At 44.9% G+C, this 71,119-nt stretch overlaps 3 protein-coding genes and 1 pseudogene across 3 annotated transcripts in view; all 4 read left to right on the forward strand.

Moving 5' to 3' along the window:
- The window catches only part of LOC140901040 (keratin, type II cytoskeletal 6A-like), an 11,000-nt pseudogene extending 2,299 nt beyond the window's left edge, over nt 1–8,701 (forward strand).
- A 12,206-nt stretch (nt 8,702–20,907) lies between these two features.
- On the forward strand, nt 20,908–28,494 carry LOC140901004 (keratin, type II cytoskeletal cochleal). Its single transcript, XM_073319134.2, has 10 exons — nt 20,908–21,495; nt 22,412–22,626; nt 23,384–23,444; nt 24,094–24,189; nt 25,396–25,560; nt 25,970–26,095; nt 27,383–27,603; nt 27,946–27,977; nt 28,082–28,177; nt 28,217–28,494. Exons 1-10 carry the CDS (start codon nt 20,908–20,910, stop codon nt 28,492–28,494), a joined length of 1,878 nt encoding a protein of 625 aa, XP_073175235.1.
- An 18,119-nt stretch (nt 28,495–46,613) lies between these two features.
- On the forward strand, nt 46,614–59,171 carry LOC140901041 (keratin, type II cytoskeletal 5). The gene is made up of 9 exons (XM_073319209.1): nt 46,614–47,084; nt 47,516–47,730; nt 49,642–49,702; nt 53,065–53,160; nt 55,290–55,454; nt 56,103–56,228; nt 57,264–57,484; nt 58,242–58,276; nt 58,951–59,171. Exons 1-9 carry the CDS (start codon nt 46,614–46,616, stop codon nt 59,169–59,171), a joined length of 1,611 nt encoding a protein of 536 aa, XP_073175310.1.
- A 7,690-nt stretch (nt 59,172–66,861) lies between these two features.
- The window catches only part of LOC140901116 (keratin, type II cytoskeletal 75), a 10,666-nt gene continuing 6,408 nt past the window's right edge, over nt 66,862–71,119 (forward strand). The window contains exons 1-3 of the mRNA XM_073319377.2: nt 66,862–67,404; nt 68,985–69,199; nt 70,083–70,143. Coding sequence (XP_073175478.1) covers nt 66,862–67,404; nt 68,985–69,199; nt 70,083–70,143 — 819 coding nt within the window. The remainder of the gene's footprint in view (nt 67,405–68,984; nt 69,200–70,082; nt 70,144–71,119) is intronic.

The following is a 71,119-nucleotide window of genomic DNA, read 5'->3' on the forward strand; positions in this document are numbered from 1 at the left end:
GATTTCAGCTAGTTAAATCAGAAATTTCACAGTGTTGTAATTGTAGGAGACCTGACCCAAAAAGGAGTGCGGGTGGGGGTGTTTGCAAGGTTATTGTAGGGGAGAGTTGTGGTACCGCTACCCTTACTTCTGCACGGCTGCTGGTGCCTTCAGAGCTGGGCAGCTGGAGAGCGGTGGCTGCTGGCCCGGAAGGCAGAGCCGCTGCCAGCAGCAGCACAGAAATAAGGGTGGTCTGGCACGGTATTGCCACCCTTACTTCTGCACGGCTGCTGGTGGGGCGCCCCCTTCAGATCTGGGCGCCTGGCTAATGACCGCCACTCTCTGGCCACTCAGCTCTGAAGGCAGCATTGAAGTAAAGGTGGCAATACCGAGATCCCCCCCCTAAAATAACCTTGTGATCCCCCTGTAACTCCCTTTTGAGTCAGGACCCCCAATTTGGTCTCCCCTGTGAAATCTTTATTGTATGTGGTGAAAGACCAGATTTGGGTGGATAGCTCAGTAGTTTGAGCATTGGCCTGCTAAACCCAGGGTTGTGAGTTCAATCCTTGAGGGGGCCATTTAGGGATTGGGGCAAAAATTGGGGATTGGTCCTGCTTTGAGCAGGGGGTTGGACTAGATGACCTCCTGAGGTCCCTTCCAACCCTGATATTCTATGATTTCACAGGGGTAGACCAGATTTCATGGTCCGTGGTGCATTTTTCATGTCCGTGAATTTGGTAGAGAGAGAATGGCAGAGAACGATCAGTTTGACTGGATGGGTTCCATGATTCTTGTTCCAGAGCTATGAGAAATCCACAAACATTCCTAGGGTCTAAACTTATGGGCTCACAGAAGTCAACAAAATCCTTTGATCCTTCACTGAACCTGTTCTCTCAGCTCACACGCATCCCTCATGCAAGTGCATGGACAGTGAGAAAAGTTTTCACCTCTACAATCCCACCATATTGGAGGATTTTAAATACAGATTAGACAAACATCTGTCAGAGGTGGTTTAGGTATACTTAATCCTACCTCAGCATGGGGAGATGGACTAGTCTAGATGACCACTGGAGGTCCCTTCTAGTCCTATACTTCTAGGATATTGTTACATATAATATAGAGAGTCCTTTAAAACAAAGCTGTACAAAACACTAGAAAATGTACAATTTGTTAAGCCATTTTAGGGGTGGCCCAGATGACCGGATAGGTGTTTGCACTGCTAAGTCTCTGAGAGATCATGATTCAATACTTGAGTGCAGTTATATCATAATAAATTGGGCTATCAGACATAGTATGGAAGTACTACTTTGTGTGCTTAATTTTGCAAACACTTGCTATCGGGTGCGAAGTTTGCTACCATGAGTAGCCCCACTGAAGTGAAAGAAGCTCCTCATGGAGGTCACATGCTACTCTCGGTAGTAAGTATTTGCATCATTGGACTCTATGTTGGGTTGGGTGTTTTAGAAAGATGGCAGCAATCAATTTGTTCGTTTGGGAAGGCAAAATGTTGCTGTTTGTCCATAAATCCTCAAACATGGTGGTAGATTTTGACAAAGATTTCTGACCCATTTCCAGTAGCCTCTTTGTCTTGTTGCCAATGACTTAGGCAAGAATAAAAATAAGCAACTGGACCCTATTTTATTCCTTCCACTCAACAGGTATGAGGACAGGTATGAGGACAGCTGTGGAGAATGACTTTGTGGGCCTGAAAAAGGTGAGCCAACCAGCGGGGTAAAAATCCACAGGAAGCTTTAAGCAATGAACAGAAAACGGTTGGGATTATTAGGAACTGTTTGTTTAAAACTGCCCCCCAAAGGGAGCATTAATAATTTGCTGATCATCAACAACCAATGACTTGATAAGCAATAACTGCTACAATTTTAAACTGTAATTATATGTTTAGAGAGAGCAGTTCTCTTGAGTCAATAATAACAGACCCCTGATAAGTCATCTTTGATTGGATTTATTGAAGTAACAGTTAGTAAAAACAGCATATAGACAGAGAGGCAAACAGGTACTGTTGAAGACCTCCCTGGAGTTTGCAGATGGCCTGCATCCAGTCTGCAGAGGGTCTTACTTCTCCTATGATTTAGGAGCCACTATACCTTTGTTACCCGTATTGTGTGTCTTCTGGTTCTTATCTATTTCCTTTTTTGCTGCGCACTTTTTATCTGGGGCTATTTTCAAAGTTCTTTGTTCCACTGCATATCCTGTGGTTAGTACACTGCTGAGATAGCACATTTTGAAGACTGTTTTACGAGCTAAGAGTTGCTGCTCAGTAAAATCCCACTCTTTAAAGTTAGCTTCATCTTAACGGAGGACCACCGAGCGAATCTTGCTCCCCTACACACCTTAAGATCTTGGCCTTTCTTGAGTTTGGACCAACTTCCATTGGTGAGAGAAACAACACACAGATCTTCTTCAGGTCTGAGTTTCAGAAGAAAGTTCAGGTCAGGCTGATATAATAGCAAAATAGATCAGGAAAAAGGTCGTTAGGTACAAATGTTTCTACTGCTGAAAACGAAGTACACAAACTGTGTAGACCAGGGGTTGGCAACCTTCGGCAAAATGCCTTGCAGCTCACCAGCGGATTACCCTGATGGGCTGCGTGCCGAAGGTTGCCAACCCCTGGTGTAGAAAAATACACAACTTACACAGATGCATGCCTCTTTTATTTTTGCACAAGATTAGCCTTAATTGAATAGGTATTTTACTCCATTATTATTTTTTATTTATATTGCAATAGAACCTAGGAGCTCTAGTCCTGGCCCAAACCCTGTTATGCTAGGTGCTGTACAAACACAAGACAAAAAAATGGTCCCTGCCTCAAAGAGCTTATAATCAAAGTATAGTAAGACAAAAGAGTAGAGGCAGAGAGACAGATAGAGAGCACAAGAAAACAACGAGACAATATCGTATGAGTATGCAGTGAAATACCCTTCCTTCATACCCAATTCAGCTTGTCCCAGCTCCAGGTTTACTGTAGGCAGACTAACATTAGAGACCATTTTTTGGAAGCATCACTAATAAAAGTGATTAGAAGTTTTTTGTCCAAACTTTTTTTGCCCAAAAATGCAGTTTTCGTCAAAACCGAAAAGTTTAGAAAAATGTGTCAATGTTGAGGAAACTTCGTTTTGAGTAAAAAACGAAAGAAAGTGTTTTGATGCCCAAATGTCCCAGTTTGATATTTTTGGAAAGGAGCATTTCACTTTTTCATTTAAAAAGTATTTTTAAAAGTTAAAAAAGATCAAAATCAGAAGAAAATGTTTCACTTTTATTGAGAAAACAGTTCAATTGACCCCAAATTATTATTCCCTGAGCTGTGCAGGAAATTTCAAAATTTCCTGGTTTCGTTTAATTTCAGAGCCGGAAAAAATATCTTAATCATGGATTTTCCTGCAAAATGAATCTGGTTTCTGTCCAGCTCTAATTAGACACCTGAATTTATTAGCCTCAGGAGATGGAAAGATTCACTCTATTACCGATCTTTCCTTTAGGAGATGGATGCTGCCTACATGAACAAGATGGAGCTGCAAGCGAAACTAGACTCCCTGACTGATGAGATCAACTTCCTGAGATGTCTGTATGAGGTGGTGAGAAGGCTTGCTATTCTCTTGGTCGCCTGGGGAATGCAGCCCTGGAGTGCTAATTCTAAATAGCTGGATGGTACCATTAGGTAGCTGGGGATTGGGATATTTGGCTTTCTGAGGATGAATATTCCTCTTTAAAATATATTGATGTCAACTGTGTAGGATAGGGTTTGTGTCTTAGCAGCCTCTCTCCAATTTAAACTGAAGCAGCACCAGCGTCTAAATAGATTCTTAGTGTTTAAGGCCAGAAGGGACCATTGTGATCATCTAGTCTGGCCTCCTGTATAATATGGCCAAAGAACTCACCCAGAAATTTCTGTATTAACCCCATAATGTCTTTGTAAGCAAGAGCATCTCATATAGAAAGATGTCCGGTCTTGATTCAAAGACTTCATGTGATGGAGACTCCATCCCCAGGCAAGTTGTTCCAGTTGGTTAAATCATCCTCACTGCTATTAAAAATGTGAACCCTACCTCTAGTCTGAATGTGTCTAGTTTCACCTTCCAACCACTAGATCCCGTTATGCCTTTTGCTGTTACGTTAAAGAACTGTCTACTATCAGAAATCTCTTCCCTGTGAAGATACTTGTAGAGTGAGATCAAGACATCTCTTAAACCTCTCTTGGACAAAGTCTACTGACTTGGGAGGACCCAACTTGTGATACATTTAAAGCGGGGGCTGATTTTCAGGAAGTGCTTCTGAAATCAGGCCTCTTGAAGGTGTCTCATGCTGGGCACTCCAAATCACTAGGCGGTTCAGAAAATTCAGGCCAACCGCGCTAGTCATGGAGGATCTGAAATGGAGAAGGACTGAGAAAGAGGAACATATACAATGAGAAACACAGGTTTCAGAGTAACAGCCGTGTTAGTCTGTATTCGCAAAAAGAAAAGGAGGACTTGTGGCACCTTAGAGACTAACCAATTTATTAGAGCATGAGCTTTCGTCAGCTACAGCTCACTTCATCAGAGAAACACAGTGCGGCTAAAGCCCACGTTTATGGGACTTGCAGGAACTGTCTCAGATGCAGCAGACCGTTTCCGACACCTCCATGGTCCTGTCTATGGACAACAGCCGAAACCTAGACTTGGACAGCATCATCCGGGAGGTCAAAGCACGGTACGAGGAGATTGCTCAGAGGAGCCGAGAGGAGGCAGAGTCTTGCTACCAGTGCAAGGTGAGTCCTCCAGCATCTAGGGTCCTGATCATGCCTTGCATGAGAGCTTTGCCATTGGCTTCAGTGGATGCAGGGAGTTTGGATGCAAAATGCCATATGCCACTGGGCAAATATAAACCCAATGCTATCCTGTACAGCTGAGTAGCAACTGCCATCCACAGGGAGGATGCTCTGTCTTTTCATACGCAGCTTTGGCCAAGGCAAAGAGGCTGTCACCTCCCTGGTGCTGCAGACCAAGATGATTGCGGAGGTCTAAGCTGTGATGGGAGTGGTGTGTGTGTAGGGATGGTGCTCCATAAGGTATTTGCTCTCCCTCCTTTACTCATCTCAACACTGTGTCTCTGCTGCCATAGCACTTACTCACAACTTGACTAAGCCGTGCACATAAGACGCAAGCGATCCCAGTTCGTGCTGTAGTGCAGTTCCACAGTGGGTCCTTAGATGGTTAGAACCCAAAGTGCCCCTTTGCCCAGGAACGTGAAGTAATGCCCCACTATTGCTGGCAGCCACAGGTGTGAGCATCCCACATGCATTTCCAAAATGCAAGCTTCCTCAGTAGTAGCAATTCCCCCAAGTGAGTGGCAAAAGGAGAGGGCAAGGAAAAACAGCCGGTCCCATGAGTTATGAACCTCTGCTACAAATGCAACCCACTGATGAGTGTATCCCACTGGGCTGATCCACAAAGGGTATGAATTGCCAGCTCCCTCACCCTCCAAGTTCTGCAGCTTTAGCTCAAGTAGCAGCTCATATTTTTTAGTTTTGGAGGTCCCCGGTTCAATCCCTGGTATGTCGACCAAGAGGATGGCCATCTCCCCACTTGGAATACTCTACTGGATTCTTCTGAACAGTGTCCTCTTTGGGAGATAACTCACGGGGTGATGATGGTTTGCTGCAAAGAGTATACACACTAGCCTTTGTCTGACACCACCTGGTTATGTTGTTTCTGAGCACCAGTTTGAAGAGCTGCAGGTGACAGCTGGGAAACACAGAGACAGTCTACGAGACAGCAAGAGCGAGATCTCAGAGCTTAACCGGATGATCCAAAGGCTGTGGGCTGAAATAGAAAATGTGAAGAAGCAGATATGGCTTTTTTTCATGCACGTGAGTGTGAACCCGGGATGAATTCTTTTAGCGTTTCACTGGTAGATGTAGCGCTCATGAGGAACTTTCCATGGCAATGATTTTTCTATTAGAAAAAGCCCTTTTCATAAAATTTCAATTTTCTTTTGGGAAAATCAAAATGGCAGCTCCCCAGCTTCCTGCCAGGAAAGCTCTTGTTAATTTCACTTCCTGCCTGGAGAAAACAAATTTGACTAGAGCCTTCTCCTAAAATGGATTTTTTCTGCAAATCCCTTCCATGAAAAATTTCACATCTTTGGCTTTTTGCCCCAATTTGGTATTTTTTTTAAACAAAAATACACATTTCCATTTTCCAGTTCTGTTCATGTCAGGAAGTGTCCTGTCTAAAGAAAAGCATTGAGGTCTGTCTGTCTCCCTATAGACTCAACAACAGCTAAGCGCTGATGAGTATTTAACATAATTTCTACGACAATACCCCTTGTCCTTCTAGTTTTGTCTAGTCTAGTTGCCTTTCTTGAGTGGTGACTACAATCTTGTCAATTCTTGTGATTTTTAATCACACATTGCATGGTATTTGGTCTTTTTTTAAAGCTCCAGCTCCTGGAATCAGGTGATGACATGAGGTTTTCAGCTTTCTTTTAAGAAAGGGCCTCATGATTGCAGAGACGAAGCTTGAACACTACAGTCTCCAAAACCAGAAGGCTGATAAAAAGAAGTCCCAGCTTATTTAGTATGATCTCATGATTTTATGGTGCCATGATTTCTGAACACCTGGGCAATACTGTGACTGCTGCTTTTATCAGATTGTGCCATGAGCTTCTGAAGTGTTTCATTTGTGGCCGGTTTTGGGATTTGGACCATGGTTGCAAATGAAAACCATTGTGGTGATCTCACTCTTGTTGCAAAATCTGAGCTAATGTTAAACTCCAGCAGCCTGATTCTCCCTTGTTCAGTCATTTATACCAGTGCACATGGAATGTAAACCACTATCATACCAGAATGGCAGTGGTTTACGCTCACTTTGCACCATTGTCACTGACATACACTACCGGGCAAAAGAGGATCAGGCCTGTGTTTTTCTGTGCTACCCTCAGCAGAATCCATCAGATGTTTGTCTGGCCTTGCAGTGTGAAAAGCTGCAGACCTCCATTGCTGAGGCCGAGCAGCAAGGTGAGCTGGTCCTCAAAGACGCCAAGGGCAAACTGGCTGAGCTGGAGGATGCCCTGCAGAAGACCAAGGCAGACTTGGCGCGTCAGCTGCGGGAGTACCAGGAGCTGATGAACATCAAGCTGGCTCTGGATATCGAGATCGTCACCTACAGGAAGCTGCTGGAAGGAGAAGTATGCAGGTTAGGGCAATATAATGAGGACCAGAACTTTTGAAGTCAATGGGGAAACTTAGCGCATGTCATACTCACCCTTTTAAAACAATGCCCCTAACTCCCTGGCAACTAAGAAGGCAGTCTGAATAATATTGGCATATTAGCATTTAGGACATGCTGCTGCTTTAAGAGCAAGAGGTGGTCTAGTCTAGTGGATAGGGCTCTGGGTAGGCACTCAGGCGACATGAGTTCTAGTCTGTCACTGATCTGCTGGGTGACCTTAAGCAAGATTATGTGCCTTTAGCCTTGTCTACCCTAATGTTGTAAGTCAGTCTAAGTTATGAGAGTTAAGTGATGTAACTTACATTGGTTTGAAGTGGTTCTCCACTGCACTATGTCAATGGGAGACACTCCTTCCACTTAGCTTCCTTCTCTCATTGAGGTGGATTAATTAATCACAGTGTGTGGTGAAGACCAGCCCCAAATTGTTTCACAGTTTAGCTTGCAAACTCTTTTGAGACAGGAACTGTCTACTGCTCTGTGTCTGTGCAGGGCCCTGATCTTGGTTGGGGCTTTTTGCTGCTATGGCAAAACAAATAATAGTAATGAAGAGAATACAGATCTTGTTTAATTGTACTGACTAGTTCCATCAATGCTCTTCCATTGAAAAATGCAGTTTTTTAGGAATTGAAATGTTTTGTGGAAGTTTGTTTTGATTTTGAGAATTTTTCAACAGGAAAAAGTTGGAATGTTCCCTTTTGATAGCATCATTTGGACTAATTTCATTTTGACTTTTAGATGATAGGAGAATATTAATTTTAACATTATATTACATTTAGTAGCATGTGTACAGAATACATATATTATAGTTAATATTTTAATACAATACAAAAGTCAAAACAACACTGTTATGAATAAGTTTGAAATGTTTCTTTCATGGCAAATTTCAAAATTTCAGCTTTTCATTCTGAACTGGAATAATTTTTTACGCCCAAAACATTGGAATATCCTGCAGAATGGAAATTCCAGTTCCCGACCAGAAACTGACCCTGGCCTTCAGCAGATGAAATATCAATGATTGCAGGGTTCCTAGCAGTATAACGGCTCTGTTGCATGTGTAACCCGTACCACTTTCTTTCCCTTGCAGAATGTCTGGAGAATGCCAAAGTTCTGTGAGTATCTGTAAGTCGCTGGCACATTCATCTTGTTCTGTTAGAGGTGGTGTCCGGTTGTGGGTTGTGCGGTAGGACTCCTGGGCTTGCTTCTGGAATAACCAACTGCCTTTGTTTTCCTCCGCAGCCATGGTGGGTGGCAGCTTAACCTCTGGAGGTGGACTTGGAGGTGGGATTTGCCTTGGAGTAGGAGGAGGCAGTGGTGATGGAATAGGTTTCAGTTCCGGAAGTGGAAGAGGTGGATATGCCTTAGGTGGAGGATCCACCTCTGGAGGAGGAAACAATGGAGGCAGGGGAGGGTACGGATCTGGAGGCAGGTCCAGCACCATTGCGAAAACAACCATCACTTCCACATCGGTGAAATCGACAAGCAGGAGAGTCTAGAAGATGGTGCCTTCTCTTATCATCTAATGGCTGCAGCTCAGCCCCTCCAGCCAACCCTGACAACCGAAAGAGAAATGAACGGTGTCCGTTACAGCTCCATAACCTGCTATGTATTGCCTCGAAGGGACCAACTGTCATGGTGACAACTGTCACCTAACCAGTTGTCATGGTAGTGACACCTACTCTCCCTCTAGGTTTAAGCCAGGTACCATAATCTAGTTAAAACTACACCATGAAATAAACTATGGTGGATAATGGTCAAGATTTTGAAAAGTGGCTATCAATATGGGGTACCTCCAATTCTGAATGACCAGCTTGAAATTCTGTAAAGGGGCTGATTTTGAGAAAGAAGGGAGGACACACCCCCTAGAAATCAAGCCCCTTTAAGGTGACTCCAGTGAAGCATCAAAAACTGCAGCACACAAAATCTCTCGTCACTTTTGAAAACCTTGGCCAATCAGACAAAACATACATGCCTAGCTTAACTCCATAGACTTCAGAACCATCATACCAGAAACAGATTTGAGCCCAAGAGAGTGATATTCCATCAGCAACCTGTAGGGAAAAAATTCCTATGCAGTAATATTCAGAAAATTAAACACTTGTGCATATATCAAGAAAATGACTTTATCCCATAAAATAAATTAAATGGATTTACGATGTTAAAAATTTGGGCTGGATCCTGGTATAAATTGGTGCAGCTTCACTGAAGTCAGTGTTTTACACTAACTAAGGATTTAGCCCCTTTTTGAGTAAGGGCTTGTCTATACTTGCAGCTAAATCAGCACTGCTGTGATCGATACAGAGGTGTCAATTTAGCAGGTCTGGTGAAGACAGATTAAGTCAATGGCAAAGCGCTCTCTTGCCGACTTCTGTACTCCACCTCCCCGAGAAGCAGAAGGTAAATCAGCAGGAGAGCACTGTAGACACTGCTGTAAGTCGACCTAAGTGACATCGACTTCAGTTATGTAACTTAGCCCTGGTCTACGCTAGGTCTTTAGGTCGAATTTAGCAGCATTAAATCGATGTAAACCTGCACCCGTCCACACGATGAAGCCCTTTATTTCGACTTAAAGGGCTCTTAAAATTGATTTCCTTACTCCACCCTTGACAAGTGGATTAGTGCTTAAATCGGCCTTGCCGGGTCGAATTTGGGGTACTGTGGACACAATTCGATGGTATTCCCCTCCGGGAGCTATCCCAGAGGGCTCCATTGTGACTGCTCTGGACAGCACTCTCAACTCAGATGCACGATTGTCTGCCGTTGCTCTGACGGAGGGAGGGGCGACTGATGACATGGCTTACAGGGTTGGCTTACAGGGAGTTAAAATCAACAAAGGGGGTGGCTTTACATCAAGGAGTATTTCAGGCAGGACTTCATGGAGGGTTCCAGTAAGAAATGGTGCACCTAAGTTATTGTTCTTATTGGAACAAGCAGGTTGGTCTGGCCTCTGATTGATACATGACTAGATTTACCTCGCTGCACCTTCTCTGTGAGTGACTGCAGTGTGACCTAGAGGAATGAGTCCCCTAGACGGTGGGTGGGTGGGTGGGTGGGTGGTTGCAAATGAGTACAAAACAAATCTGGTCTATTTCTTGTTTTGATCCACTCCATCTATCTTTTACATCTTTGGCTGGCAGCAGACGGTGTAGAAGGACTGCATGCCATCCACATCTTATGGCTGCTCGGCAGAAGATGGTACAATAGGACTGCTAGCCATCCTCATCTCTTGCCTGCCCGGCAGAAGATGGTACAAGAGGACTGCTAGCAATCCGTATTTCCGGCCTTCTCACCATAAGATGGTTCAATAGGACTGACTGCAGGACTAAAGAGAATGACCTGATCAGGTCACTCCAAATTTAGTCCCTGCACCCATGTCTGCCCAGGCGCTCCTGATCAACCTCACAGTGGCAACCAGGAGCACCTCGGACATGACGATGATGGCTACCAGTTCTACTGTACCATCTGCTGCCATAAGGCAATGGGTTGCTGCTGCTGTGTAGCAATGCAGTACCACGTCTGCCAGCACCCAGGAGATATACGGTGACAGTGAGCTGAGCGGGCTCCATGCTTGCCGTGGTATGGTATCTGCATGGGTAACCCAGGAAAAAAGGCGCAAAACGATCGTCTGCCCTTTCTTTCATGGAGGGAGGGAGGGAAGGGGGGCCTGATGACATGTACCCAGAACCACCCGCGACAATGTTTTAGCCCCATTAGGCATTGGGATCTCAACCCAGAATTCCAATGGGCAGCGGAGACTGCGGGAACTGTGGGATAGCTACCCATAGTGCAACACTCCGGAAGTCGATGCTTGCCTCGGTACTGTGGAAGCACTCCACCGAGTTAATGCACTTAATGCACTTAGAGCATTTTCTGTGCGGACACACACACTCGAATATATAAAACCCATTTCTAAAAAACTGACTTCTATAAATTCGACCTAATTTCGTAGTGTAGACATACCCTTACATAACTGAAGTAGCATACTTTAGGTCGACTTACAGCTTTAGGTTAGACCAGCCCTCAAACAAGTATTTCCAGCAGCTGAGAAATTCTACCCCATCTGATATTTTTCTCCAATGAGCTGATAAGCTTCACCAGCCTATAGTTCTTCAAAAGAAAATATATAATATCTACAGCTAATTCTAGGTGTGCTTTTATGTAATGGTCATGAAGCAACTTTTGCTTGTCTTTTTTCAGTTCCTTTTCTTGCTGTGTGATGCATTGTATCTCATTGAACTTTACAGTAAGAAATACAATGGGTTAGTTTGGTTTTTGCCCAAGGAATTTATTATTGTTATTTATTACATTGTAATAATTATAAACCCATTGAAAGATCTGAAAGCATTTGATCAACTCTGGTACATGTAGGCAGGAAATATTCATTGTTTTCCCCTGGACAAAATTTTTGAATTAAAACAAAAAGATAATTTTATATAAAAAACATTTCTACAAAGCTTTTCAAATTTTCATAACAAAACCAAACAGAACCAAACCTCCCCTGCCCCAAAACCATAAAAAAAATTCAGCAATGGAAAATTGAAAACTTTCACCAGATTGGACAACATTTTTTGGTTTTACAGAAAATTTTTGCCAGATTTAACAATATTTTTCAGTTTTGGGTTATATTTCAATTTGGTAGGGTTTTTTTTTTTTGAGGACCTACCTCTGAGCCCATTTTCTTTGCCAGCTAGGGGCTCCAAAATTGTTGAGCCAGATATGCTAGCTTGCTGCAACACAGACCCAGGGTCTGGACCATGCCCCCCAAAGCTGCAGATTAAACTGAAAACAGCTCAGCAAGTACTCCTTTCTCCAGCACCCAGACACCCATCTCTCAATGGTATCCAAACCCCAAATAATTCCATTTTACTCTGTATAAAGCTTATACAAGGTAAACTAATAAATTGTCCGCCCTCTATAACACTGATAGAGAGATATGTACGGCTGTTTTCTCCCCCAGGTATTAATCACTTACTCTGGGTTAATTAATAAACAAAAGTGATTTTATTAAGTAAAAAAAGTAGGATTTAAGTGGTTTCAAGTAATAACAGACAGAACAAAGTAAGTTACCAAGCAAAATAAAACAAAACACGCAAGTCTAAGCCTAATACATTAAGAAACTGAATACAGGTAAATCTCACCCTCAGAGATGTTCCAATAAGCTTCTTTTACAGACTAGACTCCTTCCTAGTCTGGGCCCAATCCTTTCCCCGGTACAGTCCTTGTTAGTTCCAGCTCAGGTGGTAACTAGGGGATTTCTCATGACTGGCAGCCCCCTTTGTTCTGTTCCACCCCCTTTTATAGCTTTGGCACAAGACAGGAATCTTTTGTTTCTCTGGATCCCCACCCCGCCTTCTAAATGGAAAAGCACCAGGTTTAAGATAGATTCCAGTACCAGGTGACATGGCCACATGTCCTGTGATACCCTAAGCCTCCATTCTTCCCGGCCTGACTCACACTAACGCAGGAAGGCTTGCAAGTAAACAGAGCCATTTACAACCAATTGTCCTAGTCAATGGGAGCCATCAAGATTCTAAACCACCATTAATGGCCCACACTTTGCATAATTACAACAGGACTTCAGAGTTATACTTCATATTTATAGTATTAGACACAAGAATGATACATACATACAAATAGGATGAACACAGTCAGAAGATTATAAGCTTTGTAATGATAGTTTACAAGAGACCTTCTGCATGAAGCATATTCCAGTTACATCATATTCATACTTATTAGCATATTTCCATAAAACATATGGAGTGCAATGTCACAGCGCTCTCCCAAGAATGGACATTTCCTGTGGAAAGAAACATTTGGATGAAAATGCCATTTTTTGTTATTGTTGAAAACATTGTATTGAATGAAATATGTCAACCAGCTCAAACATTAAAGGATCACTTTGTCCATTGCAGAAACGCATTGGCCTCAGGGTCAGTGGTCTCCAATACTTGATAGCAATTCAGAGTGGAGAGAGAAGGATTCAGCATTCAATAGAAATAACTGGGGAATTGAACTTAAGCAGAATGGAATGACCCAATGGGAATTTGTGACAGGAGACTGGCAATAACTTCCATACTCTTGTGGGGAAAGATAAAACCCTTGGGAGTTCTAGGTGCTCCTAGATTGCAGGTTGTCAGGACTTTGGGATAACATCTCATCTGATGGTGACACCTTGATGTCCAGTGACCATGGTGATGAGCATGTACAAATACAACAGGTAGATAAATCCCTATCCTGAGAGAGAGATCAAGATACCCAGATAGATGGTTTTCATTCATATCTATCTAGATTTTGCCTAGCTGATGAAAATAAAATCCATGCTATGGGGTCTCATGACACGTCTGAAATCACACCAGGGAGAAAATACTGTGTGTAGGGTCGGCTGCAAGGAGCTTGCAGGTAAGCAAGGGCGTGATCTGCATCCCCTTGCATGATGACCACTCAGCCCTGGTGCTCAGCAGCATGGAGGGGTGTTTGAGGTCCAGAAAAGGAAGAAGCACGTGCATTATCAGTGAGAGGAGAGCCATTGGCCAAAGACATTCCCATTTGGGGGCAGGCGAGGCTGCCTGAGGGCTTCCGATAAGGCAACCAAGTCATTCATCAAGCACAGTGGGGTCGGCTCGATTCCCATAAGGAGCACCCTTGGAGCCGGGACTGTTCCTTGGGAGATTACATGACTGAGAACAGTTTGAATGTATAATGATCCCTTCTGGCATTTAAAATCTACTGGGTGAATCCACCGGTGATGTAAACTGAAGCCAGTGGAGCTATGGCCATTTAGCTCAGCTGATGCCCGAGCCCCTGTGAACCTATGGATCTATCACTCAAGAGAAGAGTAAGTTAATTAAGGGCCGGCGGAAGGTGCTGCATGACATTTAAGTGTGAATTTCTCTGGTTATTCTAGAAACAGATGGCAGTGGCACAAGCATCCCCACTGTGCCGCTTTCCTGACTCATAGAAACCACCCAGGTTGGGTGGAGTGGGGTGAGACAGTGACTCTGTTTTCCCCATCAATCAGATGCTCAGCCTCTCTGCTGAGACTGCTACATGTGTGGATAGTTGGTGCTGCTTGCCTATTGGAAGTTTATGGTAGTAGTGAAATAGTTCACTCAAGGAAGTACTCCCACTCAAGTGGGTTTTCCCAGCAAACCCATCATTTCATTAAATTCATCAGCTCACTTATTCTGCTCTGTTTGATCATATTGTGCAAGACGATGGATGCAGCAAAAACGTGACCCTGCCTTGGTGACGTTTTTCAATGCAGAGCAACCAGCCGCATGTCTGGACTTTCACTTGGAAAGACCAGTTGTAGATTAAAGCAAAACAACCTTCCCTTCACCCCATTTAAAAAAAGAAGGAAGAGCACAGTGTGTGTGTGTCCCCTTTAAAACAGTCTTAGGTCATAGACTCCAAGGCCAGAAGGGACCACTGTGATCATGTAATGTGATCTCCTGTATAACACAAGCCAGAGAGTTTCCCTGAATTTATTCCTGTTAGAAATTTCTAAATCAAGGCTGGATGTTTTTCAGAAAGATATGCTGTATTTCCAAGGATGAATGATCCACCGTAACCTTTGGTAAATTGATCCAATGGTAAATTACCCTCACTGATAAAAATTTGCATCTTAGTTCCTAGTCTGAATTTGTCTAGCTTCAACTTCCGGCCATTGGATCTTGTTATACTTTTTGTCTCCTAGTTTGAAAAACCCTCTATCATCAAATTTCTACTCCCCATGTAGATACTTATAGACTGTGATTGACTCACTCCTTAACCTCCTCTTTGATAAACTAAATAGATTGAACTCCTTGAGGTTTTTCACTGTAAGGCATGTTTTCCAATCCCTTAATCATTCTTGTGGCTCTTCTCTGACCCCTCTCCAATGTTTTAACATTCTTCTTGAATTGTAGACACCAATACTGGACATAGTATTTCTTTAGAAGTCATACTAGTGCCAAGTCCAGAGATCAAATAACCGTTACTCCTACTTGAGATTCACCTGTTTATATATCCAAGACTCACATTATCTCTTTTGGCCACAGCATTGCATTCGGAACTCATGTTCAGCTGATTATCTACTGAGACGTCCAAGTCTTTTTCATAGTCACTGCTTCCAGGATAGAGTCCTCTCTCCTATAGATATAACTTGCATTCTTGGTTCCTAGATGCATGGCTTTACACTTGGCTGTATTGAAATACATATTTGCTTGAGGCCAGCTTACCAAACGATCCAGGTTGCTCTGTATTAGTTGTCTTCTTCATCATTTACAGCTCCCCAGTCTTTGTGCCATCTGCAAACCAGATCAATAATGATTTTGTTTTCCTCCAGGTCATTAATAAAAATAATTTGCAGTGTTGTTGCTCATATTGGTCCCAGGATATGAGAGACAAGGTGGGAGAGGGAATATCTTTTATTGGACTAACTTCTATTGGTGAAAGAGGCAAGCTTTTAAGGGTCACAGACCCGAAGAAAGTCTCTATGTAGCTCAAAAGCGTGCCTCTTTCGCCAACAGAACTTGGAACAATACAAGATATTGCCTTGCCCGCCTTGTGTCTCTCATTGATAAAAATAGTCATTAGTGTAGGGCCCCAAACCAATCCCTGTGTGATCCTACTAGAAACACACAAACTTCACGATGATTCCCCATTGCCAGTTACCTTTTGAGACCTACCGCTAGCCAGTTTTTAATCCATTTAACATGTGCCATGTTAATTTTGTATTGTTCAAGTGTCTTCATCAAAATGTTGTGCGGTACCATCTAAGTATATTACATCAGCACTATTATCGTTATCACTGAACTTATGATCTCATGAAAAAAGAACTTACTTCACTTGAACTGGACCCAAAATGGCAGCTGCCTTTGCCAGACTCCTCTACATTGAAAGGTGCAATACATAGCAATAAAACTTCAAGTGATATGTTGCTACCTAAAGGTATATGTTGAGAACTCCAGAGGTGTACTGGGGCAATTGTAGAAGGGTATGTAGCCAGGGAATAATTCACCTCTATTATTAGTATTGTTGTTGGTTGTTGTTTCCGTAAGTGCTGTACAAACACGGAACAAACTGATGGTCCCTGCCCCAAACAGCTTCCATTAAGTCTCTTGGGGATGCAAGATAATCCTCAGTGGGTCCTCCTGTCTTATTTTCAAGAGTCAGGCAATGAAAAGGACGTGACCCCATTACATGGCCTGTTACTCTCTGAAACCGTAGTAGCTGCAGAATACAGGATGGAAGGTCTCAAAGCAGCCAGAAGTTGCTTCGGTGAATTTGACCAAGATAGGGACCATGATAAAGTAGATGAGCTCTTCAGTGGATTAAGTTTCATAACCCTACCGGCACTAATCTCCTCGCCAGCACTGGCTGCTTCAGCTTTCTTGGTTGTTTGCGTTGTGTCTGCCTAAGCAAACTTTAAGTCCTCCAGAGTAGGGGAGCCTGACCCTGCTTCCTGTTAAATCAATGGCAGTTTTTGCTCTGGGATCATGGAAGCAAAAGCAGGTCTTGGGTAGGTTGGAAAGCACCCCGGGTAATATATATAAAATTGGTGGCAGTGGGTGCACTGGGGTTGTCTGAAATTAACAGTGGAACTTTGGTTGGCAATGAAAATTCTCCCTTCTGCAAAAGGCCTTTGAATATTCTCCAGTTAATGAGTAACAAATAATTGAATCCAAAGCATTTTGAATGATGCCAAGCCAAGGAATGATCTTCAGAAGTTACCTCAGTTTTTGCACTTGCGAATGCATGTCAGTGACACTTCGCTGTGTAAGAAAATGCTCGTCCTCACAAATGAGACAATGCTGGATTCTCATTAAGGCCCATTTCCAGTGCTTTGGCAATGCAAAGGTAAATTGTGTGTCTCGTGGTAGGCAGAAAAATGAGAAGCCGGTTAAAGTCAGCTGAGGCTGGTCCTAAATGTTTGAGTTTGGGATTAGAGCTGTGGGACATGGAATTTTTGGTGTGCTGGCAATGCCAAAAAATTGGGGAAATTTTTTTTTGTGTTGACCCAGAACAAACTTTTTCTGAAATTTTTGGTTGGTAGGAAAAAAACACAGCAAAACCTGGCTTGGGGTTGAATGTAACCTTTTGCTTTACCCGACAGGAAATGTTTCCTTTTGATTTTGAGCATTTTAAAATCTTCTTTTTAATTTTTAAAAATCACAGTGGAAGGAAATTTCCAAGCCGAAAGTCATTTCAAATCACAAGATCAAAATGTCTTGTTTTGAAAAGGTTGAAATGTTTTTATTTTTTTCTGTTCTCTCTTCCCTCCCCCCCAACTAAAACAATTTGGCAAATTTGGCACAAATAGGTGAAATGTTTCAGTGTCGCGAAATCTGATTTTTTTTTTTTTTTTTTGGCCAATGAGGATAATGTTTCACTACTTTCCAGGAGGGTTGTGAGGATTAAACTCATTCATGCTTGTGAGATGCTTGGTTGATTTGGTGGTCAGGGCTATGTAACTACTTAGATGGCTATTGTCGTCCAATCAGCTGTGTTGCACAGCAAATGTGGTTATAAGTGAAACTCAGGGTATCTGATTGAGATAGTGCTACATAGATTCATAGATACCAAGGTCAGAACGGACCATTATGATCATCTAGTCTGACCTCCTGCACAATGCAGGCCACAGAACCTCACCCACCCTCTCCTGCGATAAACCTCTCACCCATGTCTGAGCTATTGAAGTCCTCAAATCATGGTTTAAAGACTTCAAGGTGCAGAGAATCCTCCAGCAAGTGACCCATGCCCCATGCTACAGAGGAAGGTAAAAAAAACCCAGGGCCTCTTCCAATCTGCCCTGGAGAAAAATTCCTTCCCGACCCCAAATATGGCGATCAGCTGAACCCTGAGCATATGGGCAAGATTCACCAGCCGGATACCCAGGAAAGAATTCTCTGTAGTAACTCAGATTCTACCCCCCTAACATCCCATCACAGGCCATTGGGCCTATTTACCATGAATATTTAAAGATCAATTAATTGCCAAAATCATGTTATCCCATCATACCTTCTCCTCCATGAACTTATCGAGTTTAATCTTGAAGCCAGATAGGTCTTTTGCCCCCACTGCTTCCCTTGGAAGGCTATTCCAGAACTTCACTCCTCTGATGGTTAGAAACCTTTGTCTAATTTCAAGTCTAAACTTCCTGATGGCCAGTTTATATCCATTTGTTCTTGTGTCCACATTGATACTGAGCTTAAATAATTCCTCTTCCTCTACTTACACACTAGGAGACAATGTAAGTTTTCCCTCACTGTTAATTCAAACGAACCTTGGTTACATCCATGCAGATTTACCTTTGTTTCGCCTCTTTATCATAAAAGACATGATGAAGAAGCAAGCCCTTTCCCTGCATTTCTGCCTGGGCATTTCTCCATACTCAGCACAGCTGATACAATGATGTAGTTTCGGCTTGCGAAGTTGGAGCTTAGACTGTCTATCAAGTTTGAACTGGATGAGGATGATTGATGATAAGATCATGCTTTAATTGCTTGACTTTGGCTGGAGACAGTGCTGTGACTCAATCCGTGTGTTATCTGAGTGCATTCAGTGATTGAAATTAGGACAGCGGCATTCAGCTGACTTAACAACTCCCCTCCTGTCGTAATGGAGCTGGGCTGTGAGATTTTATGATAGTGTATTTGGTAATCGTCAGAGGAGCCAGAGCAAAAGCATCCCGGTCGTTGTATCTGCAAGAGCATAGCACCTCCGTGCACTGTGAACTACTATGCCCGACAGCGGAGTGAATTAGATTGGTCAATAAAACTGGAGTGCTTTAGTAGACCTATTGTATGGCGAGTGCATTGGCTGTGGTTTGCTGTGTGTTTGGTGCACCTTTAAAGGGGGAGCAGGCCCACTCCCCACTGCAGGGATGGCAGTGTTTTGTGTTTAGATGCAGCCTGTTACAAAGGAGTGAGACACACTGTGCTCTCTCTCTCGTGGAGACCTGGGCTAAACTTTTCAAAAGGGTCACATTTTCCAAACTTTGACCCGCGAGTCCCACGTTCCGAAGGACTTAGGCCTTTAGGAGCCTAATTCACACTCTGTGAAAGTCGGCGAGAGGCTCCTGAGTGCGGCCGTGACTTCTGAAAATCGGGACTTAAGGCCAGATTTTCAAAAGTATTTAGGTGCCTCAGGATAAGTGCCTAGTGGGGTTTTTCAAAAGCGCCCAGGTGCCTGACTCCAATGGTGGTTTAAAAAATTCTGCCCTATGACTTGTTTGTTAGTGAAGGTTATTTGTTAGTGAAGGTTGACTATCAGAAAGAAATTCATTGAATAAATTGCTGAACAAAAAATTGGCAAAATTAGTCAACAGGTATATTTGATCAATAGTATTTAACCAGTTAAAATGATGTTTGTGTGACACTTTTATTTATGTTTATAATTCTCTGTCTTTCTCTCTCGCTCATGAGTTAGCCAGCTGCTTTATAATACTCAACAGCTGTATTGTTTATTATCTAGACAGCACCATAGGCATGCATGGACCTTTATAAACAAGGCCTCTCTGGTTGTATGTCCACACACATCACCCTAGCATCTGAGTACGTCTACATAACAATTAAACACTTGTGGCTGGCCTGGGTCAGCCGATGCGGGTTTGGGGAGCTTGGGCTGAGGGGCTGTAAAATTGCTGCATAGTCACAAGGGGTGTGTGGGGGGAGGAAGGTGCCAGAGCCTGGGCTCCTGTCCGAGTGTCTACACAGCAATTTTTAGCCCTGCAGCCCAGGCCCCCATGAGTCCAAGTCAGCAGACTTGGGTCAGCTGCAGCCATTCTTTGGGGCTTTTATTTCAGTGTAGATGTATCTTGAGTGTCCGTTGACACTTTTCAAGGGGATTTGCTCTCCTTGTTGATCATTGCATTTCTCATCCATGTTGCTGCACTTGTTATTCATGATACCAGATAATCAGCAAATTCTAGGATTGCAGATTCTAGGATTCACCTCTGCAGGAATTAAGGTCACGGGTAACAGAAGCTCCCATTACGAGCGATTTTTAGGAAGCTTCAGGGGTGAAAAGCCCAAATTCATCCTCTCTTGTAAAAGTCTTATTTTAATGAGACAATGCAGAGCCTCCTCCAATTGCAATATGCTCAGCTCCCGCTTTGGATTGGGCAACCGGTTCTCAGAAGCCAAAGGCAATTTTCCATGGAGAAAGCAGATTTAGGGTGTAATCATAGGTGTGTGTGTGGGGAATTGTGAAAGCTGTGCTATTATTTGGCATCCCCTAAAACGTTTGCCTGCCATGGGGCTTTACGAGGCAAGTTCCAGATAAAGCTACAGATAAAAGGTACCCATCCAGAATAAGGGGGAAATTAATGATTCACTGCATCATTTAAAGAGAGATCAATTCAGACACCCTAAAAAAGTGCAAGGCATCTTAGTCAGCGAGAGTTACCAGGAGGCGTATGTGACATTGTTCTTGTTTTGTTTTTTCCCTTCTGCATTGCTGGGGCGTGTGACTGGGTAGGGTCATTGGCCAATTGAAGATCAAAATCTGTCAACCACACCAAGCTCAAGAACACAATAAAATCATATCCTCTGTCACGCCCATGCAAACCCAGCCCATCTCCCGAAGCAGCTAAAAGGGAGCATCCCCGGTGCTGGATTCAGAGGGACTCACTTCCCTTCACTCTGCACTCATCTTCTTGCGCCACAGCTACGGTGATTCTTCTCCTCTTCATCTCCTACTCTGTGTAGAAGGAGCCACCATGTATCTCCAGCCGTGCACCCCGTCCACTGGAGGCAGCAGAAGGAGCTACAGCTCATGCTCTGCCATTGGTGCAGGTGGAGGAGGCAGAGTCAGGAGTAGCTACACCTCCTATTCCTCCTCCAGGGGCTATGGAGGTGGCGGACGCTGTGCAGGGTTTGGCAGCAGGAGCTTGCATAATCTAGGTGGAGGTGGAAGGATTTCTGCGGGGGGCTCTTACAGTGGAGGATTTGGGTGTAGAAGTGGTGGCTTTGGTGGCGGAATTGGTGTCGGGTTGGGCGGCTATGGAGGAGGACCGTGTGGCTTTGGAGCAGGAGCGGGTGGCTATGGAGGAGGAGTGGGCGGCTTTGGAGGAGGACCGTGTGGCTTTGGAGGAAGAGCTGGCTTTGGAGGAGGAGTGGTCGGCTTTGGACCTGGCTTTGGACCTGGCAGACCTGGGCAGCCTGGAGGCATCCAGCCCGTTCAAATTGATCCAAGGCTCCTGCAACCAATCAATATCGAGATTGACCCCCATATCCAACAAGTGAAAACTCAGGAGACGGCGCAGATCAAGGTCCTCAACAACAACTTTGCAACCTTAATCAACAAGGTGAGAAGTCAGGGCAGTAGGGGGGCACTTTGAACTGCTTTGTGCACGGCAGAAAGGGTTGTTTCTATATTTCCATCTCAGTTTTGGTAAGAAAGGAAAATTGAGCAGTGATCAGAAATAGGCTAGAATTTCTCATCCAGAGACAGAGAGAGATCAAAAGCTTCTCCTGCATGGGCCTTGCTATGGATTCAGCTACCTCAAGCTACTCTTTGGCTTTCAGCTGCAGGATGCTCCAGAAAGTCACGTTCAAGTCATCACAACATCTTTAGCATTCACTAGCTGGTCTTACTACTGTGAATTTCTCTTTCCACGTGGCCTCCTATCAAATGCTACCTTTTTATTAATATAATTTGATTATCAATGACTCATTTACAGTGGAAAACTAGGATTTCTAATTTGCTTTCATAGGGGCAGATCCTCAGCTTCAATGCAACTAGGACAGTTTACACTAGCTCAAGTTCTGCCCCAGAATGTTTACAGTGATGGAGCTCACTATTTTCAGATTCTTTTTGGTTGCCATTCTGAGTTTTGATGGAATAGTCCTAAGCTATATTAAAAAGTGCTGGTTGGAGGGCAGTGAGCGGAAAGGGTCAGAAATGTTTTGCAAAAATCTGTTCTCCTAAAATTTTCAAAAAGTTGAAACACTTCAATGAGCTCAGAGCTTTTGCAAAACAGGGTGAAAATGCCATGAAAATGCAACTGAAATTTTCTGCTATTTGGTTTCAAATCCCCAAATGTCATCCATATCTTGAAATTTCATCAACATTTCAAACTTTGATGACTTTGACCACCTTTGATATTACCATTCAACTGAGAAAGAACTCTCCTGTTTGCACAATGCAGCAGGATCCTTGAATAGTGCCGCTCTTCCAAGTATTATAGGGAATACTTAATCCATCTGCTTTTTGGGTTTCAGGTCCAGTACTTGGAACAACAAAATAAAGTTCTGGCCACCAAGTGGGAACTCATACAACAGCAAGGCGGAACAATTATTAGGAAGGACTTAGCGCCCTTGTTTGAGAATTTTATCCAAGCCTTGAGGAGGAAGCTAGATGGACTCCAAAGTCAGAAGGGACAACTGCAGTCAGAACTGGAGAACATGCAGCAGTATGTTGAGGAGTACAAGCGCAAGTAAGTGCATTAACAGAGTAAGAAACAAAACATTAAATTAAATTAAAACATATTACAGCTATAGCAAACTCGATCGGTCAATTTACTGTGCCTTCAGTGGTGAACAGCAGGGTCTAGTTTTCCCCATGCATAAACTCTTTGATACCAATTATGGCTGAAAATCCCAACATGGCCTAATTTCAAAGGCACAAATGGCAGAGAGGCACCTGGCCGTGGGTAGTCAATGGGAATTGGACTTCTAATTCCCATCTGTGGTTTGAAAATCACAAGAAGGATAAAGCCCAAGAACAGAGAAACATTTTTATTCACTACTTAAGAAAAAAACCAACCCCATTCCGCTTATAGGTATATAATAACCCTGAGTGCTAATATTCTTTCTTATCCTGGTGTAAATCAGTTGTGTTACAGCAGCCAAGAGGGTGGCTGATGGGCTGTGGACCTCGAGGAACAAGTGTGTTTTGAGGAGGGATCTGAAGGTGGAAAGGATGTAGGAGTGATGAATTGGATCCCATCTGCATGCAAGCAAGGAGTTAGTGGAAATAAAACATGAAGGGTCAATTAGATGCACACTGTTGGTATAGTAAAATGGGGAAGAGAAGGAGATGAGAACAGAGAGTTAGACAGGTGCTCTGATTTAAATATCTAGATTATTTGATATTAGACTTGATTTGAACCTTAGCTGAGTCTAGCCTTTCTTTACTGGTGACTGAAGCAGCAAAACTCAAATATACCCAGCTTGTCTCTTTACTTGAAACAGGTACGAAGAAGAAATCAACAGGCGCACAAGTGCTGAGAATGACTTCGTGGTGCTCAAGAAGGTAAGTGGCCATGCTAACTAAAGAATGCGGTGGGAAGCTTTAACCAGGGGTTCAACGGGATTCTGTCTTCAATGAAAATATAACCATTGAAAATCATAATTAGAAGGAAAAAAATGCCAGTTAGACACAGGCCTGCACCAAAATACCCAAGTTGCTACCACCTGTGTGTTACAACCCAATATCCACTTGTGATTGGGTAACTGAATTTGTCAGATGCCCAGAAAAATACCTATGCAGGTATTTCTGTGGTGCCCATTACAGTGCTATCTGAGTGCCTGATGAAAATTAACACATTTTTGTTCCTTACAAGTCCGGTTTTCAGCTTCTACACTTAAAGTCCACAAAATTTTCCAAAGGGATATTTGGTAAAGGGAAAGCAGTAGAGGACAGAAAGAAAGGACAGTCTAACCTTAATAGTGGTGCAAAGGAATGACTTTAGGCTATGTCCCCTTGGTTTTATTGCAATGGGTAATAAAATAACTAATCCCGAAGGTCCTGTTTTCTCCACACCTTGCTGAGTGCTACATTGGAAGGTCCAACATCAGCACAGCTGTTTCTTGATAGGGAACAGAGGATACTATTTCTGCCATGCTCAACCATACCCAATGGAAGATTAAACAATTCACGGTATCTCTCATCTTTCCTTCAGGATGTGGATAATGCCTACATGGTTAAAGTAGAGTTGGAAACAAGGGTGCAAAGTCTGACTGATGAAATCAACTTCCTGAGATTTGTATTTGAACAGGTAAGGAGCCTTCCATTTCCCTTGAGCAGCCGGTAATTGGGTGATGTCGGTCTTTTCCAAAGAGGCTTGACTTTGATTAGATACGAGGGTTGGGTTTCTTTTGGGTGATGGCTAGAACTGTTTGAAACTGACGAAGATTTTTATCCTTCTGCAAACATTTGCGCCAGAAAGTCTGACTCCATACAGATACAGACTGACTCATTTCTAACCTGGAAGCAAATGCCAGGCACCTGAACTCACCTTTAGGATGCCAGATTTTCAGAGCTGCTAAGCACCCACAGCTTCTGCTGAAGTCAATAAGGGCTCCTCGCTTTTGAAAATCAGCTCATTTATTTGGAGCATAAATATGGATCTAGAGGCCTAACTTTAAGCAACCGTGTTTGATCATTGTATCCACAGACAAATGGACTGAACTCAAGGCTGGGGACCAGGTCTAGTCTCTGCTTTGCATTGAAGGGCCTCAGGAATTCTTGGCACTTATTGTATAGCACTTCACAGACATTGGGTTAAACCCTGGCCCTAATGAATCAATGGGACTTTTGCCATTGAGTTTAATTAGGTCAAGTTTTCACCCATTGGCTTCAACCCTACAAGTGCTTTCTAAAATAAGTAGCCGAGTACACATGTAGTTCAGAAATGAGGACATGCCATCTAATTACCAGGGTTGGTGGAGAAACAGGGGGAAATTTTGTTAACAAATTTCCAAAATGCTTCTGTTTGGGAGTTATTGAAAAAGAGCTGATTTCTCATTTTTTACATCTCTTTTCGTAGAATATGCCACATTATCCCCACCCCTTCCTTTCTGTTTTTGTATAATGGGGAAAAAAGGCAAAATATTTAATTTTCCAGTTTCAACTGAACAATGAAATGTAGTCACAAAAAGTTTTCTTTTTGAGACAAGGCTGGGGTTTTTTTGGGGTTTTTTTTTGACAAAAAAATGGTTTTCCTTTAAGAATTTTGATCAGCTCTCATAATTGCTGTGACTTTAGAAACAAACCAAGGACCTTTTTGCAACACCCTCATTTCTGTAAGACCTCCTCCTCCTCAGCTGTGTTTATTCTATGACAGACGATGTTTGTCCTAAATTGAAGCAAACAGATCTCTATAGTAGACTTTAGACTGGAGAATAGGAAAAGGGGCAGAGGTGGGAAATAACATGCATGAAAGATATATGCAAGACATGACTAATGTTTTGGTGCCTTGCAGGAAATATCTCAGTTGCAGACGATAAGTCGTGACTTGTCAGTGGTTGTATCCATGGATAACAGCAGATCTCTAGATCTGGACGGCATCATTCAGGAAGTCCGAAATCAATATGAGGAGATTGCTCAGAGAAGTAGAGCTGAGGCAGAGGCTTGGTACCAGTCTAGGGTAAGTAATCAAGCAGCTAAAGATACGTGGATGGTAAATATCGCTCACAGCTGATTCATAAATACAGCTCAGTTGCAACGGAAGAACTACACATAGTAAACAAATATTTACAGCTACAGGCTTCCAGGCAGGAACTCCCTTCTTACATACAACCCAAGAGGATCCATGGTTCATGTTTGTTCTGAATTCTGAATAGGACCAAAGATGTAGAATGGGGTCATGGGGCCTTCACACTGCAGAGAACCATACTGTATTACCCAAAGAGCTCTGCATCTATGTAGGCTCCTAAAAGAGACACTGTAAGCTGGTATGATGGGCAGCAGACACAGCACAGCAGCTGCCAAACAATTACCAAGTGTTCTGTAGGTATCAGCGATATGTGGTTCAATGTTTTATTTCTGCCCATCAGTATGAAGAGCTGCAGAGCACAGCTGGAAGACACGGGGACAACTTGCGCAGCACCAAGATAGAGATCCAAGAGCTAACAAGGAATGTCCAGAGGATACGGTCTGAAGTTGAAAGTGTGAAGAAGCAGGTATGGCTCGGGAACTTTTTATATGTATCAGCACAGGGCTGGCTCAGGGATAATATTCCCTTGGAATTCCAGCAGCAGCAGGAGAGTTCTGGAAGCTGTCTGCAGCCTGCAGCCGTGGCATCTGCTGATTAAAGACACTGATGCTGGTTGAAGTCGGTGAAACTTGCAGATCTTTGAGAGCCAGCATGCGCTTGGAATGCATCTGCCTCCTTGGCAGGCCCCATCTCTCAGCACTTTGTAATAGGGGGTGCTGTGGAGAATGGAGATCCAAGCTCTCCTGGGGGCTGTTGAGTCATACTAGGCTGCTAACGCATACACAATGTGGAGACAGCCTGGTGGGTGGAAACCGGGGTTGACACTGCCTTGAAAACACTTCCCCAGTAAAACCTCTGCAGTGAATTAGAAAATCATAGGCGTCGAATCACTCAGCCTAGTTTGGTGTCTCGGGTCAGATTACTGCGTGCAAATGAGCTACAAGAATGGTGCAGTGGGTAGAGGACTGAACAGGAAATCGGGAGATGCCTGACTCCGGGTGTTCTAGCTGAGGTGTTCCCCAGGACTCCCCCGGTAATAGATTTCATAGCCTGTGCTGAATACATTGGGGTTGGTAGCTTTGCTGGCCAGAGACTGAATTGTGACTCAGCCAGATGTAACGCTCCTCTCACTTTGGGATGAGGAGTAAATTAGTTCATTCCCTTTTCATGGAGTAATGTATTCTTCTTTGTGGGCACATGAAGCTACTCCAGCCCATGACTACTGGGGCGGGGTGGGTTGGGCTCTCTGGTCCTCCACCCACTTGCCTGCAGCAAGGGGTATCAGATGAGGAGCCCCTGTAGCCGGAGTCATAATCTAAGCAGGAGAGTAAAGGGTAGGGGCCAGAGGTGTGTCAGTTCTCCTTATTCTTTGCATGGCAACTGGGGCAATTGAGCCCTAGACAGGGCCTTGGGCAAGTCACTGCCTTTCTCTGCCGTTCAGCTTCCCTAGCTATAAAGCAAGAACATGGATACTCACCCTGATGACTGGTGGAAACTGGTCATATCCCCCCCCGCCCCCCCAGAAAGTGTCCAGTTTTATTGGAAATTTTCAAGTTTTCAGTGAAAAAGTTCTGGCTGAAACCCCAAAACTTTGGATTTGGGGCAGTACTTTTTTTGGAGTGGGGTGGGGGAATGAAAAATTGAAATTTTCGGTAATGCCCCAGGCTATTTTCCAGCCACATGTAGCTTTGGTGAATCCAATGACGAAGCAGGTCTAGAGTGGAATTTAGACATTGCCTTTCCTCTTTTTCAGATCGCACAGCTACAGTCTGCCATCGCCGAAGCAGAGGAGAAGGGCGAGTTGGCCCTCAAGGATGCTAGGACAAAACTGGATGATCTTGAACATGCCCTGCAGAAAGACAAGGGGGATCTGGCTAACTTATTGAAAGAGTACCAGGATCTGCTGAATGTCAAACTTGCCCTGGATATCGAGATCGCCATGTACAGGAAACTGCTGGAAGGAGAAGAGTGCAGGTAGGTGCATTGCCTGTTGGGATTTGTGTTTCCTTAGAAGTTTTTAAGGTCAGGCTTGACAAAGCCCTGGCTGGGATGATTTAATTGGGGATTGGTCCTGCTTTGAGCAGGAGGTGGGACTAGATGACCTCCTGAGGTCCCTTCCAACCCTGATATTCTATGATTCTATGATTCAAATGGATTCAAATTCCCGATTTGCTAGGAGCTATTATAAGTGGGAAATAAATAAATACTTAGCAACGTCCTTTGCATGAAGGATGGGAAGTTCTCAAATGAGCAGGGCTCTGTGGAAGCATGACCTGCTTTCCGGGATGAATGACCTATGTCCCTTTTCCTACACAGGCTAGCCAGAGGCCAGTCTCATGTGAATGTCTGTAAGTAGCTTGTGGTCTTCACATTGATGTTATGTTGTCTGCGTTTCCCTGGGGATTGTGAGCTGCCCTTATGCTGACAGGATGACCCTGGGCTTCTCTTGCAGCTGTCATTGGTGGAGGCGGAGGAGACATCGGGGGTGGATTTGGCAGCGGAAGCGGAGGCGTCATCTGTGGCGGTGGATTTGGCGGCGGAAGCGGAGGCGTCGTCTGTGGTGGTGGATTTGGCGGCGGAAGCGGAGGCGTCGTCTGTGGCGGTGGATTCGGTGGCGGTGGACTCGGCGGCGGAAGCGGAGGGGTCGTCTGTGGCGGTGGACTCGGCGGTGGACTCGGCGGCGGAAGCGGAGGGGTCATCTGTGGCGGCGGATTCGGCGGCAGAAGCGTTGGAGGCTTCTCTTCTGGAAGTGGAAGGGTCTATGGCGGTGGCAGCAGCGGCATCTGCTCCAGCGGCGGTTCCTCCTCGGTCGTACGGAGATGCACCACGTCTTTCTCCTCCAAATCCGGTTCAGGAGGGTACTGAGCACTGGAGCCAGGCCCCAGAAAGAAAAAAGCATCTTTTTATCTTCAAATGGCAGCAGCACACCCCACCTAACCCAACTCTGGTATCCAGAAAAGAAACGAACTGTATCCCTTACAGCCCACACCCTCAAATCCCCACCTGATCCCCACCGCCTCTTCCCTGAAGGGAGGGAGGGAGCCACGCGCCATCCTGGCAGCAACACCTGCCGGGTTTAAGCCAAACGTCCATGTCAATTGAAACGCACCCACCGATTAAATGTGATAAGACCCTGTAAAGAAATGCATCACTTGAGGATATCAGTAAGCCGTGAGCTGATTTAGAGGAGGGAGAGCTCTGCCCCTCTGGGTGTGCTGTAGATTGTTGGCTGTTGTGGCTGTCAAGGGGTAATGTGTATAAAACTCAACTTTCCTTCTCTTTTCGTAGCGCTTCTTCCAAAATGGCTATATTTTTCTTGGGTGCTATTGTATTTACTGTGCCTTGCATCTCCTGTTTGCGTGCTTTACAAATAGGTCTGAGTTGCGGTCAATGTGGGGAAAAATTATAATCCATCTTCAGCTGAGTTTAGGAGTTAGTAATGTTTGTGTGGCTATCTAGACACGACAGGCTTCCCCTTAAGGAATGATTAGGCAGGTTTGTTATTTTGGGAATCCAAAGACAGGCTCTAACCAACATTCACCATAAACAAGTGGGTACCAATTCCACTCATCCCCCATCCTCCTTTAGTTGCACCTGATTCCACCGGATGTATTTGTGCCTTTATTGTAAAGACAACAGAGCAAACTATTCACTGCAAAACATTCTGTGATGTAGAATATGCTGTACTGTCACCATTTACCTGCCTTTCCTACTCATGGGGCGTTCCATTTTCTTGGGGCGTGACCATTTGCAATAAACTGCAGACAAGTCAGATCATGTCTATGTGTCGTTATTATTATACAAGATTGAATAGGTCTGTGGTCAGGATCCTGAATGAAAAGCAAGAGCTGTTCTTCTGGTTAAAAAACAGACATACAACGATACTCTGGGCAAAACTCTCAGCTAATGCAAATCAATGAAGGTCTGTTGAAGTCCACGGACCTAGGCCAGCTTATAGTCTGGCCCTGTGTGTTCTGAAATGTTGTTAAGATTATTGACATAGAGTTCACGTCCTAGAGCAGTGGTTCCCAAACTTGTTCCGCTGATTGTGCTGGGAAAGCCCCTGGTGGGCCGACGTGCTGGCTGCCGCTTCCAGCAGCTCCCATTGGCCTGGAGCAGTGAACCGCGGCCAGTAGGAGCCGCGATCGGCCCAACCTGCGGACGCGGCAGGTAAACAAACTGGCCCAGCCCGCCAGGGGCTTTCCCTGCACAAGCCATGGAACAAGTTTGGGAACCACTGTCCTAGAGGCAGGGCAGTTTGAATCTGCTGCAAGGTTGGTTTTTTTGTTTGTTTTTTTTGGAGGTCACTGTGGAGTTGGAAAGAAATAATAATAACTAGGCCTGGTTCTCCGTTATGCTAGTATTATGCCAGTGTGACTCTACTGAAATCAAGGGAGTCACACTTCATGTTATGAAGTAGTGAAGAAAACCCCGGTCTCTACATTACTGTGGTCACAGCAGACAAGACCCACATGCTACTGAATCTGAGACATGTGGTCCTTTGAGCAGAGAAAGGGAAGTGTCAGTGGAACAATGATCACCAGCACGTTGTGTAAGGTGGGAGCTTGGTCTAGCAAAGGTATAGAATCGAATATCAGGGTTGGAAGGGACCTCGGGAGGTCATCTAGTCCAACCCCCTGCTCAAAGCAGGACCAATCCCCAATTTTTGCCCCAGATCCCTAAATGGCCCCCTCAAGGATTGAACTCACAACCCTGGGTTTAGCAGGCCAATGCTCAAACCACTGAGCTATCCCTCCCCCCAAACATCTGACGACTGGAATAACTGTATAACAACATCTGATGACTGGAAACTGAAGCTGGATGCATGGGAACTTGAGTGCAGGTTTTTAACAGAGAAGGTAATTAACCAATGGAACAGCTTGGGAAGAGGTGGATGTGCCATCACATGGACACCAAGACTTGGAGTCTTTCTAAAATGTACCCTCTAGCTCAGCCAGAAGTTATGGGAATGATGCAGGAATCCTATGGCCTGTGTCATGCAGGAGATTAGAAGAGGTCCCTTCTGGCCTTAAACCTCTATGGGCTCCGAAGGGCAGTAAATAGGCAAATTTCCAAAGAAAGCCCAGATTAGTTGTAACTTGAACTGGTTGAACATTGGAATTTTCATCCAGTGGGAAATTCTGATATTTCAAAATTTATTTTAGTCTTGCATTGGTGCCAAAAGCTGAAAAATCAAATTTTTCTGGCAGAATGGGAAATTCTTAAAATTTTGGATTCATAACGTTTTGTTTTGAGATTCCCAAATTGAGATGGTTTGTTTTGCCTCAGTTTGATATTATTGTGTGTCCCACTTGAGCTGACATAGAGCCTGGTAGCCTGAGGACTCGTCCAGTGGTCTGAGGGCATCAGGTTGCGGGGGATCAATCAGAGCTTCTGACAGCCTACCTCTCAGCAGGATGGGTAGGTTGGTAAATGTCACTGGTGAAGGGCTATAATGAATGGAAGTTTTTGAGCACAGAATCACCCCAACGGTAGAGTGCATCATGGGAGATGTAGTCCAGTCAGTAAGCCTGGCTCTGAGAGAAAGATGGGGGCATAAAGCATCCAAACTGCAGCTCCCACGAGGCACAGCAGTAGCTCAAGGTAATGTCAAACTGAATTGAAACAATTTTTTTTTTTTCAGTTTGACAAAGTGAAACATTTTGATTAGGCCCAAACCGACCTGCAACAAAGTGTTTCAGTTCGATTTTTATAATGGAAAACTGAAATATTTTGGCAAAAATAAAAATTGTTTCCGTGGAAAATTTCAGTGCTGAAGAACCCACATTAGCTGTCAAAATAAAAAAAAAATCCTGACTGGCCCTGGTTGGAACCTTCTTGTATTTTACAAAGATCGTTTGAACTGCAACATCCCAAGAAGCAAAACGTAGTTAACGAACGTCTCCCTCGGACATAGAAAGGACCAGAGCTTGAACCCCATCACAGCAACTGCGCAGTCTCTCCCAGCGTATGGCTACACAGGCACCGGCAGACGCTTTGGTAGCTCGACGCGCACTAGCTCCAACCGAGTTAGCACCTAGAAAAAGGAGTGTGGTGGTGGCAGCAAGGGCAGCAGCTCGGGCTAGTCATTCGAGGACGTGCCCTGGGGCTCAGCCAGGATTGTACTCAGGCAATTAACCTGAGTTGGCGCAGCCATACTGCTATTTTTAGGTGCTAACTCAGGCAAAGCTAGCGTGGGTACAGCTACCCGAGCTGGGAATCGCCCCTCCCAGCTGCTGTGTGGGCGTAGCCTAGCAGTGCAAATCCACCACCATGCTAGTGTAACCAGCTAGTAAAGAGTTCTCCTGCCGAGGGGAATCCCCATGTGGCATAGAGCTGCCGAAGCGCCTCTACACCCCAACCTTCCTTGTTCCTGGCATTATGGGTGTTGGCAAAAGTGTCTCTACTCCCCAGTAACCCCCAACTGCTGGATCAGTCCTTTGAGGCCTTAGGCAGCTGGATGCAAAATAGAGCAGCCCGAGGGCTTCTCTAACTTGTACTGATTTGGTCCCTGTCAAGCCACCGGATTAGTGTTGGGGACTCATAGATTGATAATTTATAAGGCCAGGAGGGACCTCTGTGTGATTATCTACTCTGACCTCCTCCGGTAATACAGGCCCTAGAACTTCCCTAAATTAATTCCTCTTTGAATTACAGCACAACTTTTATAAAAAAAACCATCCGTTCTTGCTTTAAAATTTGCCAGTGGTTGGTGAATCCACCACAATCCTTGATAAATTGAGAGGGAGCACAAAGATGCTTTAAAGCAATCTTTGCTCATATTGCTTTTGTTTAGGAAGAAATAATGGGGAAAAATAAAACATTCTGAAAATGTCAAAAAGGGGCTTTTGACATTCTCAGACCTAAGAGTTACGATTTTTCATGTCAAAACAAAATGTACTTGTTTTTTGTTTCAAATTTTGTTTCAAAATGTACTTTATGTAAGCGGGGGAATGCTCCACTATTGTGGGGAACTTTCCTAGCTGATACATGACCCCGGTGAAATGGGCTGGTGAAAGGATCTGAGTCCTCGCTTCCACTCCCTTTACTCAGAGGCCTGCCTGACCTCGAGGGCTCCCCTTCCACTCTCCTGTGTGGCTGAGTCCTCGTAACCTGGGAGGCTCGACCCGCAACCCTGTCGTGGTCACGTAGGGCAGGGGATGGGGTGTCCCCGCTCTGGGGGGCTCTCACTGCTCTGGACGCTTCCCTGACCCACTGATCATCACACACAGTTCAAAGCAAATACAATTTATTAAACAGCAACCAATTAAAAAAAATAAGGAAAAAATGGGAAAGGTGAAAGGAAAACCCGTCACCCTGCTCTGTGGCACGGGGACCTCACACCCAGCGTCTCTGGAACATCAGGGCAGTTCAGTCTGTTCCTCACAAGTCCCAGCCCCTGCCCAGGCCCCGGCTGAGCTGTAGGGATGCTGCGGGTCAGACACTTGCTCTGGCGATGGCCACATGCTATCAGGCTGTAGGTGGCAGGACCCTTCTTCCCAGTGTTGCCCCCACCCCGTCGGGGCTACAATCCCCCTCCACATCTGGCCTGCAAGGCCCCTTGGCTGGGGGCGTCTCCCTGCACTGGGCCCGTTGCCCAGGGTCCCCCTCGCTCTTCCCAGCTGCTCACCGCACCCGGCTCCGGTCTGCTCCAGCCCCAGCTCCAGCTCCACTCTGCCCCAGCACGGCTGCTGCTGCTGCTCTGCCTCCAGCCCCCTGGGCTGCTTCTCTGGCCCCCCTGGCTCTGGGGCTGCAGCTCTGCTCCCAGCACAGGTCTGCTCCCTGGGCTGCTTCTGTGACTCTGCTCCCAGCACTGCCCTGCTTCCTGGGCTGCTTCTCTGCCCCCTCTGGCTGGCTCGGCTCTGCTCCCAGCTTAGCTCGGGCCCCTGCTCTCTCCTTAGCTCGGTCCCACCCTGTCTGACCCAGGTAACTCTGGCTCACACAGAGGACGGGACCCCCTGGCCTCCTGACTCCCTCACTTAGCTTGCCCGCCCTGTCATTCAGGCTGACCTGGAGCATAGTCCTCTCCCCATTGTTCCTGGGGACTGTCAGTCTCAGGGTGCTGATTTCCCATTGACCCTTCCCCTTTCTTTTGGGCCTGGGAGCTAGCCAACCAAAACACCCCCACTGAGTTTTAGGAAGGCGCCAACAGTTCCCTTACATTTAGTTTATATTCAAATTTCAAAGGACAAAACACTTCGCTTGACCCAAAAGAAATCTTTTTCATAATTTTGTTTCACAAAATGGTTTCAAAATTTTGTCTGTTCACCCCAATTTGGGATGATTTTTTTTTTTAAATTCAGTTTTTTGCGAGTCTAAAATCCTATTTTCTAACCGCTTCTGGTAGCAACATATACATATCTAGCTAGGCTGTTATACTGGCACCCAGGACTAATATCCTAGGAATGCAAAGACGTCAGATGATAGTCTTGGCTAGTTACCAGGAAATGCTCCTAGGAAAGATAAATGATATTACATATACAGTCGGGAATGTACTGGTATAACTCCAGTCAGTTTGGCCCGGTGACTCATAGGTATGCCACTGAGGGGAATCCCATTGCGTCAAAACTAATTTGACTGCAATGACACATAGTTGGGAGGATTCTTCATAACGGCTGGAATTAGAGATGCTATTAATTAACGTCACCATCACTGTGAGTTACGTTGTATGCATTGTGCCTCAAAGCAAGGTGCTTTACAGACGTAAAACAAGACAGACCTGGGTTTCAAAGATCTGACCATCTAAATGCAGACAAAAGAAATTGGAAAAGAAGAAAGAATCATTTCACCTTTTATTGTTATATTTACTCTGATTTTCCTTTTTTATTTAAAAAAAAATCCTCTCTTTTAACCCTTAAGTGCTGGACTTATCATTGTCATTAGTCCATTGCTTATATCTACCATGATATGACTTACCTTGTTGTTTGCATTATCAGTAGATCTGGTGGAATTATTATTACAATTATTATTTCTGAAACTTTTTTTGATGAAACCTGAAAACTGAAAAAATGTTGGTAAAAATTCTGGTTTTGTCCAAAAGTTTCAGATTTGTTTTTCGAAAACTGATTTTTTTGTTTGTTTGCTTTACAGAATACAGTTTCTGAACAATGACAATTTTTGTTTTTGGTCAAAAAACAAGAGTTTTTGCAGGAAATTTGGAAAAATACCTAAAGTTTTAAAAAATGTCATGCAAAAATAATTAGACAAGTTAGGTGAGGTATTATCTTTTATTGAACCAACCTTTGTTGGTGAAAGAGACACGCTTTCGAGCTTACACAGAGCTCTTAAGACCTGAAGAAGAGCTCCATGTATGCTCAAAAGCGTGTCTCTTTTGCCAAAAGAAGTTGGTCGAATAAAAGATAATACCTTATGCACCTTGTGTCTCTCATATCCTGGGACCAACCCTGCAAACAAAAACCTAACTGGTATATTTGGATCAGCTTTAATGATCACTATTTTCTATTCCCTTTTAAAAAACTCATCCTAGATTTGTTTTTCATTCATTATTTGTTCATTCCCTTCCTCTCCTCCCCCATCAGCGGTTTGAACCCCTTCCTGTGCTCATTTGCAGCTTTCCCCTAATTAAGTCTCTTCCCCGTCCATGGCTCAGTTAGGCCAGTGTGGAACCTGCTCTTTATCAGTTGCACAGGTTGCTGAAGCAGCTGGACTCACATAAGCAAAGATCCAGTGGTTTCTTCCCGAGCCCACCGCTTGCCTTTCCCCTTCATGATCTTTTATTGGAGTGCCTCATGCAGACGGCACAGAGACCTTTCCCCTGGTGTGCAATCAACGCTGCACCCAGGACTACCTCTGGTGCTCTCATGCAGTCTCCCCAGAAAATGCCCCCAAAAATATATGTCCACCTCTCAATCTATACAGGTATTTCTGTGATGCTCATCGCTGTGGCATCTGAGTGCCTCACCAAAATTACCACATGTTTGTGCTTTAAAGTCCCGTTTTCAGCTTCTGAACTTACTGTCCCTGAAAGTTGCCAAAGGGATATTTGGTAAAGGGAGAGCAGTAGAGGAAAGAAAGAAAGAAAGAAAGAAAGAAAGAAAGAAAGAAAGAAAGAAAGAAAGAAAGAAAGAAAGAAAGAAAGAACATTCTAACCTTTATAGTGGTGCAAATGAATGACTTTATGCCATGTCCCCCTTGGTTTTATTGCAATGGATATTAAAATAATGTCCTGTTTTCCCCACACCTTTCTGAGCTCTACATTGGAAGCCCCAACAGCAGAACAGCTGTTTCTTGACAGGGAACACAGGGTGCTATTTCTGCCATACTCAACGATACCCAATGGGAGATTAAACAATTCACTGTATCTCTGATCTTTCCTTCAGGATGTGGATTGTGCTACATGGCTAAAGTAGAGTTGGAAACAAGGGTGCAAGCTCTGACTGATGAAATCAACTTCCTGAGATATATATTTAAGCAGGTAAGTAGTCTTCCGTTTCCCTTGAGCAGTCGGTAATTGGTGATGTGGGTCCCTTCTAAAGGGGGTTGATTTTATTAGATACTAGGGTTGCGTTTCTTTTGGATGACGGCTAGAGCTGTTTGAAAATGAAGATGAATTTTTTTCCTTCTGCAAACATTTGTGCCAGAGAGTCCGGACTCCATACAGATCTCAGAGACCTCATTTCTAACCTTTGAACCAAATGCCACGACACCTAAGGTGACATTTAGGCTGCTAGGTTTTCAGAGCTGCTGAGTACCCGAACTTCTAATGAAGTCTAAAGCGGTTATGGGTGCTCCTCACATTTGAAAATCAGCCCAAATATTTAGAGTCTAAATATGGGTTTAGATGCCCAACTATAAGCAACCATGTTTGATCATTTTAGCCACAGGAGAATGGACTTAACTCAATGCTGCGGTTGGGAGGGTGTCAGTTCTATTCCCTGTCTTGTCACAAGTGGCCTCAAGAATTCTTGGCACACTATAGCCCTTCACAGACATTGGGTGAAATTCTGGTCCTAATGAAGTAAATGGGACTTTTGCTATTGATTTGAATGGGGCCAGGATTTCATCCTTGGGTTCGCAGTTAAAAGTGCTTACTGAAGTAGCCTTGCTCAGAAATGCTGAAATTCTGTGGAATTACTAGGGCTAGTCAAACAAATGAGAGGAAATTTTGTTAAAAATTTTGCAAGATTTCAAAATTGATTCTATTTTGAAGTTATTTGAAAAGGCTGATTTTTCATTTCCCCCCTCAATTTTTGCAGGAGATTCCTCCTTTATTTCCTACCCCCAGTCCTTCCCTCCCTTTTTCGTATAATAGGTGAAAATGAAAACATGTTTTCTGATTTCATCAAAGGAAAGGAAGTTATGTCCTGAAAAGTTTAACTTTTGAAAAAAAGCAAAAAGAAAAGGAGGACTTGTGGCACCTTAGAGACTAACCAATTTATTTGAGCATGAGCTTTCGTGAGCTACAGCTCACTTCATCGGATGCATACTGTGGAAACTGCAGTAGACATTATATACACACAGAGACCATGAGACAATACCCCCTCCCACCCGACTGTCCTGCTGGTAATAGCTTATCTAAAGTGATCATCAAGTTGGGCCATTTCCAGCACAAATCCAGGTTTTCTCACCCTCCGCTTCCCCCCCCCCCCACAAACTCACTCTCCTGCTGGTAATAGCCCATCCAAAGTGACCACTCTCTTCACAATGTGTATGATAATCAAGGTGGGTCATTTCCAGCACAAATCCAGGTTCTATCACTCCCTCACCCCCCTCCAAAAAAACACACACACAAACTCACTCTCCTGCTGGTAATAGCTTATCAAAAGTGACCACTCTCCCTACAATGTGCATGATAATCAAGGTGAGCCATTTCCAGCACAAATCCAGGTTTTCTCACCCCCCCACCCCCATACAAACTCACTCTCTTGCTGGTAATAGCTTATCTAAAGTGATCATTGAGTTGGGCCATTTCCAGCACAAATCCAGGTTTTCTCACCCTCCGCCCCCCCCCCCCCACTGCTGGTAATAGCCCATCCAAAGTGACCACTCTCTTCACAATGTGTATGATAATCAAGGTGGGCCATTTCCTGCACAAATCCAGGTTCTCTCACCCCCTCACCCTCCTCCAAAAACCACACACACAAACTCAATCTCCTGCTGGTAATAGCTTATCCAAAGTGACCACTCTCCCTACAATGTGCATGATAATCAAGGTGGGCCATTTCCAGCATAGATCCAGGTTTTCTCACCTGACCTGGATCTATGCTGGAAATGGCTTGAAATGGCCCACCTTGATTATCATGCACATTGTAGGGAGAGTGGTCACTTTGGATAAGCTATTACCAGCAGGAGATTGAGTTTGTGTGTGTGGTTTTTGGAGGGGGGGTGCGGGTCCACACCTTGCCCTTGTTCGGGGAAGATTTAACCATCCCCAGGTTGACCAATCCTTCTTTGCACCTCAGCAACGTCAGTATGCATTTTGACATCCTCGTCAAGTATATCAAGCCCTGTGTGCCATACTTGCCACCATTGGTGATTGTGACAATTGGTGGTTGTTTGTGACAATCGGTGGTTGTTTGTGACAATCAGTATGAAGTGCTGCAGAACACAGCAGAAGGAATGGGGACAGCCTACACAACACCAAACGAGAGAACCAACAGCTAATCAGGTGTTTCCAGAGCCCGCGAGCTGAAATTGAGAAGTTGAAGAAGCAGGTAACGCCTGTGAACTTTTCATATGTACCGGGCCTGGGGCTTAATTGGGGATAAGATTCCCTTGGAATTCCAGGATCGGCAGTAGAAATTTGGAAGCTGTTTGCAGCCTGCAGGCACCGTGCCTGCGGATAAAGACACAATACTCACTGAGTTCAACGCAGTTTAGGACAGATTACAGCACATGAACGAGCAGGCTTAGACGGTCTGTGTTAATCGTCCAGTGGGTTGGGCCTGGCGCTTGAACACAAGCAACCTAGGTTCTGGCCCAGGTCCTGACAACGATTCCCTTGGTGATCGACTTTACGGTCTGCCCTGAATAAGGAGGGCCATAGCCCTGTCCTCCATGTTTGCTTGCACTCATTTGAATGAGCGTACTCATTGGATGAGAAGCCCCGGTGGCCAGAGTCACAGTGTGAGAACGGTAGTAAACTGGGGTGGGGGAGGTATCAATGTACCCGGGAAAGTCACTTTCCTTCTCTGCTGCTCAGCTTCCCTAGCTGTAAAATAGGGACACTAAGTCTCATGCTGCTCTGATTAGGGCTGGTCGAAATCTAGCACCTAGCAACAAAATGCAGAGAAAGACACACAGCAAGCTGCTTGCCTAGGGCACAACTCCACCCACCTTGCTCCAGACTTGTTCTTTTGCAGGCTGACTGCTGAGGACCCAGATTGCAGGCTTCCCTCAGAGCCCCCTAGCCTGCAAGCAGGACCAGAAAACCCTTTAGCATTTAAAGGGACAGCTTGTAATTTTAAAGCCATTTTCAATACACCCCAGGAAGGAAGGGAAATTAATAGCCCGGCAAATTGAAAAGTCACTGACGGATACTTTAGAGGCGTCACAGACACTGCAGGACATTTATGAGACAATCACTATAATAACACAGGTCTGCAATCTTCTTTTACCACCACACACACACACCTATAAGCTATATATAATAGGGAAGAATGCAAGAGAATTCTGAACCAGCAATTCTGGCTGAAGTGTTTATTCAGCGTTTAGAAGAGAAGGGCAAGATATTTTCGGAGAAAGGCTGTTGCAGCAAGAGGCACAGTGCTGTTGCTGCTAAATACTTTGCCTTTGGTAGCGGGTCTCTGTAACCCACTTGTGGTTGTGTGTTACAGGATGTGAGTTCTTGTGGCACCTTCGAGACTAACCAATTTATTTGAGCCTAAGCTTTCGTGAGCTACAGCTCACTTCATCGGATGTAGCTCGTGAAAGCTTTTGCTCAAATAAATTGGTTAGTCTCGAAGGTGCCACAAGTCCTCCTGTTCTTTTTGCGAATACAGACTAACACGGCTGCTACTCTGAAACCTGTCAGGATGTGAGCTGTTACAGTCCTCAATTATAGCACTCAGCCAAGTTCTTTCTCTTCTGGCTCCTGACACCTGTCCTGTGTGGGGTGGGAACTAGCGAGGGGAGGCTGATATTAATTAAATCGATGCCTTTAGGGGTGGCAGACGTGCTCTCTGAAGTGACAGGAAATGACCAACTGGTTTTACCGAGGCAATTAAGGTCTTTTTTTGGATCATACGCACTGTGCAAACAACTCAATGGAATGAGCTGACACTCTGCCCACCCCACCGGCAATTTGAAGGCTCAAAGGGGAGCATCTGATAGGCCAGACAGCGTGTTTGGGGCTGTCAATCTTCGGTGGAAATTCATTCAGGTTAAAGTGACATTTTGCTAAGCAGGGCTGTGGGGATTAGAGCTGGGTGAAACCTTATGTGCGGTCTTTTGAAGTGGCCCAGAACCAAAACCCTGGATCCAAACATCTTGGACCCTCGGAGTGTTCAAACAGGGAACCAGATGCCTCTCTTTTGGCAGTACTGGGAAGAGAATTTAATCTAATTATTCTTATTTTTGTAAATTCTTTGGGATTGGGACCTGTCACGGGGTCCACTCACCACAGGAGGCGCCTTCTCCTGGTTGCTCAGAGGATTAGCACTGGCCAGTGACTGCACCCTCCTCTGGCAGTGTCTCCCCCCCGTCCTTTCATCCTGCAGATTCCTCTCAATCCAGGAACCATAGCCTCCTTTTCGTGACTTGGCTCTCCGGCCAGGTCACTACATGGTTCCCCGTTCCGGGGTATGCAACAAATTTCTTTCTGGAACAAATCAGGGAGTCCACTGTCCTCTGCCTGGTCGGTGCCACATCCCCAGTGGCTGGTTGGGGAACCTGGGACCACCCACTTTGGGTTCCAGTTCAGGGGCCCTCTGGTCAGCATCCAAAGTCTACAATCCTCTTCCTGGCTGCTTTACCCCTGATCCAGCTCCTACCTTCCTGGCTTCTGCCCTCTCTGGGTTTGCCAGCCTCCTAACTCCCTTTTCCCAGGGAGTAACTGTGCACTACCCTTTCTAGATTTAACACACCTCGCTCCTCCCAGCGAGTGACTGCAGACTACCTCCCTGCAGTCCTTTCTGTTGCCAGCTTCCTGCCCAGCTGAGCCTGGTCTACTTAAATCTCTGCTCCCTGTCCACTTCTCCAGATGTAGCCTGGACAGTTTTTTGGCCCACTCAGCCATTTTAACCCTTCCAGGCCCTGTATGCGGTAAACAGCCCGGTTTTGTTGTTCTGTGTTTGTACAGCACCTTGCACAATCAGGTCCTAGTTATGATAACTTTGAGAGTGGATACCACAAGTACTCCTTTTCTTTTTGCGAATACAGACTAACACGGCTGTTCCTCTGAAACTATGGTAATGGGTGCTACAGAAAAGCATGTTGTAATAATAATCATAATTAATAAATCATATAGTGCCTTACATGTTCAAAACACTCGTCAAATAATAATTCTCCCGTCAACATCCTCAACAGGCAAGCAAGGGAGTATTTATGAAAGATAACAGCAACAATAGCCAAGTTCGCAAGCTCCAACACTCGTTCAACTTTTCTTTTGCAGCCAACAGCTCAGTGGCGAACAACTTCACACAAGGGTGACTAAATGGTGATCCAGCGTCAACATACATAATTACCACCTTTACTGCCATTTAAAATGGTTTAATTAAGCTCAGAACACCCACACTGCTGACATGAAACTGATCCTCAAGGGTATATGTCACTCCCTGTTTAATTGGGAGTGTATGCTAAAAGTATGTGAACATTATACCTCAAAGGCAAATAATTAAAAAAAAAACCATCAAGAGAATTTATCCGGGTACCCACATTTCCTTCCTGGAATTCTTTAAGAAACGGAAGCAGGTAGCGCTGGTCAATTATGAAAACAAAAATGGTTTGGGGACAATTGGTTGTAAGTATTTTCCATATAAATGTTGAAAGAAAGGGAAAATGGTTTCATTTGAAAATTTTCATTATTCTTTCAAGGATTTTTAACGAAAAGAAGCAAGCCAACGACTTTTGAAACAAAATGAAAAAAAGTGTTTCGTTCCAAGTTTTATAGTTTTTGCTTTTTAAAAAAAATGACGTTGGAAGAAAATGAAAAAATTGGAAAATTCAAGGCAACTTTTGTTTCGTTTCAAATCTTTCCGTTTTTTTGATGGAACAAACCAAACAAACAAAAAAAAAATTAAGAAATAAAACAAAAACTGTTGCCCACATTTTCACACAAAATTTGTGATTAGTTTGAAAAGCCATTTTTTTTCATTTAAAAAATGTTTCTATCTAAAATTTTCAGCCAGCTCTGGATTGGTATTTTCTGATGGGGTTGGTCACGTTTTTTGCTGTTTGTAAGGGTGTTTGAACAATTGTAACATATTCATTGAAATGTCAAGAAATCAGAAATTTCAGCGTGCATGGTCATTCCACCAAATACGCAGAGCAGAAACAGTTGTTTGTTAAACTCCTGTTTAAAAATATTCAGTTATCCAATCAGCTAGCTGCAACTGTAACAACACTATGTGACTCAGGCTGACCATCCACGAACCGTGATTTACAAATGATCGTTCATCCAGATATTTGGACCAGAAACCGTATTAATCATTAGTTGAAAATTCAGAGAAACAAGGCGGGTGAGGTAATATCTTCTGCTGGTGAGAGAGACAAGCTTTCGAGCATACACAGAGCATTTCTTCAGCTCTGCCAATAAAAGATATTACCTCACCCTCCTTGTCTCCTTAATATCCTGGGACCAACACAGCGACAACAACACTCGTTGCAAATTTGTTATGCTTCTGTTTAAAAAACTTCAGTCAGCCAATCAGGGAGGAGAGATGACACCATGTGACACAGGCTGACCAGTCACATTCCTTGAATTAAAAATAAGTGACTAGTTATAGGGCTCAATCCGACAAGATGCTGAATGCACAGGGCAAAGCCCTTTAGAGTACGCTGAACTTTAAACATGTGAGCTGTTAGAGTTGATATGACGATCCCTCAGCACAGGGACAAGATAACCAGAACTGCCTCCTGAGCTTCCCCAGAATGAGAGCCACAAAGGTGGCTTACGGCCATCTTTACCCCTTCCTCCTCACTCTACATGGGGCACAACTCAGAATCAGAGTCATAAAAGCCAAGATTTTCTCCGGTGATGAGGTCAGCTTGGCATGGAGGACAGGCCAGTGAGAATGCTGGTTACAGCTTCCTGTATCTCAAGCTGCTCCAGGCCATGCTAAGTTAGAACAGCCTTGGGGCTGCTCTCACTTATACCGGTTGACTGTGGTTCCGCAGAGGTCGGTTGAAAACTGGCAGAGCACTTGTTTGACCCCACACTGAACAGGTCCCCTCCCATTCTTGACATCCCCCTCAAAAGATCTCCCCTACATCAGGCTAGGGCAGGGGCAGTTTGTTCAAAGTCAGATATGCCATTTTACCCCAGCTAAGAGCTTCCTATTTGGGGGATTGTCACAGGGTAACTGGTCCCTGTGGATTGACTAGGCCCAACTCCCCTGGCCCAGAGCTGCTGAGTCTGATCCAGGACTGGACTACACCTGGGCCATATAAAGGGTGATGAGTGGGCAAGTGGAGGAGGGATTGATGGAGACACGCTATGCCTGGGGAGGGAAAATCACAGCTGAATGGTGCTAACTCCTGTGGGGGGTCCCTGGAGCAAGGGGGGTCAGGTGGTCAGAGAGACAGCCCTGGGACTGCTGCCCCAGAGAAGAAGCCCAACTGGGAAGCTGCTGCAGAGCTGAAAACTGAAAGTAAGGACTGACTTAAAAGACTGATTTTCTTAACAGAAGCTAGCAAACAAAGAGAAAAACAATCTCCTTGCAGAAGGCTGAGCGTGGCAGTGTATATTTTGAAGCAGGGAAGAAGCCCAGCCAAGTGAGAGGGATATTCAGTTAGGTGCAGATTCTGCCAGCTAAGTGGTGAAAAGTGGCCAAAACAGGAGGAGAGATTCTGGCCCAAATCTTTCACGTATGTTTGCAATCAATTAATTTTTTTTTACAAGACTATCATTGTCACGTACCTCTCAATCATGCTTTAGTGATAAATTGGAGAATTGCCAAACTGGGTTTTTAATAAGATTAGCACAAACAGCTGTGTTCCCTCACCAGTTCCTGATACTGATTTGATATGACTAGAATTCCCATGCCTCTGGCAGAAAAAGATGATCATCTTTAAGACACGCAGGGTGACCGCAGTGCAGAGCATTCTGCACGTAGGTGATATGACAAGATCAAAGACTGACAATTGCATGTAGAGAAAGTCATTAGAGCTGTACGTTTGTTCATACTGTGACAGCTCCTAAAATAGCTTCCTTACCAGGAGAATAAGGCAAATTATTTCCATTGTTCACTTTCAGTGATGAGGTGCATCAGAGTCCGTGCTATTAAAGAACAAATGTAAGTAAAGCTTCTCAGAAATTTTCCAGTGTAAGGTTTTTCTGTTGGAAAATCCTGATTCATCTAAAGTGACACCTTTTGCAGAAAGTGGGAAATAAATGAAAGAAAGCCTTTAAATAAGCTTGTTCCATTTCGACATTATTGGACCGCAACATTTCTATTTTTCATTTCAAATGTTCTTTTATATTATAAAACATTCATAAGGATTTAAAAAAGGTTGAAATTGGAACAAAACATCTTGATTTTCTTGAAGCAAAGTGTGTTGATGAGTTTGTTTTTCAGAATTTTGTTTCATGAGAAGTTTCAAATTTTTGTTCCATTTCAGTCCTGAGGAAAAAAAATTGGAAATCAAGGAATATCATAGTGAAAAGAAAATCTGGTTCCCATCCAGCTCAAAATGCAAGATGTATTAAACATAAGATCTATTAAATAATAATAAAAAATCCAGCATTACTTAGACTGTAAACTTTTTGGGAAATTGACCATCATTTTGTTCTGTATTTGTACAGTGCCTAGCACACTGGGGTCCTGCTGCATGACTGGGGCTCTGAGCTGCTACCATAATAATAATAGTAACAACCTATGTTTACATAGAATATTTTCCAAAACTGTTTGGAAAACCAACATTTTCCTTCAAAATCTCCCCCCTCTCCCAGTTTCTGTAGGATCTATCAAAACACAACATAAACTTTCATGTGATTTAAAAATGTTGATTTGAAATTAAATGAAAAATTTCATTTTGTTCAAACGTAAAATGTCATTTTGGTTTGTAGAAATGACAATTTCAGATTTCCATTTGCAGTTCTGTAGGATTTCATAGAATATCCGGGTTGGAAGGGACCTCAGGAGGTCATCTAGTCCAACCCCCTGCTCAAAGCAGGACCAATCCCCAATTTTTGCCCCAGATCCCTAAATGGCCCCCTCAAGGATTGAACTCACAACCCTGGGTTTGTACTTTCCCCTACCCCCTTTTTTCTCCATTTTTTTCACTAGAAAAAGTGAGAGACAGTGCAAAAAAATTCACACTCGCTGAGTGGTTTTGCATTTTTGCAATTGGAAAATTTCCAGTGGAAAATAGGAAATTTAGACAGAACCATATTTTCATGTGGGAAAAATTTTTCAACTGACCATACTGAATATCTTAGGAAAGTATTCCCCAAACTTCTGAAAGCTGAGCCGTCTTTCATGATAATGACACTAGTTGCGATTCCACCTGCAGCCCTTCCATGTGTCTTACCTGCCCTAACTGATACAATTTCCATGCCCTGCCAATTAGTCACTTTGTGGAAAGCTGGGGTAGAGCTTCATAATCCGAGCTTTCCTCTCCTTTCCTATGTGCGTTGACGACAGTGAAAAACTTAACAATGTTAACTTTGCAACATCATCATTGGCATCTGACTTAGGCCTGCCTACACCAAAATATTAGATCTGCCCAACTACATGGATTCGGGATGTGAAATATTTTGCACCCTGTTTTATGTAGCTAGGTTGACTGTAGATGTTGTAGATGTTATCTGTAGATGCTGTAGAATTCTTCGGTCAACCAAGCTACCATCTCTCGGAGAGGTGGATTACCTACATCAATGGAAAAACCCCTTCCGTTGATGCAGGAAGTGTCTACACTACCGTGACACAACCACAGTGCCATAGCTTTATGCCTGTAGCCTAGACATAGCCTCTGTCTGAAGGCTGCCTTCTTGATTGACACATCAGGGATTGAATGGGGGACCTCCAGAGCTAAAAGCATGAGCTGCTCCAGCTCCTTAGACAGGGGTAGTAACAGACTCATATCCTCTGTGGATTGGACACAAAGTAGGGTCTGGAACATGCACTCATCAATGGGTTATTTTCTGGGTACAAAGGAAGCATCAGAGGTTCACATCAGGTCTATCTTAGATAATTATGTTGCCCCGCCCCTTACAGTAGTATCTGAGCACCTCTCAATCTTTAATGTATTTATCCTCACACGCCCCTATGAGGTATGAGGTGCTATTATCTGCATTGCATAGATGAGGCTCAGAAGGAGGGTCAATGACTTGCCCCGGTCACATGGGAATTCTGTGGTAGAGCTGGGACTTGAGCCCAGGTCTTCCAAATGGCAGGTGAATGCCCTAACCACTGGACCATCCTTCCTCAAATCCCAGAAAAGCTTCTACTTGTTTAATGCGCATCATTTAGTGAAAGAGGCAGTCGCTCACGATTTTAGCTCTGGCTGTCGCTGGTCCAACCCCAGTGTGTTGGCCAACCTGGGGACTGTCACACAGTGCTTATTTTACCATCAAAACACCCATCCACCCTGGAAAGAAAATCATTTTTGTGCCGGGGGTGTGTTTAGCTGAAGTTAAGTGTTTAGCGGGTTGGAATAAAGAATGGGCTTCCTGCCAGGCAAACCAAGCCCATGAATAGCTGAGATTGTTTTCTTTACACCTGCTCTTCCAACCCCAGCTCAAAGACATATAAAGGAGGATGGAGCAGCTGTCGTGTCAGAAGGGCTCCTACTCCTGTCCCAGCTCTGTTCTCATGCTGCAGCTTTGTTCATAGTGCTGCAGAGTCCTCTTGGAACAAGCCACCATGAGTCGGCAACTGAACGCCAGAGTGGGAGGTTGCAGCAGGGGCTTCGGCAGTGTCTCTGCGATTGTTTCCAGTGGGGGCAGATCCAGCTGCACCTCTCTGAGCCGAGGACGAAGTAGACACTGTGTCTTTGGCAGCAGAAGTCTCTACAATCTCGGCGGGATTAAAAGCATTTCCAATAGCTTGATTGGTGGAGGCTGGAGGCTCGGCGGTGGCTTTGGTGGTGGATTTGGCACTAGTGGTGGGGCTGGTGGCTTTGGTGGTGGTGGGTTGTTCGGTGGAGGACTTGGTGGGAGGAGTAACCCTGGGTTCCCCTTTTGTCCTCCTGGTGGCATCCAAGAGGTGACCATCAACCAGAACCTACTGGTGCCACTCAACTTGGAGATCGACCCGGAGATCCAGAAAGTGCGAGTGCAGGAGAAGGAGCAGATTAAGACCCTCAACAACAAGTTTGCCTCCTTCATCGACAAGGTGGGCCCGGTCGTTTATTAATTATTTTAATAGCCGTCATCATCAGCGCAGATTCAGCAAAGCATCCATAGTCGTGATAACACTTTAGCCTGGGCCTAAATTTAAGCATGTGCCCAAGTCCCGCTGAAATAATCATCATCGTTATTCCGCTTCTAAGGACAGCTAGAGAGGTGTGTAGGGGGATACACAGATCCATCAATTGGTTGATCAATAGTGGAGTGTGTAGGGGGTAGATTGATAAATAAACAGATCTGATCTTTTTTCTTTCCGTTGCATTGAAAATAGAAAATGACCAAATCCTGTTTAAGGCTAACCAAGATTTCCCTGATGCTGGAATGGGAGATGAGCAGGTTGCTAGGGTAACTGACCTGCCAGTGCTCCGGAGTATCGTCTCCAACGTCTGGCGCCTCTTTTCTCTGTTTGGACCTCAGGTCCGATTCTTGGAGCAACAGAATAAAGTTCTGGAGACCAAATGGAACCTGCTGCGGCAGCAGCCCACGTCAAATGCTGGGAACAACCTGGAGCCCGTCTTTGAGGCCTATGTTGGCAGCCTAAAGAAGCAGCTTGATGGTCTGGTGGGAGAGAGGGGAAGACAGGACTCAGAACTGAAGAACATGCAGGATCTGGTGGACGACTTGAAGCACAAGTATGTGAAGAAAGCACTGGGTCACATTCATGTTCTCCATGGACTAAGGGCCAGGTTTTTAGTGGTATTTAGCCTCCTGAAGATGCAGAAAGGCACCGAGTGGGATTTTCAAAAGCACCTAGGTGCCCAGTTCCCGACATGCTTTTGAAAATTCCACTAGGTGTTTGTGACAGAGCTGCCACTGAGTGCCCCCTCATGGCCAGAGGTCCCCCTGCAGCACAGTCTCTCTACTGTCCGTCTTCGGGACCCCTGATGAGCTCCACACAGTCTCTCTTGTGAGTAGTAGCAACCTCTACTTGGGGCTGGTTTAATGATTGCAGACGGTTCCACATAGTCCTTAGTGTCTCAAAAATAAAATCCAGCATTGCAACCCTAGGGGTTCACTCCAATCTCTGGCTTTTCTGCCCACCACTGTGGAGCTCTTCTCCTGCCAGCATCTGGTCTTCGCAGGGTTGCCACTCATAGCTGTTTCTAGCTGGAGCTCAGCCTTCTGGATCTAGCTTCCTTCTCCTACCGGCCTCTCCCCTGTTCTGAGGGAGAAGACTGTCTATATACTGGCCTCCTCCAGAGAAATCCTCTTGATTGGCTGGAAGAGAGGAGAGCCCTGGCTCATCCTAGACTGCAGGGCTCCTGGTCCTGGGTCCTTAAAGGGACCGTGTCCTGTTCCCCTCCTCCCCCATCCAACTGCTAATTTCCTGGGACCAGTGTTTCCCAAACTTGGGACACTGCTTGTTCAGGGAAAGCCCCTTGCGGGCCGGGCCAGTTTGTTTACCTGCTGTGTCCGCAGGTTCAGCCGCCCGCAGCCCCCATTGGCTGGGCACAGCAAACCGCAACCAGTAGGAGCCATGATCGGCCGAACCTACAGACGCGGCAGGTAAACAAACCGGCCCAGCCCGCCAGGGGCTTTCCCTGAACAAGCGGTGTCCCAAGTTTGGGAAACACTGCCTGGGACCATTACTACTTTTCCACGGCAAGGCCATTTCCAGTGTTTTTATTCATTCCTGCTTTCTGGAATGGGGTCTTCTGGCCCCTTATATATTTAAGGGCCAGTATACCCTGTTCGTGTCTGTCTACAGCTTTCGATTCCTAAACACCTTTAAAACTCTGGTCCTTTTATTCTGCATAACAATTAGGCTGGGAAGGATTAGATTTTTGTCTGCCAATGTTGGTACACGTTGATTTCACTGTATACGCACAAGCCAATGAAAAAAATTTCAACCGTTGTTAATCAGAATATATTGACAGGCAAAATAAGAAAACTGCTGCTTGAGAATTTATAACATTTAAATTGATAACAAAATCGGAAAAAAAAGGTTAAAAATAAACATCAATGTTATCCGTCGAAACGATAAAACCATAAGCATTGAATTCTGCCAGGCCTAATATTAATTCTGGGCTGGTGCTTTGCAGGAAGTCCCTGGACACGGTGCAGCATTTAACAATGCTGCGAATGCTGGATGAGAGATTTTTAACCTGAGCGAGTGCAAAAGGGTGCCGGGTGGGATTTTCGGAAGCCCTGAGCATTGGCCTATCTCTACTCCCATTGACATTGCTGGGAAAATGGGAGCAGTGTTATGCCAGCAACGAATGATTTCGGAAGTCCCACCCAGCACGTCTACCAAGGCAGGGAGAGCGCAGGAACTGCAAGCAGTGCTGATTGGAAAAACATCATCGAAACAGGAAAATTGACCAAACTAATTTTGCGTGTGTTGTGTATGTGAAATTGTATCAAAATGTTGACAAAAATTCCCCTACAGGGGAAAATATTGAAACAAAAAGATTTGTATCCGAAAGTTTTCATTCTGAATTTTATTTTACATTGTAGCTTACCTGGTTGTGGTATTTTTGTGACTTTTGTGTTATCTGGGACATGTCAGTACCAGTGCTGCATATTGTCTTCTGTCCTGATAGATACAAAGAGGAAATCAACAGACGCATGGCAGCGGAGAATGAGTTTGTGTTGCTGAAGAAGGTGAGCATCACCTTATCAGAGATTAAGGGATGGTTGTCTCTGCTCCACTCTGATGGGTGCTAATTGGAGCATATGCCTTGGTCCAGTAGTTAGGGCTCTGGGCTAGGATTCAGAATACCTGGGTTCTCCTCCTGGCTGTGACCTTGGGCGAGTCATTTTCTGCCTCTGTTTCCTCTCCTGTGTCTGTCTTGTCTATTTAGTTTGCAAGCTACCAGGGGCAGGGACACTGTCTCACTAGGTGTTTGTTTGGCACCTAGCACGATGGGGTCCTGATTCAGCAGGATAATTTGTGATGTGTTGAAAACTGTGTTAAAATGACATGCTATCCCTTTAAGTGTGATGGATTTCCTGATCCTGCTTGCAGGCTAGGGGGCTTTGTAGGAAAGCGTGCGATCTGGGCTTTGAGCAATCATTCTGCAAAGAATCAGCCTTCAGCAAGGTGACCCAGGCCTCTCCTTGTTAGGGAGCAGCTGGATTTGTCTCTCTTTGTCTTTGGTTCTTGTGTGTTAGGATTCTGGATTCTAAGAAACAAAGTAGTGCAACCTTCCAGAAAAGGTGTTTTATGTTCTTTATCTAACTTCTCTGTGTGTATGCCATGAACATAACAATAATGTTGGCACGGGGCATGCATGGGGAAGAGGAGATAGTACAAAAATAAGAACAAATAAAACAAAGGAAACCTTGGACTGTTTGTAAGAAGGGAAGTGGCTTTAAAGATATGCTATTAGGAAAAGGCTTGGCCATTGGCATAAGTTGAAGGCAATGCAGTCTAGTGGTTAAAGCAAGAGACTGGGAGCCAGGGCATCTGAATGCCACTGGCATGCTGAGTAACTTTGGGCAAGTTGCTTTCCTGCTGTGTGCCTCAGTTTCCCCATTTGTAAGAGGCAGACAATACTGACCTACCTAACTGGGACAGAAGGTCATGAAATTTATTTAATACATGTTTATAAATTTTGGGTGAGAGACTTCAGAAATGTATAAAATACACAATAGAATCCTGGTTTGATTTTATTTAAACTGTTTGTATTTCTAAGAGTGGGATTCCCAGGCAAGTCTATAGGAATGCAGGTATATGTGCAAATAGACAGACAGGTGACGATTATATACAGATAGTCACACAGCTGGAAAGGACTGAGTTGTTAAATTTCAGCTAGCATACAACTGGAAGGCAACACTGGAATACAACATTATGTATTTCAGCGTTAGGGCCAGATGCATCTATACTAGAGTGGGTTAGAAACTAGGTATTTTTTCCCATGGAAAATTGCTACTTTTTGGCAAAATATTGAAAACTGGAATCTTTTGGCTAAAAAAGCAAAATAATTTGATTCAAAATGGTGCTATGGGGTCACATTGGAGATGTCGTTCAGGTGCCTTATGCTCACTTTCTCCTCTTCTGTGGGTAGGGTTGCCAACTTTCTAACTGCCGAAAACCGAACACCCTTGCCCCGGCCCCTGCCCCTTCCATTCCCTGAGGCCCTGCCCCTCGCTCACTCCATCCCCCCTCCCTTGGTTGCTCGCTCTCCCTCACCCTCACTCCCTTGCTCATTTTCACCAGGCTGGGGCAGGGGATTGGGGTGCTGGAGCGGGTGAGGGCTCCGGCTGGGAGTGCGGGTTCTGGGGTGGGGCAGGGGATGAGGGGTTTGGGGTATAGGAGGGAGCTCAGGTCTGGGGCAGGGGGTTGGGGCACGGGAGGGGGTGAGGACTGCAGGCTCCGGGCGGCGCTTACCTCAGGTAACTCCTGGAAAACGACCAGCATGTCCCTTCGGCTCCTAGGTGGAGGGGCCACGGGGTTCTGCTCACCACCCCACAGCTCCCATTGGCCTCAGTTCCTGGCCAGTGGGAGCTGTGGAGCCAATGCTTGGAACGGAGGCAGCGTGCGGAGCCCCTGTGGCCATCCCTATGCCTAGGAGCTGGAGGGACATGCCGGCCACTTCCCAGGAGACGCATGGAGCCGGGTATGGAAGGGTAAGGCACTTGAGCTACGACTCCCAGTGTGAATTGAAATATTTTGGGTTCAGTCAAAAATATTTCAATTTTCAGCCATTGGGTACTGTGACAAAATTATCAATATTTTCTGTGGAAAGCAGACACTTTTCATGAAAAATTTAGTTTAGCCAAAAACACGATGTTCAATCAAAACGCAGTTTGGGCAAAAAAGTTTTGGCCAGTCCTAATCTCTATCCTCTGGCTGCTTTGCACATTGCTCTGATAATGCAAAGTGGCCACAAATCTGGATTAACTGGCTAATGGAGCTGATAGCTGCTTTGCACTGGGCTATTCCAACGCTTTCTGGCCCTGAAAGCGCAGAGTTACTCGGTATCGGTTGACACACAAGCAACAGGTGTTTTGGATGCAGCAAAGTCAACCTATCTAGAATATGGAATACATTTCCCAGTCTGACCGACACTGGGGAAGATTCTCTCCACATGGCACTTTATAGTACCAGGGGGTATGATTGCTCTCTATAAATGCACCAGAGACCTAAACACCAGGGCGGGAGAAGAGCTATTTAAGCTAATGGACAATGTTGGCACAAGAAAAAATGGGTGTAAAGTGGTCAGGAATAAATTGAGGCTGGAAATTAGAAGATGTTTCTAACCATGAGAAGAGGGAGTTCTGGAACAGCCTCCCAGTAGGAGTAGTGGAGGAAACAGTCTAACTAATTTTTAGATGAATTAGATATAATTCATATATTATAATGACTAGGGTGACCTGCAATCATAGGAGATTGGCCTCAATGACCTGGGAGGTCCTTTCCAGTCCTGTGTCCTTGTATCAAAGCTGGGCCCCCAGGGGACACAGCTGACTGTCACCTCGCTGTTCCTACCTGCTGTGTCCCTATGAAACAACTGAGCTGGAGAGATGATGAAACCTGAAGTTACATCAGGGAGGGCTTCCCTGGGCCTGACTGGAGGAACACCGCACACTCTGATTGGTCAGGGCTTGCTATTTAAACCCAAAGAGAGGTGCAGGAAGTTGTCTGCAAAACTGGGCTCTGCCTGACTGCTACACTGGATCCTGCCTTCTTGCCTGACTCCTTAACCATGCTTTCCTGACCTGTTCCTGGTTACTGCCCTCCTGGTCTGTGACTCCAGTGCTGACTCTTGGCTTGACTCTGTCTCCTGCTCCAACCACTAGACCTGGCTGCCTATGCCCTGGCCCCGAAGTATCTTGCCTACTGTGCAAGGCCCGCGTGAAACTCTGTTGTTCTGACCTGTTGGTGTTTTGCATCCACTTTCCATTTACTTTGTACTAGTGGAAATTACCACACCAGGAGCAAGGCAAAGGGAAATCAGGCCTTCCTGTTCTCGAAACTGTCCCCTGAGCTTGAAAGAATGATCTCCATTGCCATTTTTCAGGACTTGGATGCTGCCTACATGAAAAAGGTGGAGATGGAGGCCAAGGTGGCTGCCATGACAGATGAAATCAACTTTCTGAGAGCCCTGTATGAGGCGGTGAGGATGTTCTCTGTTCTTCCTAATTCACACAGAGATGCCCCACATCATATTTAGCACTTTTCTAGGACATCTTAAATGTTTACATATGTCTTACACCTGTCACCAGAAACATTGCAGGGATGGAATTTCTAAGCAAGCTCCTGAGTGCTTCCAGAAAACTTACAAACATGGCAGGATGGCCCAACGCTAAGGAACGGAAAGGTCTAAATAGCAGGAGAAGTTGGAGGACAATAGAATAGTTGCCCAAAGATCCAACACTCAATGCCACATTCTCCACTGACCTGCATCTTGTATATACACCAGTGCAAAAATGAGAGCAAATGATACTGAATCTAAAAGGCAGAAATCTACATCTATTTTACCCTCACTACGCTGGTGTGAATGAGGCAAGGGGTGCTGGAACAATTTTTATAGTGGGGATGCTGAGAGTCATGGAACCAAACTGTAAACCCTGTATATAATGGAAACCACTAGGCAGCACCCCTAATTCCAACACCTATGATGCAAGGTGCCAGGACAAAACTGAGAATCTGATCCTGATATTCTTAGCAAGAACACGACTCTGTTCCCACTGATGTCAGTGACAAAACTCCAGTTGATGTCAGGGTTAGACTCTCGGTACGCACCCAGGTAAAACTCATACAGAGTACAAAGAGAATTCCACTGGTGGAAGAACTTCAGGGTGGGGCTCCCTCAGGAAGAACATCACTGCAGAGGTTCTATAGTCCTTTAGATAAGACATAAGAGTTTTGGAAGAGCTAAAAATCCATGCTTCAGAGCAATCCCTGTTAAGAATCAGGCTGAGACCATCATGGAGAGCAGACTCTCCCTTGCCTGCCTATTGTCAGGGCCGGCTCCAAGCACCAGCATTCCAAGCAGATGCTTGGGGCGGCAATCTGCAAGGGGCAGCAGTCCGTGTGCCGTTAGGGCGTTTCCGCAGTGGCAGCAATCCGGTGGCAGCGCCCATCTTGTCAGCTGCTCGAGGTGGCGGCAATTCGGCGTGCTGCTTGGGGTGGCAACACCGGTAGAGCCGGCCCTGCCTATTGTAGTGTTCTTGCACTTTCCTCCAGGGCAGCTGGTGTTGACCACTGTCCGAAACAGGATGCTGGATTAGATGGACCTTGCATCCGGTCCAGTCTGGCAATTCCTATGTTCCCAATGTAACCCAGTGGTGAGTGTGTGTTACAAGTCCCCCTAATTCCCAGAGAATATGAGCTGTTACAGCCCCTTCCCTACTCTGCAGCTATAGCTCAAGTTGTAGCTGTTCATACTTAAAGCTCCAGAGGTCATCGATTCATTCCCTGATGTTGGTCAAGAGGTTGCTTGTAACGGTAAGACATACCTGAGAATAATACCCTGCAGGCTAGATGATATATGCAAGGAAATAATGACAGGTACAAGTGACCAGCCTGGTAGATGTGGGCTTTTGGAGACCAACTACCTATAAAAAATATACACCCATGAAAATTCTGCATAGAGTTAGTCTGATGGGTAAACTCTGGGACAAAACTACAAGTTCTTATTCGGGCAGAACAACCATTAATGTCAGTGGGCGTTTGAATAAGACATGAGTAAAGGAGGGTAAGGGCGGTGAGGTCATTCCTTGTGGCTCAGTACAACATCTAACCATATGAGTCATTTCCCCTCATTTTTATTTTCAGTAGCTAGTTAAATAAGTTGGGGGTTGGACTAGATGACCTCCTGAGGTCCCTTCCATCCCTGATAGTCTATGAAGTACGTACGTATGGGATCGCGAGCTAGCTAGAAAGACAGCGATAAGAGTTGGGGGAAGAAATACATAGAGAATGATAATAGACGAGAGCAACAGGTTTCTAGAGAGAATCATAGAATTGTAGGACTGGAAGGGACCTCGAGAGGTCATCTAGTCCAGTCCCCTGCACTCACGGCAAGACTAAGTATTATGTAGACCATCCCCGACTATCCTGCTTTTAAAAATCTCCAATGATGGAGATTCCACAACCTCCCTGGGCAATTGCTTAACCACCCTGACAATTAGGAAGTTTTTCCTAACGTCCAACCTAAACTGCCCTTACTGCAATTTAATCAGCATCTGGCATCTAGAGAGAAAGGGCCACTCACTGATGGGGTCTTTGTATGATTTTCAGGAATTGGCACAAATGCAAAGACAGATCAGTGACACCAGCATTATCTTGTCTATGGACAACAACCGAGCCCTGGACCTGGATGGAATCATTGCTGAGGTGAAGGCTCACTATGAAGACATGGCTAACAGGAGCCGAGCTGAAGCCAACTCCATGTACCAAGGCAAGGTGAGTCCTTGTGTGGCTTCAAGGTATGGAGCCATACAATGCTTTGCCACATGGAAAAGAGTCAACCAGATCTTCTGTGCATCTATTCTGTGGATAAAATAGAGTTTTCCAATTCAGCGCCACATATGTGAACTAAATATAATTAATACAGTGTTTATAGTAGTGATATCTTGTCACATTGATTCTTCTGACTTCTTAGTAACATCTGAAAATCTACCTATGGCCCCCACCAGCATAGTATCTGAATGCCTCATGTATTTATCCTCACCACACCCCTGTGCAGCAGGTATTATTCCCATTGTACAGATGGGAAAACTTAGGCACAGAGTGACTTGCCCAAGGTCTCTCAAAGTCTGTGGTAAACCATGGAATTGAGCTATGGTTTCTCCAGTCCCAGGATAGCACCCTAACCACCGAGCTAAGGAATAAAGAATATAACGCACGAATCAGAGAGGTACCTGTCACTTTAATTAAGGATGCTGGGAAATATATCCATCTCCCATTGATTGGTTAATCCCCCAAAATCATGATAAAGCAGGTGTGGAGCAGATGTAGCTCCTATTTGCTTCTCAGAATTAGCCCTGATCAGGTTAGATCTGCCTTCGGAAAATACAGTCTATTACAGTTATTTTTTTTTCTGGCCATCAGTTTCAGGAGCTTCAGGTCACTGCTGGGAAACAGGACAATGATCTGAAAAACTCCAAGCTGGAGATCTCGGAGCTGACCCGGCTGATCCACAGACTGCAGGCTGAACTTGAAAATGTGAAAAACCAGGTAGAGCACATCTGATAAATAGAAAACTATGGACCCTGGACACTAGGGCAACCGTGGCAGACTGCCAGATGTGCTTTTCTCGTCCTGAATACCGCCACGGTGCCTGCAATGATGCTAAAAACAAGGAGGTTGTTTCTGCTTAATGTAAAACAAACGTGTTCACCCTGAACTAAAGCTGGGGGAAAAATGTCATCCAAAATTCAGTCAACATCGACACAAAATGTTTCAATGTGGAGAACCGAAATGTGATCTAAAGTGAAGTTTTATCTTTGACTTTTCTGATTTGCTGAAAAATTTGATACATTTTGTTTTTGGTTCAACACAAAACCATTTCTTCTCTATTTTTTTGTAACCAAAATATCTTTCATCCACACATCTCTGCTATGAACCCTGGCCGCTAGTAAAAAGTGACAGATGTGCTCTTCTTGTCCTGAATACTGCCATGGTGCCCATAGTGATGCCAAAGATGACAGGAGAGGCCCTACAATGTGAAAGAAAGGAGTTAATCCCAGGGCAAATCAAGTCTCATCCACATATTTCATGATTTCCCAGAAGAATAGTAAAAAAGTGCCTACGGAATTTAACATCTGTATATGATATTGTGAGGCATTATACACAATTGCCTTGATCTAATTCAGTTACCATAAAGACCAAGAAGGAATGAAATTTCTTTCTTTCTTTCTTTCTTTCTTTCTTTCTTTCTTTCTTTCTTTCTTTCTTTCTTTCTTTCTTTCTTTCTTTCTCATCCACCGAGTTCATTTCTCTTTCCATCTAATGCCTCTTTCCTTCCGTCCATCTATCTATCACATTTATAGTGTGTCGTTCACCATAGTATCTAGGTACTAGTTCTGGTCTACATGGAGTAGAGATGATCCAAAGGCCTGATGATAAAGAGCTCATTTAAACGTCTTAAGGCCTGGTTAAAAAGTCTGCTGAAGTCAATGGGAAGATGCTCATTAATGGCCATGGGGCTCCAGATGAGGCGTTGAGAATGGATGACCACATGGTTAGCTTGCTTTCTTCTTTTCTTTGCAGTGTGCCAAACTGCAGTCGGCTTTTGCTGAGACAGAGGCACATGGGGAGCTTACCCTCAAGGACGCTAGGGAAAAGCTGGTTGAATTGGAAATGGCCCTGCAGAAAGCTAAGGAGGAGATGGCTCGTTCGCTGCGTGATTATCAGGAGCTCTTGAATATCAAGCTGGCCCTGGATATTGAGATTGCCACGTACAAGACACTGTTGGAGGGAGAAGAATGCAGGTGGGTGCAATATATCTATGGGTCCTGACTTTTGCAAAGCAGCCTCTGTTATTGTTGGTGTACACTTTTTTTGCCCACAAATAAGCGTGCTCGCAGGTTTCTGCTGGCTGATTCCACAAAACTGAAATATTTCACAGGGTTCTATCAGTTTCATCGACATTTTCACAGGAAATAATCGCAACATTTTGTTTCGACTTTAACGTATTTGAAATGATAAAGTCGAAACACATTTCAGTAGGTTCAACACTGTCTGCAGAATGTTTCATTTAACCAAAAATCCAGAGGTTTTGACTTTTCGTCCCTTTTGGGATGAATCCAAATTTTAGAATCTCCCACGAGATGGAAATTCTGAATTTTGACCAGCTCTATCCTACAGGTGATTAGATGGCGATCCAGTGGCTGGGGAAACTCTGAGCTTGGAGGGCTGAATAACCCTCTTCCAACCACTGCTCTCCCGCCGTGTGACCACACCCTGGTAGTCTGCAGTGAGCTGTGCTTGCTGGTATATAAGAGGTGTCCAAACCTTCTGGGAGGCACCCAAAACTTGCTCCTCACCAGCTTTAAGGACCGTCTGACCTCACTGAAATGTAGAGCTAGGAGCTACACTGCACCCTTTTGAAAGCACATGCCTTGTCTACTATTGGGAAGGAAATTCTGCAGCCACTTGGCTCCCCTTGACTTCAGGTTTCAGGGTGTGTCCTAACTTCTAGCAGCCAGGCTAAATCAATGACCTAAATGGTGTTTCTTTCCACAACAGGATGTCTGGAGAGTGTGGCAGTGCCGTGAACATCTGTAAGTAACCCGAGCATCTGTTTACTAAAGATAGGAACAGGCAAACTGGAGGCCTCTGTTCTCCTCCCCCCGACCACCACTCAGCACAAGACAGAGTGGGAACCGGCTTCCTGGTGGTTATCACTAGCCCTGGCTCTAATGATGCTTAGAGCAGCCCAGTAGCTGCTCTAAGTTGCACCATTAGTGTACGGTTCTTAATAAGCCCAGTGCCAGTGGAGGGTTGGCAGCATCGAACTATACTCTACCACGCCCCCTTTTACAGCCAATATGCCGCCTTCCCTCCCCTGACATGCTTCTCATGCCACGCAGGGGATGAGCAGTGGTATCAACGCAAACGCAAGACTTCTCACTTGTGCGTTTGCACCCGGATTATAGACCCTTTGCACTACCTGAGTGATGCATAGAGGCCCTAACTAGAGCTGTTTGGAAAATGTTTTTTTTCCTCCCCATGGAAATTTTTTTTTTTTTGGCAAAAATTTGAACCCCACTATACCTTGATTTGGAAATACTGTTGGGACACCTCATGGGTGTTGGAGGACAGGTGTTTCATGAGCCAGGCTCCCTGGTCATCCCAGGAAGCCACCAAAAAGGGGGTAGAGTGTGGATCATGACCCACTAAGCTAGTTCGTGACACGCTGCAGCTGGAATAACTTGAACATCTCGGTCTTTTGCAGCGGTAGTCAGCAGCAGCTCCGGAGGCGGGAGTGGGATAAGCTGGGGAGGAGGAGGAGGCAGGCTCAGTGTCAGAGGAGGCGGGATCAGTGTCGGAGGAGGCGGCTCCAGCTCTGGAAGCAGAAGAGGCATTGGAGGATACAGCTATGGAGGCAGGGGAGCTGGTTCCTGTGTGAAAATCATATCGACGACCTCTTCAAGCAAAAGAACCACCATATGCTAAAGCCTAGGAATTGTAGTCACTATCACCTGAGTGACAGATTTCCTTTACTGTGACGTAGTGGGCAGAGCACTGGACTGGGACTCAGAAGATCATGGTTCTATTCCCAGCTCTCCCACTTCTTCCCTGAGTGACCTTGGACAGGGCTCTGTGCCTCACTTTCCCCATCTGTAACGTAGGGATAATGATACTGACCTCTTCTGTAAAGCGCTTTGAGATCCACTGATGAAAAACACTGTATATGAGGTAGGTATTATTATTGTTGAGAACAAATATCCACATGCTCACACCCAACACTATCACTGAAAAAGTGACTGGCAACATCACAGTAACGCAACTGACGTGACCAGAGATTTTGTTTCTTGTGAATTTCCCTCCCAGCAAAATTTTACCAAAAAGATCTTGAGCCTGAAGATAATTCATTTCCCACCCACCATCTCTACTGCGCTTTGTATCCAACTTCCTGTATACTACACTAGAAAAATCCCATTCATTTCTGCAGTCTGGATGCTATCATGGATTGTAGCTTGCTCTCTGCATTGTGTGTTCCCACTGTTCTTGTTGTAGCTATGAAAGATACATTTTCTGTGCTGTTCTTCTAAGCCAGGGCCTTCAAATGGGGCTAAAGGACTCAGGCATCTGACTCCCATTGACTTTCTATGGCAGTGTGTACATCTTTAGGATCCTTTGAAAGTCACAGAGTTAGTCCCATAACCTTCTCTGAGTTTCCTTGCATTGGATACCTTAATCCCAATGGGCCAAAATTCTGGTGCGGGTCCATTGAAAATGAAGGAATAACTAGGGCGGGGCAAATAATCGATTTTTCGGTTTGGGTGTCAACTGAAAAATTTGGAAAAAAACCAGTTTCGTACTGAATAAAGTTTCATTCAATCTGAAACAAAAACATATTCAGTTTTGAGTTGCATTTTGTTTCATTTTCATGGGGTTTTCAACATAGCTAAATGTTCTTTTTTTTCCAATTTACAGTTACGTTAATCACTGAGCGAAACGTCGTTCCTAAACGGAAAGTCAAAACATTTCATTTCGGCAATTCCAACTCTTTTTCTTTTTCAGCTGAAGCTATTTGCTGAAAATGACCCAAATTCACAAATAGTTTTGATCAACCCAATTTTTCAGCGAAAAAAGGATTCACCTAAAAATTTTCACCTAGCTTTAGGTGTAACAAAGAGGAGAATTTGGCGCACTCTCTGGCTCAGCAGGGTAACCCCTTGTACTCCTTGCTCTGAGAGAGGTATGAAACATTACAGCTAATAAACAAGATGCATTCCTTTCTTAGGGACAAATCTCGGAAGTTCCAACTCATCTGTTGGCCTGGACGCCACTCAAAAGTTGTACCACTTTCACTTCACTGGTACACTTAGTGCTATAGTGTGGATGCGGTTATACTATTAAAAAAACAGTTTATGCCAATATAGCTTATTCCTGTACAGGCAGAGCAATAAGTTATACTGGTAAAAAAACAATGAGTACAAATTTTTGTTAGTCTTTGAGGTGCCACCGGACTCCTTGTTGTTTTTGTGGATACAGACTAACACGGCTACCCCCTGATACTATATGGTAGAAGCACTCTTATATGACTGTCCACATTATGGGTTGTACCAGCATAACTATTTTGGCAAAAACACCCCCCCAACTGAAATAGTTCTTAGTACACAATCTCTGTGTATACCAGGCCTTAAAACTCCCAGGGAAGTCAATAGGAGTCTCGCTTGAATAATTTAACTGGGAATTGGTCCTGCTTCGAGCAGGAGGTTGGACTAGATGACCTTCTGGGGTCCCTTCCAACCCTGATATTCTATGATTCTATGATTCTAAGGACTCGGGCCTTGTCTACACTATAGCCTTCTGCCAACATAGCTGTGTTGGTCTCCAAGGCGTGATCCCTGAGCAGTACCACTTTGCCACCAGGATCCCCTATTGTAGACACATTTACACTTGCAAAATTGTTTTGCTTAGGGAGGGTGGAATACATTATACAAAAAGCACAGCTTTGCGAGCGTAGTATACGGATACTCTTATTCTGCTAGTGCACTCCAGCTATAGCCGTGGCCTTTGCAAAAGTTTTCGGCTCTTAATTTCTAGCAAGAGAACTTCTGTATGTTTATCTTCATATTCCACGCCCCCAAAGTGTCTTTGATTCAAAGGGAGCTCAAGAAAATCCTCTGGCTTCAGGAAAGGTCCTCACTGGACAAACCAGCCAGGAGGATGCACTCTGTCTGTATGTGGTTTCTGTATGTTGTGTGCGTACTGGGTGGCAAGGGTCACCTCCGTGCTGATGTGCACTGTTGAACAGTCCATGCTTCCTGGTGTATCTCCAATAAACTGCAGCTGTCAGTCAGGGTTCAGAGCGTGAGAGAGCTTGAGTGGGTGGGTCATCTGAGGCCAAACCCTCAGCAGGTGTACACTGAGGATCTGACCCATATGGTTACTGGCTTTATATCAGTTGTACACGGCTGCGAAAGAAATCAGCCCAATTACATGCGGTGCTAATCAGCTTTAGCTCTTTTGATGGCATTGGAGCTCTACAAACTCCAATCATTCAAAGATCACGAGATTTCAAACAAAAAAAACCCTCCATATTTTTTCCCCCTCCCGTGCCTTTCAGTGTTGGAAGATACAGGTGGGTCACATTTTTCAAGCTTTAACTTACTCTCTGGTTTCCAGGGATCTTGGAAAGGAAATAATGACCATAGCACAGTGTGCTTTAGATACACAGTGGAAGATGAGAGCAGGAAAAACTGTAGAGCTTAACCGGATGGGGAGGCCCCTAGCAAGAGTGGGTTTTCAGCTGGGCTGGATCTGCCTGCTTTAATGCCACTTTACATGGCTGGACAAGCATCACAGGGCCCAGTGGAGGAGGAATTGTATAAAACAGCTGACAATGAGAGGAGAATCAAACCTAAAACAGAGAGATGTGTTAGAGGGATTTCCCTTCACCCCCACCCCTGGTTCTTGTCATGCAGACCGAAAGCAGAAGACCAGAAGTCTGAAGGGCGGGCAATGTGATGTTTATTGGGATTAGTTCCGAGCAAGCATATTCATAGCTCTACATGCCGGCAGAGTCTGTTCCCCAGTTTTTCGTTCCCAGCTCTGATGCTGCAGAGCGTTGCCTGTGTCCCTATTTCCCCCTCCCCATTTCCCACCTCCTCCTCCTTAACAGGCCCAAATATACCTGCAACGCATGCCCTTGGTCGCACGCCTTACGACTTATGGTCATGTTCTGTTTTGGAGGGTCATGGGTCTGGGGTCTTCGTTCCCCCTCCCACACTTTTTTGTATTTTTATGGGAGGGCTGAGATTATGTTCTGGACAAAGACAGGCCTTTCTTTGGTTTTTAGTGTATCTTATGCCTTCCCCCCAGCCCCCTTCCCCTTCCAACTGGTTCCTGATCTTGGCTTGAGAGAAGAGCCAGGCGGCATTCCAGTGTATGCTCATATATTACTCTCCCACCATACCCTGTAACACTTTCACTGCTCTCTCCCTTATCTCTTTCTGTTGTACTAAAAGCCCCCTCTGGTTGTAGGAAATGCAGCACACAGTGTCTTTGTTCATTGTTCTTCACACATATTAGCATGAGATATAAGAGTATCAAAAAGTCTAACCCCAAATTCTGTCTCAGGCTGACAAACAAGCCTATACACTAACAAGATGTCCCCCACCCCGCCGCTTGGACTAATGACTTTAATTAAAGCTCCTGTTTGTTTATTACCTCTGGTCAGGAGAGAACATCAGCCAGCAAGACCTAAAACGCTGCTGTCCAGGCTTGTAGCTAGCCGACGGCCATTTTCAGCTACGCGGCGTTGCTCGATTTTCCTTTTGCTGTGCGTCTGCCCGTGCTCCTACAAGGGTGCAGTTGCTGCCTACGTTAACAAAACACCACTGCAAGGCCAGGGTGGGAGCTGCTGGGTGCTAAGATTAATTTCCTGACATTTCTTTATCAAGGGGTAAGGGGCCTGCTGCATTTTGCCTGCTAGCGAGAAGAAGGGCCTGAGACAGTTTTAGCCTCGGAAGGCTGGCCGCAGTCAGAGTCCCAGTCCCAGGATTTGGATTGTACTAACAGCCTGTAGCAGGGTGGCTACCCCGCTCCTGGGATAGGAGGAGTGAGAGCAGCTGAGGGAGGCTGGCCACAGGTGTGGCCAGTTCAATCAGGGCACAGCTGGCCCTGATAAGAGGGCTGTGAGTAAGGAGCTGAGAGAGTTTCACTCCAGGGCCGGAGTGAGAAGGACCTAGCTGCCTGAGAGAGACAGGGTAGCTTCGGCAGAGGAGTGCTGGGGAAGGGGTAGGCTGAGCTGAGGAGCCCAGGCCTGGCTACCCCTCAGGCTGAGACCTGGTAGGAAGGCCTAAGGAGGTGCTGGGACTGCAGGGAGACAGCTGGGCTAGAAGGCAGCAGGTCCAACCCCCTTGCAAATGATGAGTTGCCATTACAGACTACAGTTCCCCCCAGAGGAGGGGGGCTAGACAATGACTGGCAATAGCTGCTGAGGCAATGTGGGCATAGGGATTGGGGGTTCCCCTGGGAGGGGAGACCCAGAATGCGGGGGCATTGTTGTGAGCAGTGCCCCAAGGAAAGGGGCACCGGGGTCTGGGATGGACACGGGGCCAGAGGTGGTGGAGATGAGGAAGCAGGTACCAACAGGGAGAAACCAGCCAGCAGGAGGCGCTCTGAGGCTGGAAAGAGCTAATTCTTGGACTGACCAGCAGGTGGCGCTGCACTGGTGAGTCCACGGTCTGCTACACAGCCATGTCTATTTTAATAGCTTTTAAAAGCCAGAAGGGACTGTTAATAACTTCTAATCTGATCTTGAGTATAACACAAGGCGGAGAATTTCATGCCGCCTTCCTGCCACCCATACTAGAAACACTGCTATACAGAGTTGCAACGACCATACCCCCATCATAAGCTGAGCTTTGAAGCAGCAGCAGCCCAAGCTGCTACCAGGAGAACTACAGGGAAAGCAATTCTATTTCTGCTAGGTCTGGCCTGGGATTTGAACCCAGGACCGCTAGCATTCTAAACTCTCCCTCTAGGGGCCGCCTGGCTGATTAAAGCATCAGGCTTGTCAATGGGGGGTCTGTAAAGTCCACACCATTATACTACTGCTGTGGTATGTACTTGGCAACTTGGACTTGATGAGAGCCTAATCTGGACAGATATTCAGGGGTCCATGCTCCATGGACAGGGTGACACATGAATGTCAAGGAACATGCAAGTTGCTACTGGCACCCATCACTCCAACGCCACACAAGGAAGCAAGCAGGCATAAGAAATACCATGTTGCTGAGCCATACACCTAGGAGTACAGTACAGTAGAATGGCAGGTACATTGCCAGGTTGAGCATGCTGCAAGCATGGAAGATGCTCACACCTGTGGGACAGCTTCCTGAGCCTTGTCGTATAGCCATGCAAAATCTGCTAGTGTCAGTGGCCAGGAAGATGTCCAGCACTAAATGCAACACCTGTGACTGGTTGGCTAGGCTCCAAAAATGCTGTTCTGATGTGCATATAAAATAACCATGCTACCAGTTTTTGCAAACAGCTCGACGCTGCCTGTTGCTGGGAAACAGAATTGTTGCAATTCCTATTGCTCTCTTGAGTTTTGAACCAAGCTCTTGCATGAAAGCGCAAGTTAGGTCAGCCCCTTGCACTTTCCTCGCCATTCCCAGGGTTTGTGCCAAATCCCAGCTCTCATTTAACCACTGGCAAAACTCCCGGTGGCTTCACTCAGGGCTTGGCAGCCAAACATGCATCCACTGGAGTCATTGGTGAAACTCACGTCAGTTTACATGGGAGAAGAGTCATGCCTTTGGCCTTTCGTACGTGGAAATGTGTGGGCTCTGTAAAGTAACAGTGTCGGATTCCCCACCACCTTTGCCCCTTGTGCAGTCATTTTCACATGCACTATATCAAAACGGGAGAGATCTGACACGGACTTTATGCTCACTTAGTGTGCACAGGTGAAACTGACGATGCAGCGTGCAAGGCACTGGACAATTAGGCTTAAATGAATTCACTTGGGTTACTGCAGATTTGCTGTGGGGTAATTGAGATCAGAATCAGGCCCTTGTTCCAGCCTCACTTTCAAACAGCGCCTCAGCTGGTGTAAATGAGCGTGTCTCCATTTACATCAGTGAAGCGATGTTGATTTACATCAGTGGGGGATCTGACCCAACAAACGTTTGTGCTCTGGGGGAAGAGGAAATGTAATATTAGCTGTGCGATGTATTATAAATAAACATCAATATCGTTCAGTCATACTCAAGAGCCTTAATACCCTCTTGCCATGACACGCGCTCTTGCAAGGAAGAAAATGCTTCACGGAGGCCAAAGCTCATTATTAGTTTCCTAAGTATAAGGCTCCTGACAAAACACCAGAAGGGGGCCGTCTTTATTTATAGCAGGAAAACACAGTGCTTGTGAAATGTACCATATTGACGTAGCTTTCGGAAATGCTGAGCAATTGGAGCTCCCGTTGCTTTTGGCTGGAGCTGTGGATGCTCAGTAGACCCTGCTCTTTGCAGAAGAGAGGCTCAGTGGTTCACTGGTAGCACAGGCAACATTCCCAGTGAACAGAAATTGGACTTTACCTATCAGTCAGGAGTGCTGGGATAGGTCCAGAGCTGGTAGAAAATGGGTAACTAGCAGTGCAGGTTGGTTGGCCAGTGTATTATTATTTATTTGTCTTAGTGTAATGCGTACGAGCCCCAGTCACGGAACAGAACCCTATTGTGTTAGGTGCTGTACAAGCACTTAACAAAAAGACAGTCCCTGCCCCACGGAACTTACAATTGAAGTATAAGACGAGAGACAATAGATGGGTACGGACAGATGGGGGAGTGTAAGGAAACAGTGAGACAATCTTGGCGATAGGCACTGGTCACAATACGACAGCAGCCTCTGGCGGGGATGAAATCTGAGTAAAGTGAGAGTGAACTTCAAGGAATTCATAGAGCCAGATCCAGCAGCTGCACCGATATCCACTATTTGAGGAGCTGGGTGAAATTTTCAAGAGCACCTACATGATTTAAGATCCACTGATTTTCAATGACACTTAGGCTCCTAAGTGCCTATGTCACTTAGAATAGATAGATAGATATTACTAATCGCCTTCTTTACATTGTACCCTAAACACCTTCGGGAATCCGGGCCTAAGCCCCTTAAAGTTGTAATATAAAACCAATTTAAGTGGGAGCTGAATGTGGCCATAAAACTTCTAGTTGCTAACGGAGAGAAGGAGATGTCCCAAGCATGCAGCTTTGAAGTAAAATGTTGCAGAGCATTCACACTAATAATTAAAAACCTTGTAGATTCCTTTTAATTATTTTGCATTAACGTGTTCTGTGCGGGGAAAAAAAGACAAGCAAGGTGAGACAATCATTGTGTAACATACATAATTTCATGCCATGAACGCCGACAAGCGATTTCTGTGTTTTTATCCACTTCAAAGGTGAATGTATAAGGGGGTTGAAAAGGGTGAGTTGCTGCAAGGCAAAACCAAGCCCGAAAACAATCTTAATGAATTAACTAGCTCCAACCAAGCCCAGCCCTTCAACAGTATATAAGGAGAAGCCACAGCTTCCATCTCAGAGGGGGCTCAGTCTCGTTTTCTCTCTCTCTCTCTCTCTGCTCTCATCCTGAGTCACACTCTTTGGTTTCTTCTCTCCGACAGGTCACCATGAACAGGAAGCTCAGTTCTAAGTCTGGGAGCGGGGCTAGGGGTTTCAGTGGACACGCTGCGACCACCACCATCATTTCCAGTGGCAACAGAGCGGGTTTCAGTTCGGCTTCTTTGTCTCGCGTTGGGAGAAGAAGCGGAGGGTACGGTGGTGGTTTTGGCAGCAGAAGCCTCCATAGCCTGGGCGGAAACAAAAGCACTTCCATCCGCATAGGGGGTGGAGGCTTCCGGAGCGTGGGGCTTGGATTCGGTGGTGCTGGTTGTGGTGGTCGTGGTGGATTTGGTGGCAGTAGTGGATTTGTCTCTAGTGGGTATGTCAGTGGAGGATACGGGGTTGGTGGGGGATACGGTGGCAGCGGGCTCAGTGGTGGAGGCAGAGGAGGCCCTGTTTTGTCTCCTGGCGGCATCCAGCAAGTCACCGTCAACCCCAACCTCCTGGCGCCCCTCAACATCGAAATTGACCCGGAGGTCCAGAAAGTGAAAGTGCAGGAAAGGGAGCAGATCAAGACCCTCAACAACGAATTTGCATCGTTCATCGACAAGGTGAGACCAACAATTCAGCATCCCAGGCACGAGGAATCCAACAGCACGGGAGACATCCGTGTCCCGCAGAAGAAGAAGGAGTTAATAGCCCTTTTGGATGTTGGCCTTGAAGACCACATCTCGAGGCAGCATCCTGGTTAGGAGTTAGGTTCTTATTCCATTTTTATTCATTCCTTACTCATGCAACCTATTATTGGTATCAAGTAAGGACTGACTGAAAAGTCAAGTCAGGGCCCTGGGTTCGGGTTGGACATGAATGCGCAAAACGACATGCAGTAACGAGGCGTTATTGGCAATGCTATTGCCAAGCACATTTTTTTCAGGTGTTTATAATGGTACAAATGAAACGTAATCTCTCTCTTTCTCCTCTCCATGCCCCCACCCATGTGTCTCCCTCTGTCTCCATGGCTGTATGTCACACATTTGTGCCTCCGCAACACAGCAGCTGATTTGAATCTCAGCTGTAACAGACTGGATTTGACAAGATACTTAAATATGGGCGTAATTGCACTATGATGCATCAAGCGTGTGAGTCAGCCCGTGGATTTCAATGGGACTTCTCACATGAGTGAATCCGGTCCAAAGTGACTTCAATGTACTTACTATATGGTTTAATAAAGTTTATCTATCTATCTATCTATCTATCTATCTATCTATCTATCTATCTATCTATCTATCTATCTATCTATCTCCATCCACCCCCTCTATCTATCTATCTCCATCCACCCCCTCTATCTATCTATCTATCTATCTATCTATCTATCTATCTATCTATCTATCTATCTATCTCCATCCACCCCCTCTATCTATCTATCTATCTATCTATCTATCTATCTATCTATCTATCTATCTCCATCCACCCCCTCTATCTATCTATCTATCTATCTATCTATCTATCTATCTATCTATCTATCTATCTATCTATCTATCTATCTATCTATCTATCTATCTATCTATCTCCATCCACCCCCTCTATCTATCATCTATCTATCTCCATCCACCCTATCTATCTATCTAATCTATCTATCTATCTAACTATCTATCTATCTCCATCCACCCCCTCTATCTATCTAATTATTATTATTATTACTTATTATTAATATTTTTTATTTTTTATGCAGCTGTTTGGGGATAACCAACTTCCTTTTATTATGCCTTATCTTAATTTTTCCTTGAAAATGTCACAGTGGAATATTCTGCCTCTCTGCTTAGCACTTATATAGGGCCAGATTCTTAACTGTCATAAATCAGCAGCTATTGTAAACTGGCTCCCATCAATAGGGCCAAAGCTTCAGCTGGCATTAATCAGTATATCTCCAAAGCCTTCAACGGAGCTAAGTGGATTCACACCAGCTGAGGAGCTGGTCCATCGATGTTCTGATGTGATAGCTTCCCCTCTCGTCTTGATTCTAAAAGAAGAACCAAGAAGAATTTCTGCTTCATCTCTCTTAGTGGGAGTAATTCCATCAACTTCAACGAAGCTGAGCCTGATTTACACCTGTGTAACTGACAGCAGAGTCTGGCCCAATGCCATGGGGATATTGTCCAGCAATTATATCCTCTTGCCTGTTGGGTTTCAGGTTCGATTCCTGGAGCAGCAGAATAAGGTGCTGGAGACCAAATGGGACCTCTTGCAGCAGCAGGACACCACAATCACTAAGATCCCTATCGACCCCCTTTTTGAGGCATATATCAATAGCCTGAGGCGGCACCTAGATAGCCTAGTAACTGACAGAGGTCGGCTAGATGGAGAGCTGAGGGTCGTGCAGGATCCTGTGGAAGATTTTAGAAAGAAGTAAGTCAGAAAGACCAACCTGGGAAATGTAATGGTTTTGTTGCCTTTCCTTGGCATGGATTTCTGGTTGTGGTTCATGCAGGAGCTATTTTTGTTCCTATTAAAATAACAAGAGCTTTTAAATCGTGTAGTTACAGGATAATCAAATCTGCTCTGCTTTCAGGACAATTCTCAGAGCCATAACTAACATAATAAGCAATCTGTTTGCCTTGAACTGTATACAGATTTTATGGTATGCTCATCAATCTCAGAAAAAAATATTTTTATAGCATATGAAATTATCTATCTATCTATTTATCTATCTATCTATCCCCATGCACCCCCTTGATCTATCTATCTATCTATCTATCTATCTATCTATCTATCTATCTATCTATCTATCTATCTATCTATCTATCTAATCTAACCAATGACATATTTATTTTATATCATCTTATCTTATCTTATCCGTCTAACATGCTCATCACTGTAGTATCTTTTCGTACAATTTGGGTGCTTAACTCCATGTAAACTCTCTTGGAAATCTCAGCCATAAACACCAAGATAAACATAATCTTGTCTCAAAGATGATAAAGGGGACACACTCATGATATAACAACAAAACTATTATACTGTTCAGAAAAACACAGCAACGCTCCAGGTCCAAACTACTGGTGTACTGGTGTACTGAATGAAGAGTGTAATGTGTTGAATAATGTCTCTGATCCACTGCAACAAAGTGTTACTTTGGAGGCTGCAAAGTTAGCAGTCATCATCCAAATGAAGTTTCCAGAGATTAGCATTGTATGTGAGAACCTGGCAGACACATGCCTTGCACTACTGCTTACTACTTTTGCCTCGTAGTTGAGAAGCTAGATTTCAAACATATCTCTTTACCCAACAGATTTGAAGAGGAAATCCACAGGCGCACATCTGCAGAAAATGAATTTGTGGTGCTCAAAAAGGTGGGCAATGCATCGCGCGCGCTCTCTCTCTCTCATTACTCTGTAGCTATCTGAGGATAAGGCAGCAGGCTGTTGCAGAAGTCTAGAACTGTAGACACTGAACAAGAAACAAAACGATAATACTGCAAAGAAAAATTCCTATGTATTATAATTTCTGTTAAAATCCAGGACAAATCCATCCTGTATTGAGAGTCACAGTTGTTGCATTAAGTGTCTTACTTATTGCATTGTCATTTCTGGGGGGACAGGTGTATTTTTCTTGAAAGAAATGACAAAGAAAAATTGGCCATGCTTTATATTAAGGTCTCTTTTAAAACATGTATTAGTTAATAGTTTTAAAAAAATAGATTATTGTCATTTGTTATGGAGTCCAACAGACCAGTAGGTTGCTTATAACACCATCAACCAAACTGGTGATAACTGCCACCAATACATGTCTGTAATACGCTTATAACACCCGTTAACCATTTATAAACAGAACCTTAGAAAATGCAGCCAAAACATTTAAAAGGCCAAATTCAGCTCTCAGTTACATCAGCTTGAATCTGCAGTAACTAAGACCCAGATCCTCCAAGGTGTTTTGGTACCAAACTCGAAGGTAATATAACTCCCACGCCTGGGCCATTTGCACAAAGGCCCCTTTACACTGCTTTGGCGGGCCAGACTGCTTTGGCGGGCCAGACTGATGTAAAGCAGCTTTAGGTTATGCCTTCACTGCAGTGTTAGCCCTAGGTATGTCTTGAGTGTGGCCCCAACCCAATTCCTGTCCACACACACAAATCTCTCGCTCAAGTTGAGCAGCGTTTTCAACGTGACCTATGTGGCCCGTCAGTGGGAGGAGGGGTTTGAGGCTAAAGTGTTGTCGATGCTCAAGCTAGTAATGCAGGGGGCTCAGCTACAGGCTACAGCTCTGGGTTGGTTCAGTGTTGTTTCCAGTGTGGCTGGAGCTTGTAATTCGAGTGGAGTAACTCGCGAT

This window comes from Lepidochelys kempii, chromosome 20, assembly GCF_965140285.1.
Source record: "Lepidochelys kempii isolate rLepKem1 chromosome 20, rLepKem1.hap1, whole genome shotgun sequence".
Classification (NCBI taxonomy): domain Eukaryota; kingdom Metazoa; phylum Chordata; order Testudines; family Cheloniidae; genus Lepidochelys; species Lepidochelys kempii.

What these genes read in the sequence shown, in the direction of transcription:
- LOC140901041 (XM_073319209.1), top strand. Translation starts at nt 46,614, where the DNA reads ATGAGTCGGCAACTGAACGCCAGAGTGGGAGGTTGCAGCAGGGGCTTC. An exon ending in TTGCCTCCTTCATCGACAAG is followed by an intron (nt 47,085 to 47,515) that starts GTGGGCCCGGTC and finishes TTTGGACCTCAG; the next exon opens with GTCCGATTCTTGGAGCAACA. An exon ending in TTGGAGGGAGAAGAATGCAG is followed by an intron (nt 57,485 to 58,241) that starts GTGGGTGCAATA and finishes TTTCCACAACAG; the next exon opens with GATGTCTGGAGAGTGTGGCA.
- LOC140901004 (XM_073319134.2), top strand. Translation starts at nt 20,908, where the DNA reads ATGTATCTCCAGCCGTGCACCCCGTCCACTGGAGGCAGCAGAAGGAGC. An exon ending in TGAGATTTGTATTTGAACAG is followed by an intron (nt 24,190 to 25,395) that starts GTAAGGAGCCTT and finishes GGTGCCTTGCAG; the next exon opens with GAAATATCTCAGTTGCAGAC. An exon ending in AGGCTTGGTACCAGTCTAGG is followed by an intron (nt 25,561 to 25,969) that starts GTAAGTAATCAA and finishes TCTGCCCATCAG; the next exon opens with TATGAAGAGCTGCAGAGCAC.